Here is a 59,826-nt window from a genome sequence, read left to right on the forward strand (position 1 = left end):
TAGACAGAAAAGATAGTAGCCGCGGTCATACACGTGAAAATACGATGTTGACCTGTCTCGAGTGTAATAGGCGTAGGGGTGCTAGTTAAGTGATCGCGGTGGTATTTGCGTGTCTTCGGGAATTACTTGTAATTGTTCACGTGTAAATCCACGTTGAGGAGCAGTTGAATCTAGTCTGTAGATTGCAGGTCTACCCGTGGATCTTACCACGCTGGAAATTTTATGTGTTGTAATACTTCAGACAGGATCAGTCGCTCTTTTTTTACCACCTTCAAGTTCACCGGGTTCATATAAATATCTTACAATCATATTACCCAGCACTGTCTGCGCTGAAAAATCACATCGTTGTACTGGTATATGTTTTTTGTGATCGCGCTAATAGGTTTCATGTTAGTTGTTCGAGTAATTTCATTATTTAACGCACCTATTACACTTGGTAATCTTGCAACTCATTCGCGAGATCTAGTATCTTGAATTATTTCCTCCGCGTAATGATATCCAAATAACCGCTCAGCAAGTGTTCGATTAAATCGCTCAATAATTGCCTGATCACGGTGAATGTCCTCGTCGTACTTTGACATTACGTCGCTTCATCAGCGATGATACTACGCCCTGAAATTCTTTACCAGGATCAACCTGTGGCAGCTGTGGCCATCGTAGACCACCACGTCGATAAATTCGTTCAAATGCAGAAGCTACCTTAGCAGCTGTCTTTGTTGATAACGGCTATGCTTCCTTGTATCTACTTGCAACATCAACGACAGTTAACGCGTATTTGTACGTTATTCGACACCTTCCAATTTTGATAGTATCATGTGGTAAAATAGAATATCTGCCTGATGAACTTCATTAGGGACATTGACATCAAAATGTGCGTACCGTATTGTTTTAGGTGGTGGTAGATAAATTTTCCACATTGCCTGTCGGGCTAACGATTTTGCAGCAACGGAACGTGTAACATTGGCTGCATCAGCGAGTTTACTAATCGCTGCTCTACCTTTCCAGTATCCTCTTGGGGAATAATAAATCGACTCCATTATTTCAATAATCAGATGATTAATTGCCAGCTTAGGAAACTCCGTTCCCCAATACAAGCTTACCCTTCATCGCAGATCTCATCAAAAATTAGCTAATGATTCTTTGAAAGATTTATTTTTTTTGGAATTTAACGCATGAATTAATTTTACATCTGCGGTATGCCTATGCTGCCGATCTTTACTTTTATAAGTTACATCATGAGCATGACACGCTTTATCAATAGCATTTATTGGATATTCACCTGGTTTTGGTGGATCTTGGTTATCAAATCTGATATCAAGTCGAGTTCTAGGGCCACAGTAATTATATCCTGGGAGGTGTTTTTCTCCTGGGTACTTAGCCCACCGAGTTCCTGGTAGTTTGGCTAACTTGGCGGCAATTTCACCTCTGGTTTTTTAAATATATTGCTTGGATTAGAAATAAATTTAAATTTCTTTGTACCGCATCGTTCACACCTACCTGCAACTGCTGACCTGTTATTTTTTGCTGTGATAGTTGTCAGTGTACTTGTTGGGGTACGCGTCCTACATTTCACACAATATAAATCCATATTATTTATTATATTTCTGAGACATGAATGTAATTGATTTCTCAGCGACAAGAAAACAAGAACCGGTTAAACATCACGCAGCGTTACCAAATTCTATCCGAATGATCATAATTGGACCGTCCAGGTCTGGTAAGACGCAACTGCTGCTTAATTTGATAATGAGGTGGCTCAAATGGGATAAGTTGTATTTGGTAGCTCCGTCTGTAGATGATCAGAGATTCTATGATGTACTTAAGGATTTTAATGAAAACGCAAAATTATTGGATGAGCGCGGTGATGATGCTATTGAATTTATCAACGACATTAATGAAGAACCGTCTGTAGATGATATTGAATGGTTTATTAATAATTTAGTTGTGTACGATGATGTAATGCTGGATAATCCAGCTAGAATATTTTCATTAGGCAGGCATAAAAACAGACGTGATTTATGTTACTCAACGGTATACACAAATACCAAAAGTGATCAGGGATAACTGTAATATTTTAGCTGTGTTTAACGGAGTTGACACTCACACGTTACGAAATATTCATCAGACTTGGTGTAGCGGTGATATGGATATAACTAAGTTCAAAAATCTATTTAGTCAGGCTCAGTTATCCCCGCATGGTTTTATAACAATAAACTTACATGACCCACGGTCACGATATCGTTTCGGTCTTGATAAACGTTTTGGATAGTAGCAGCAGAGAGGGTGAAGTCTCCTACTCGGCACTCAGTTGGTAAATCCTTTTTCGCTACGATTTTCATATCGTTATTTAGATCCTCATAACACGTTTTCGGATGGAATCAGCTATAGAAAAACGGTTGGAAATAAAGAGAGGACAAATGCTTGAAGCGAGTGACTAACGGATATATTTCACCCGTAACAAGCATAGTTCCTTTTATTTTATGCTCAAACGTATTGGCTAGCAAAATGTACAAAAATCAAGTAGCAGATCTTTTAGAGGATCCAGCGTGATATCAGCGGTTTACCGTTTATGTTCTGCAGTATTTTGTGATTATTCGCACAGAATACAGTGGGGGGTCACATAATTATCCTTCCCAATGCAAAGCAAAACAGCACGTTAATAAACACAAATTAATTTGTATTTGTTTGATTTGAACTCGATTCGTCTTAACCGGTAGGCGGCCATACTTACCACTCGACTAAGTAAACGTCAAAGAAAAGCTTCACATTTCTTGTTATGATGTCATCCGTGTCTATTGACGCCAACTTAAAAGACTTTTTTCAATCTAATGAAATATCGGCATTATTTATCTCAGAAAATTTCGCAATGAACAGCCTAACTTAAAATAATACACTAATATTGTTTGGTCTAAGGCTACTTCTGTGTGTATTTCTGTTTTACGTCCGCATGTGGGTAGGTTTAGCTGTGATCTACCACAAAACACACACAAGTTAACTTTGGTGATTTTCCGGAATTCTGATGCTTGTATTGTATCGGTTTTGTATTTTAGTATTTAAAAAAAAAGATGCAATCAAAAGCTTGCCAATCAGAGACGGTGGTTCCATAACGACTGTTGTTTGTAATATTTTATTCTAAATATGTGGAATCGCGAAGATGGCTAGAAAAGGGGCTATCGTTGGTGTTAGTTTACACTATCCTGATATAATTGGATCAGATTTTAATAAAACTGGGGGGGGGGGGCTGGCTACTTAGAAATGACCTAATTGACTTACTTATCTGTCACAAAATGGATTTTGCAGCACGAAAATACGATTGGGAAAGAAATAGTTTATGTAATAAATTTTACAATATTTTATATACTTCCCACCATCTCTTCAGAGAAACATTTCTTGATAATTCCAATGACAAGTCAGACTTTACACAAAGGTACAACAACCCAGGCAAATACAAACAAGTTTGCAAATGGACAAATTAAAAGGCCATATCCAAAATGTGTACCAAATTTTGATGTACCCAGCTTTTAAGTTGCAAGGAATGAGTTCATTGGCCACCACTAATCAGAACCTGGTGAACAATCTTGTCACTCCCTTTCAGCATACTCTAACAAATGTGAATGAGATTCATTCTTACATGCAAGCAGCAAGGTTTTTCTCAGATGGTAAGGTCGCAGATGTAACATTTTTGAAGTGTCCAGTAAAGACAAGTGCATATCATTGATCGCTACAGAGGCCTTGAAAATGACAGTGCTTTTAAACAAGAGATTCAAGTTGTTAGTTTCAACGAACAACATTTGCCTGTTGACCAAAAGGATCGCTATCATTACATTAGTGGACTGTCCCCCCCCCTTTTTAATTGCGATTTGTATTCATTACTCCCGAGTGGGCCTAAACCAAGTTTCTGGCTTGTTTGGAACTGTAGTGCACCTGACATGGCAGAAATCGCCACAAACATTCCACAGTATCACTAACCGGTCCGGTGGCTTAATGGTTAGAGCGTCCGCCTTGGATGCGGAAGGTCGCGGGTTCGAACCACGGTCGAGTCATACCAAAGACTTATACAAATGGTACTAACAGCTGCCTCGCTAGGCGCTCAGCATTGAGATGTTAGTAATAGGACTGGTCGGCCTGCTGTCAGGGTAATGTGACTGGATGGTACATCATGCTAAATGTCTGTGGCATGATGCTCCAGTGCTAGACATCACTATAATCTGCCACACTGCAGATATCGTAGCGATATGACTGAAAAAATTGTTAAAGTTAAAAATTCAAATCACACACACACACACACACACACACACACACACACACACACACACAGGGTATCACTCTCGTGTTATGCGCAAAGAGTTTCCAAACATATTCGAATCAGTTTCTATGTTGCAACCTTTCGTCTTCCATGCTGTTTATCATTTTCACGTCTCAGATTCCTCAACTATACATGATGTAGTATCCAAAGATGTTTAAAACAGAATCAAGTTGTTGCTTGAAAACCCATCTCTTGAATATTATTTGGAGAAGATGGTATACTTTAGAAATTTGAGTTTTGGGAAGATGTAGATCAGTTTCTCAACGAACATGCAGCTCAGCTGTGAACGACAGGAGACATGGAATAGAACAGTTGTTCAAAGAGATTTGTCCACTCATGGTAGTAGATTATGATACTGATTTCAAATGACATCAATTTCTCGTCCATGCTACTCATTCGTGACATTCCAGACAGCATTCCTGGTTTAGTTTACAGAGGTCAAGTATGCACTACACTTAAGGACACAATTTTTCAATCCATCTTCCCAGTTCAGCCGTGCTGCATAGATTCGAAGTCTTGTTGGGAATAACTGGGGTCCTAAATCGGCCAATGATAAATATTAAGGCATGCTTTATTTTTATGAACAGTGTCAGCATCATAATATTTATCAAGGTTACGCTTGTAATAATAACATTTCAAGACTTCACAGATGACGTTATTACCTCGTGCAAAGGACTGGCGATGAGAACGAGGCACCAGAATCAGCACCGGCCTTAGCAAACGCAGGACCCGATGGATCATTTTGGTGGGGCCACATGGATTTACGCGTAGGCCCCCCCCCCCCCCCCCCGTGAGATCGGCATTTGGAAAGAAACTTTTTAAAAAGTTTTATATGATATTGAACTTAAAGTTTTCATCCATCGCTTTAAAATTATTTTCTCTCTCTAATATATTTTAAAAAATTAATAACGCGAGCAGCAGGGAAGGGGAACAGACAAATTTTGGAACAAGTCCTCCTTGAAAAATAAAGCTTCATACGAAAGAAATGAAACATTCAAGGTCAATAACGTCAAACCGAAGCCTCTATCCGACCGAGATTTTTTCTAATTGGGTTGGCTTATTTTGTTACTTTGTCTTTGTCGCTTGTGTTTTCAAATTTGTTTGTGTGTTTTTATACCTGTAGGGCACTCATTGTTGGTCTTCACCCTCCCTGCTGCTGTAGTGTGTGAGTAATTAAACCATTATTATATCAATAATGAAATCTCACACATCTAAACTTGCTCGACAACGAATAGAGGCAATTAAGAAATATAACCCTTTTCGTGATGCTGTCATGCAGCAACTATAAGCGCGCCAGGAGTCTCAGGTGGATTTTGCAGAGGGTACAGAATAGTTATTTAAAACAATTGTCGAACCAACATAACAATTGTTACAGCAACTGAGGCGGCTCAAAAAGCTCTTGAGACTTTACCTGTTGATATTGTTTGCCATCTTCAAGCAGCATAACCACCATGCCAACAACCTCCTCAACTACAACCTGAAGTTCAACCACAACCTCTGCCAAGAATCAGAATTAACATTGCAGATAACTTCACGCCTGAAGGTATTACCGCTATCACGGACCCAGACCAAGTAATTAACATTGCCGCATATGGATATCGTGATAGAAATAGGTATAAAATACCCAAATATGTTAATACTTTAAAAGCTGCTGATTGGGTCAGGAATATATATTGCATCGCTGCTGATACTCCACAAATCAGATCTTAGCAAGATATTAATAGTTTTGACCTCTTCAGCAATACAGTATATGGGTATCTTGAACAAGTAAAGCAAGAAAGGAGAATAACAGAAGAAAAAAATGAAGCAGCAACTTGAAAAAGCAAAAGCAGAAAGGAAATCAGCCTCAAGAGCATTGAAGAAAAAAGCAGATAAAACAACAAGTGAGGAAGAAGGAGCAACTGGAAGTGGTTTTGTTACTCGAGGTTTAAGTGCTTGTATTACTCCATATCCCAATAATGTCCTTGCCGATGTTGAACGAATAGAAATTCTGATTGGCGGAAGACGAGCCACCAATAATTCCCAGAAATTATTAATGAAGCAGCTGATATTTGTCAACGATTATTTACAGGCGGTATCATGGACATTAATGTTTATCGGTCTTTCATTGATGAATTCGTTGATGAATACCACATTGATTGAGTGTATGCAGTTTGATACAGTGACTAGAATAAGATGATCATACATACATAATGATCAACATGGACCGATCATGATCAGGGTGATAAATTCGCGATTAACTACGTATAAAGCGATCTACGGTGATGGACTCGATGATTTTGTTTAGGGTTTATTTAGAAGAATAACCCCAAAAGTAATACCGATTGCAAAACAATTATCAATGAAAGCTATGGATGTTCGTGATAAAGGTCAGTGCTGTTGGTTATATTGACAGCAACGCATCCTCGACAATAAGGATAGACTAGCACGATTAATACAATGAAAACCACAGCCAGTAAAATTACCCAGCACCAAAGTTATGCCTTCAAATGTTAGTAAAATAATAAATCAAGCTGCAAATAAAAACCTAGCAGAGTTGGCTGGTGTACCACTATCAGAAAAGTAAGAAAAATAAACGCAAGTTTAATGGCAGGAAGTGGTCTTCGTGTTAGACGAGAGCAATTATAATATAATGTTTAAACGTATCGAGCATTTGACATGGATGCGCCAGTTCTCAAAGATGAATCTGTGCGCGATTATCAGTATTATTCTTTTGACTCACGAAAGCCAAAACAGCGTGGACGAATCGAACTGAAGCATTTATTGAAGGAGAAGCTTTAAGAAGCAGATGGTACAGGAATCAGATTTGGTGATGGACCTGGTATTGTTAACAACGGTATTATTGAGTTATTAAAAGGTGCCATATACATGATTGACGGAAGATCCATTGAATCATGCCTGGAAAACGTGGATATTGCCACAACGATGCTTGACCTTGCAAGATACAGCGACGATTACTCGAGATCAGCTGGCCCGTCAATGATGTTTGCAAAGAATACAACTGATCATCCAGAAGGCAGAAACGTAAATATAGGTAACGTAAGAAACGCTGCAGGGGATGGACCTACGGATGCATTAATATCAATGAACGATGAATTCAACTTTGGATTTGCGGCACATAGATTAATGTTAAATGTTGAAGAAGAATTTTAATGTGTGATTCCACTATCACATATATTCGGATTTTGTAGACATGTCAGAAATGCTATTTTCGTAGCCAAGCATACAGTTGTACTTGTCAGAAAAGACAACGACAATGATGCAATCTGGCGACCCGACGCAGTTGGTGCGTGTATAGTAAGTCTAACAAAACTTTCGTTGTGGATGCCAGTACTGACTCCAACAATATCTGAAGAAGAATGTCTACTCTCATTTATGAGTCAAGATGGTAAATCAACATTGTCATGGTTGACGATGACAACAGACAATATTTCAAGAGAAGTTGCTGGTTTATTTACATGTCAGATAGCATCACAGCAAGGTGTTTCTGCAGTTTTGATCGCAATCATGTAGCACGTGCTTATCATCGGTTGGTGACATGTATGGGGCGTGATCAGAATGTTGATTCTGGTTTGCAGATATACAGCGTCATTTTACAACGCTGTATCCAATCTCTTTTCGTTGGAACATTTAGACTTACTCAGACAATCTGTCGTTGATATACACTTCCGAGCTCGTGTAGCACGATCGCTACCATGAATACTTGGTCCACCAGTTATTCCTAGTGGTTACAGAGCAATCGCTGTTATACTCTCAGACAAAACAATGGTACTAGAAGGTGCTGGTGAACGAATGAGAGTTATTGATGCCCCAGTGGAAAACATGTGATTAAATTGCTCATGAAAACGCTCCTGTCTGGTATTCAACATTACCAACACTGACAATAATCGATCCGCCGATATGTGGCCGTGAAGTAATTGCTGTACTCGACGCTGTGTCAAGGTCTCTGACACCACCTCATAAAGTTGTGCACGAGTATACAAGTAGACGGTGTAACCGTCCACCGTCGTTTTAAACAGATCTTAAAGTATAATGGTAGATATTTACGGAAGATCTTCTCGCCTGAGTAAAACTCAGCAAGGCGACTTATCTAAATATGCAACCCGTGACGAGGTCAAGGATAAACTCGCTAATCTTTTGAGTGTCGCAAATGTGGACCAAAATGAAGTCGTTGTTTTTTAGGATAAACAAGGACGATTAAAGACGAGGAATATCTCGTTGACAGATATTATTCTGCGGGTTCCAGATGCAACCGAAGATAAGTTAGTGGAGTTTACTAAAAACGGTAAAATTAAAAGATCTTAGAAATCGGTTCTATCAGTCATGGGAGAAACTTCTGGAAGCATCAGAAGAATAGGAGATATTATGCATGGCGATCTCAATATGAGTAAAAATACAATTAATAATGTGAGAGAACCAAAATCAGACGACGACGTGGTAACAAAAACATAAGTAGAGAGCAGCAACAACACGATCAGAACTGATATCAATGATCGTTTATCAACCGCAGGTGATACAATGACTGGTTCTCTCAATATGACTAATAATAAAATTACTGATCGTGGAGAACCAGAATGAAGCGATGACGCTGCAATGAAGAAATGCGTCGATGATAGCAACATTCCGATGATGAATTCGTTAATGACAATCAATGATGGAATGACCACATTTAGATCTGAATATTCTAATCATGTACAAACTTTTATAAATATTCGTAGAAACATAAATAGAACCATTAATGAATTTTTTGGGAGTCCATCAGTCATCGACATTAAGTTCTCTGACTACCAACTACTTAAAATATATTGAGCTCCCCAAACGACGTTCAACATTACAAATACAAACAAGTATGCGAGTGGCAATCCAAACTGAAAAATATCGTTGACGATTATACAGTAAAAGTAAAAAAATATCTCAGCCGTGTAGTTTTCGTTGCCTTGATTGTATATTCGTCGTCCGCTTTTATCGCTATCAACAATAACAATGACACCACCAGAGGTTCTAATAATTTGTGTTTCAGCTGCAACAACAAAAGCTGGTATTCTTAATATCATCGCCAAAAAACATCTACATGTACAAATACAAAATTACATGAATATACAATAAATTTGCATACAGCGATACAAGCATACTCCAAATTATCTTCGTAGCGATGGAATAATATCAGATGCTGAGTTCACAGAAATGATTAAGATTTACAATGATGCAACAAATGTATCAGAATAATGCGTCCGATTCAGAAAATACTACTACTACTACTACTAATAATAATGTCAACGTCAAACGAATTACTGCAACAGATCGTCGCTAATATGATTCCATCAAAAATCACGATGATATCAGCAAGTTCAACCACTCCTGAATTTAAAGTTAATTTTCCACCTGCAATTCCAGCGAAAGAAATAAGACAAGCACAATTACGAGTATATCATAGCTGGCAAATTTTAAATCAGATTCATTCGGTTGGTTGCAAGCAAAGGATTCACTTGTATTAGCACATAAAAATAAACCAGATGGAACCGCCGAGTGGCAAGTTATTGGTATTTCCACAGGCAGTTATCAAATTGAACAAATCAACGATGAATTAAAACGCAGAATGAAATCTAAAGAATCTAAGATAGCTAGCATTGTCATCAGCGATATAAATAAACTCGCTAGATGATGCTGTATATATATATATATATATATATATATATATATATATATATATATATATATATATATATATATATATATATCATCGATCCGAAGTGTGTTAGGATGGCCAGATACACCACCAGAATATCAAGGACCGTTAGAATCAAAACGATTATGATTTCCTCACGGATAAGAAAATATTTATAAAAGTTCCAGAGTATCGAAAATCTCATCCATGGAACATAGCAAATATATCTTATTATATTACTACGTTTAATGGCACAATACATCCTAGGTTATTATATTATGACGATATATCTGATATAGACGAGGAGATTAAAAATTTCATCGGCGACATTTTTTTTTTCGACGTCATTAAGCCTGAACATAAACAAGTTAGTAATAAACTACGATATTTATTTTTAGTGTCGCACATTACAACGATGATATAAAGCAACATATAACTGAGTCAATGTAATATCAAATCCAGGATGCATCAGACATCTAGTTTATCAATAATCAGATCGTTGTATTTGTGATTGACTGCGGTGATCATGTAGTGTATAATAATCTTCCATAACCCAACGTAAAAACATTTAAACAGTTGTTTCTAAGACACTACGCGATCACAGAAGAACAATTACCAATTTTTTAAAATACCAGGATTTAATACAAAAGAATTAAAAAATTCACTCACCGAATATGAATATTTGCCTAAAATCGTCGAGTCATGGAGAAAATTAGCCCCTCCCCCAGGTATCCTAAATTTGAACAATGATCCATACGGTGGCGGCAGATATATTTCGCCAAGTATTGTTAATATAACATCAACGATCGCAGTTAATCTTGTATGTGATGCAATTGATGGCAGCTATCAAGCTGAAAAATTCGTTTAGGCTTAGAAGGGATATGTTTTATATACATTTACACCTCAAGTACCTCCTGGATATTTTATCGTACAAGAACCATTAATCCGGTTTCTCTGCGATGTCATAATCCGTTATTATCAAGGATATATTTTAAGCTTACTGACCAAACCGGACACCTTCTTGATTTTAGATATGAAGTTTTAAATTTTAATCTGTATGTAAGATCATATATCTTCATGTTTGTAGAGGATTTTGTAAAATCTGTTTCTGAGTCGAAGTTGGCGTTTTTTTTTTAATGCAAATAATTATTCCTTTATTCAATCAAGGGGTATTATAAAATGAATCAACACATGAGAGTTTTGTATACAACAAAGATATACTCGAATATGCCGTCAGAACAATATTGACACTTTCACACACAGAAAAATTTAGTGTTAATAATAATTATTGATGAATACGGCGATGAAGAATTTTTGTTAACGCAGGAATAGTTAAATAAGCTCAGCGAGAACATACTGTTACGATTGTGTGCGATAGAGATCAGATTCTGAATTATGCACATTCCTGCCTTGAATTTGATCAGCTGAAAAGAATATTGTAATCTGAATTTGAATAAATATTATTATTAGAATAAAAATAAATATCAATGATGAAATCATTGAATCTGTTTCAGATTATCAAACAGCTTCATCAGATTGATGGGTATATTGCCCATACTTTTTCAGATTATCAAACAATTTCATTAACGATTTTATATTCAATGAGTTTAGAATGATTTTATCGTTATTGATATTATTTCAGATTAATGGTTAATTTCACAGATTTGACGGGTATATTGCCCATAACTTTTCAGATTATCAAATAATTTCATCAAATTGATGGGGTAAATGATACTCAGAATAATAAAAGTCTCATCGAAAACAGAAAATATTGCATAATAATAATAATCAGAATAAATATTGCACGCGTTATTATTTGATGTTGTAACACTTTCATTTTCTATCTTCAAATCTTCTTTGTTGTAACGATTCAAAATGACAAATAATTTTTTCAGGATTCTGTTGATCAGATATTTTTATACCATCATGTTGTAACTTTTCAATTGCAGAAATAATAGGATTAATATTTTCGAAAGTCGTTATATAACAAATAAATATTTAAAATAAAAAAATATTTTACACAATGCTAGACAACACAACCCACATCTTAACTCATAGATTACCAAACAATATTCTAGCAAGTTCAGAGGACGATTTATACAACAAACATCCATGTGAATCCCTAGATTACCTAACGATATTCTAGCAAGTTCAGAGGGTACATATATATAATCGTAGCTCTAAGGACGGCACAACGCCCATGTGAAACCTAGATTGCCAAACGACATTCTAGCATGTTCAGGGGGTACATATATAATCTTAATTCTATGGACAACACAATATACAATCTTATCTAACTTACTTCTTAATTATAAGGACGGCACAACACTAACTCTACGGACGGCATAATACATATACGAGGCTTTCTCTACGTTCAACAGATTTTGCACACCCTCCCCCATAATCCTTTAACTCTTCTTCCTCTGAAATTTGTTGCAGTAAGTCTACCTGGTAGCAAATATAATCATCAGTAACAAAACAATCCTTTGAATGACGGGATAGTTGATGAAGGTCTGTCCAATGAAACACCTTCAACTGAATCAGACCGCTTATAGCATTCAGGTACCAGTGCTTCAAACACCGGTGACCTAACGGATGTAATTGTTCTTTACGTTTGACTTGAATTTTGACCAGTTCTCGGTTAATCCGTTCTCTCAATTCTACAGGCAAACCACGAATGTTCTCTTGTAAAGTATCCATGATCAGGTCATACTAAATCCTCTTTTGTCTGACACAATAAATATACTGTTTGCACAGACATGGTTTTACTTCAGTGTCGAATCTAAATCGTTTAGTCACTAATTTGCACATGACAGTTCGTTCAGAAGTTTCCTCTTTCACTAAGTTGACATTGTGTAAAAGATTTTGGTAAGTCTTTAACTCTTCCTCTGGAATTCGATGCAGTAAGTTTACATTGTAAGAAATAGAATCATCAATAACAAACCAATCCTTTTTTAAACCAAGGGGTAGTTGATGAATGTCTGACCAATGGAACAGTTTCAACTGAATGAGTCTTTGTATTTCATTCAGGTACCAGTGGTTTAAATACTGGTAACGTAACGGATGCAATTGTATTTACGTTTGACTTTAATTTTGACCAGTTCTCGGTAAATGCGTTCTCTCAACTCCACAGGCAAACCACGAATGTTCTCTTGTAAAATATCCATTCAGGGATTACTGATATCGTCCCACTAAAGGTAAATAGTGACAATTGGGAGACCATCGAGCATGTTCCAGGTAGGCTGAATCTTGTGGTTCCCAGTGGTGAAGTGACACACCGCAACTGAAGCACTTGACTTTATCCCCTTCGCCCAAGTAGAAAAATCCGGCTCTGGCTAATTCTTCGGGGGTCGGTCCTCCCAGATATTTTGGCCATTTTCCTTTGAACGATTGAAGACGATTTTCAGGCAAATGCACAGGGAACGAATATTCGTCTTTCACAGGTTCGTTTCGATGAGGGCAGGGTGACATCGACAGGAGTTTGCTCAGGACTGGATGACATCCGTAGGGTGGTAAACGTGATGGTTGACATCCACATTTACCATGAAACCCAGTAAAGTGTCCACAATAATCGGTGGCATCGCTTTCGCATCCATCAGGTTTGACACGCACAGCATCACTTTCCATGATAGGGGTAGTGCCACTAAAGTTCCCATGATGCTTTACTGCATCACTGAGGTCACATCGTACAGCATCGCTCAGATCGCAAGGCTCAGCATCACATTCCACTTCAGAGGCCCCAAACATGAATTGTGCCTGTCTGAACTTGTTTTGTGTTTCTCTGAAAGTATTCATCTTGTTCGCTTGGCTTTGGTAGTCACAATGAACTATCGATCTTGCCCTTTTTATATGCTGACCAATATCGACGTGACCGTACGGCAACGTAAAGTGATTGGGAAGTCTCACTCGCTTCTGGTACACGATTTGATAGACTTTTTCCAAGGGTCTACTGGCGATTTGGTGAGTGGGTAAACGTACAATCTTATGCGGTTCACGGGTGGTCACTTTAAAATTTTCATCCTCTCCAGAGTGCAAGGCTTCTTTCAATACCCCAAAGTTGACCACTCGACTGGTGCGATAATTCAGAGTCAATCCTATCACTTTACATTCGTTGTGCACTTCTCCTTGTGGGTCCCGGTATTCGTAGCCGTAATTTTTAGGACCGCCACTCGCGAAACTTAGAATCTTGTCGGGGTGCTCGTCTGTCCAGGCACTTAAACGGTCTCCTTCGATGTTAGGGTGATGTTGACCCGGGTTATCGATGTAGATGCAACTGTCCGTGTCAAAGTACAGGATGCGATCCCCTAACAGTTCTAAAGCTTCGTACAATTTTAAGCGAGCATGGGCTGTCACGTAAGCCACAATGATGACATTTCCAAATTCGTCGGCTTGTACAAAGTCCAGATCTTCTTCGTAATTGACTAAGATCAAATCCTCACGAACGACGTCTACGTGTTTCATGTATTTGATTTTGTCGTGAATCATCTGGAAGTAGCGGGAAGGTTCTGTCAAATATTCTGTCTTGGGTAAACACGATCGCTGTGCCATTTTGCCCCACAAACAATTTAACATCACTTTGGCAAAGATTGCCTGCCTTCGTTTTCTCGATGTGGTCTAAAGGGATACCTTCTTGTTCCCAGTATTTATCTTTGAATGTCTTTTTGGTCTTCGGGAGTGTGACACCAGGAAGGATAGCCACTGGTTTCTTGTTTCAGTTTCAAAAAGACATCCACGTAGTCAGCGAAAATGCCTTTCTGACTTGGGTCACCCTTGTGGTATTGTTGTGTCTTGGGAAAGTGGAACATTTTGTACACTTCTAACAGTTGGTATCCATGTCCAGAGCTTTGAACAATTCCACGCTGACCCAGGTTCCCGTCAAGGAGCGTTCTTCCTGGGTGTGCAGACAAGGCAGGTCTTGGTTAGACGTTTCGGCACAAGTACGGCACAAGGGAAACATCAGTTTTCCTTGGCAATGGTGAGGTAAAACGTGATAGTATAAGTCAGTGGGAGGCAAGACTTTACATTTGATCAAGCCTTTGTATTGTCGAATGTGGTCGAGGTCGATGTGTTCCGTTAGCAATTGCGGGTACCCTGCAGGAAAGTGACAATATTTGCACACGTAAGGATACAGCGAACACACGTCCAAGTATTTGATTTCTTCTCCTTTCTCTTCGTCGGCTTGGTACAGCAAACAGGTGGCATTGGTCCTTCCTCCGTACAAACTATCCCTCGGGTTCAGGGGTCCACCCCCTGGTAACTCTCCACGATGCGTTTAAACTCGGGATCGATTTTCAAACGGTGATCGTACTCGTGTTCCCACATTTCCACCACTTGGTATCCTTGCTGTTCTAACTTCAAGAGACGCTGACAAGTGGTCTGGTACAAGTCTTCCATGGTTCGTTGTAAAAACTGATTTTTAGTGTCACGTTCAGGGTAGCAAATGGGACATCCGTGAAATAAGCAACCGTTAAACTCGTACACGATCTTGGGGTTTTCTAAGTCCCAGCCATCTACCGAATGCGCTCCGATGGTCTTTTCACCCCCTCCGTTGCGGGCATGCTGAATCCATTTGTCTTCCTTGTCGCACAAGTAATGTAACCAACGTAGGGCTTTGACCGAGTACTGACGTTTGACAAAGTTGGTCGTTTGAGGGCTGATGACAGCCAGGGTGTTTTCAGGCATGAATCGTTGTCGGTACACTAAGGAACACGCTTTGGCAATGGTGCAAGCTTCTTTTAAAGGATCGACCCCTCCGTGTTCCATGAACAGTTCTCGAAATTTTCCACAGAACGCCGTAAAATGTCCACGTCGGAACGACAATACTTTAGCATTTCTTCCTGAAAGTCGAAAGGGTCCGAGGCGTGAGCCTGGTACCAAGCGTAGAAAGCTTCTCGTTGTTCGGAACGCATGTTGTCAGGGTCGTAGTCTTGAGCCTCAGGCAAATGGGGTAGAACGGCATGTTGATTGGCTTTGGTATTGAAACAGTGTGGAAAGTACCCTTTGGCCATTTCTGTCATTCCAAACGTTTTAGGCATTCGACTCAAAGGCATGGCCAAGTAACTCATTGAATCTTTTTAAACTGTACTTGTCCCACTTGCATGAAAATGATTTTGGCTCCGTTCAAAGTGACTTTAGGACGTGCGGTGCCTTGTTCCGTATAGTATTTGAGAAGAAACTGTCCATCATATCCGGGGAAATCGTGAGCCATCACCGTGGCATGGCGATGACAATCTCCGTAACGTTCGATATTCTCTTGGCTCCACGTTTCGTCGATGGGGACTAAGATCCATTGAGCGAAATCGGTCAGGGTGTTCGGTCCCCGAAAGATTTTTTCACGTCCTCTAGGAATCTTGCTGCAGTGAAGGCAATGACTAAAGATAGGTTCTTGGATGCACTTCTCGCACGCTCGATGAGCTACGCAGAAATTAGGAATGTGAATGCCGGTCTCCTGCATGCATTCAAAATCGAAAAAGATGAAATTCCCTTTCTTCTTGTGGTCATCATTTTCCTCTTGTTGTGGTTGGTCTTTTTGCATGTAGCATTCGTGTTCCAAGTCCACGATTTGGTGACAAATGTGACATCGTTTCTTTCCTCGACATACGTAAAACTTGGCACTATTGGTACGTATGCCTTGTCCACACGTAGGGCACAATCTCAGGAGTTGACAAGCACTTTTCTGCTGTGAACCTTGCGTCTTCAGATGTTGCTGGTAACAGGCAGGGCTGACAAACGTGCGCAGACAAGCAGGACAATGCACTCTTTCTTGTCCTTTGTAAAGACAGGGTTGAGAGGCCAAACATCCCTCACATTTCGATCCACAATGTTTGTGTTGCTCTCGATTGTTATAGCCATAGTCACATTTCTCACAGTAATAACCGTATCCCAGGAATCCGGTGATACTGGTAATGGTATCGAAATGTTCATCGTGATGATAGACATGAATGTATTTTCCGTCCTTAAAGTCTTGGCCTCGAAACAACAAGAGGTCCGCGCACTTCTTGAGGGTTCACTTTCAAGGTGTGTCGTGGAGATAGGGCATCCTGCAATTTTTGCATCTCAGGAATGCCACAGGGTGTGTCTTTGTAAAGGTCAGCTTGTTGTTACAGGAGTTCTGCTTCATTTCGTTGTTTGGCTCGGTCCGATTGTTGAATAGTTTTCCAGGCTCGTTTCCATTCTGCCGTGTCGGTCATGTTGGCATCGGTTCGTCCCACCACGATAGCCCTGGCTAAACACATCTGGTCTTGAGGATTGTTAATTTGGACGAGACTCTTTTTGGTGCTGCGAAGGTTGTTCACCAATAACACCTTTTTGCGTTGTCCGGTCCCTTGAGGAGGAGAGACGTGGGTCATGGACACTGTGGCTTTTCCATCGGTGATGTCAAACTGGTCATTGAATTGTTGCACGTGTAGAATCTTGCCCATGACTTTGGAAGGGATCAATACTGCGGGACTGGTAAACTCGATCCAAACAGGGGATTTCAAACCGTCGTATGGAAAGTCTCAAGCGATCGTCTTCTTTGGCTTGACATTGTCGCTTTAGTATGGTTAACAAAGAATCCCACGTCTCAGCGATGATCCTTTCTGCTTTCTCCAACGGTACGTCGAACTTGAAATCTTTAAACTTCACCCTATAAGTGTAAGCTGTGGTTCTAAATTTTCTAGAGGAACGCTTTTCCGTCTCTCGAATGTGATAGTACTTTTCAGGGTTGACTAAGTGTGGTGAACTTTGGTTAGGTGCAGACTCTCTGGGCCTGGGTTCTGGTTCACTCATGTCATCTTCAAAATCACAGGCATGAATTTGTGCCAAGACTTCAACTATGGTACGAGGCGATAGATCACATTTCTGCCTCTTACTTTCTTCTTTCTTCTCGAATGGATTCGATCGTTTCATCTTGACTGAGAAAAGTCAAATGACTACATGTTAAACCCCATGGGTCACTTTATATCCATGGCAGACCAGCGTATATATAAAGGGTGTGTGTCTTGTCTTTCCACTATTCATTTCACTCTCAAACTGAGCAAAACGATGGAAGAGACTACACAGATCGAACTTTTCATCAGAGCTTTGCGAGGGGTCATTAGAAAATTTTCTTCAGACAAGCCGACGGACTACTCTCCTTCCTTTCGAGATAAAAGTCGAGATACTTGCTATATCTGGAAGAATAAAGGGCATTGGTCGTCAGAGTGTCCAGACCGTCAAAAAAGCAAAACAGGGGCTAGAAGACACAAAAGTCAAGATACCTGTTATCACTATCAAGAAAAAGGACACTGGTCTTCAAAATGCCCTGAGAAACAAGAGGAGCAAGAAGAAGAGAGGAAATGTGGAGAGGAAGAAGAGGAAGAACCCAGACACGTGAAGAAACAGAAGCAGGAGAAGAAAAGAAGAAGGGAAGAAATTAAGGATGAAGAGGAGGAAAAAGCTGTGAAAGTGAAGAAATTTAAAAAACAGAGAGAGAGAGTGAAAACAGACAAAGAAGAAACCTATGAACTTTTTCAAGTGCTATGTTGTGAATTGGATTGTAAAAAATTTGTACCAGAATAGACCAGTCATAAAACATAAGTGTCTCTTGGTTTTGATTTTTAGAATAAGAATCTACACTCACACACTCATACATTCACACGTACCATAAGGGTAAAAAGGGCTTTTTGAGTTTTAATTGATGTTGGCAATTGAAATACTATCTCTTTTCGAGAGAAATGGGTAGCCCTGAAAAGGGCCTTTGGGTATTTGTTGATTCAAACAATCAGCTTTAACTGTCTTAAGCCTTTGCCACGGCCAAGGCCTACTTCTGGACTGCGTACTGTCGATGATGATTTGATAGAAATCACTAAGGGTGGTATGGCAGGCGTAGTCACAGGGTTGGGTTGTTTAGCTCGGGAAGGTCTTTTTCTCTTCGGACGTAATAAAGAAGTCTGATACATTTGTTTCAGACTTCTTAACTCCGCTGAAATGTCTAACAGTACCGTGACCGTTTGACTTTCACACCCTTGTTTCTTCTCTGCTGCTTCTTCTTGTTGTTTCCTTCTTACCTCTTCTTCTTGCTGCTGTAGGAGAAAAGCTTGTTCTGCTTCCTTTTGCTGCTGTAAAAATTTCTCCAATTCTTCTTTTTGTCTCTGTTTAAAATTATCCACGTGTAGTAAAGAAGGTGACGAAGGTACTGGTTCTGGAACAAATTCTTGCGAGGTAAGAAAATCCACAAAATCCCAATTTAAATTTACCTCTTCTGGAAGTAAGTCTGGGTTCACTTGGGTAGTCAATGTTATTTAATCGCTTTTCGTTGCCACTGCCGGTGCACACCAATTCATCGTCTTCTGTGTTTCCGTCATGTTTGAAAACTGTCGCATGGATTGACTGCGCACAGACGCTAGCGAATCTATATAGGGAATGCGACGTAACAGACTGATCTCTTCGGATTGGACGTGGGGTGACTGAATTTTGTAACGCGTGTTTGGATTGGTCAATGAACTCAATCTGTTTCGATCCTCCCTTTCTCTATAAATAACCGCAGTTCGCTGCATTCCTTCACCTGTTCTCGTCACCAAGATGTGGACCAACGTGGAATCCTCTACTCTAATATCTTCAATGCTGTTCCGGTCGGACTTACCGATGTATGTCCGATCATCATGGACTTTTGTCAGGATGACAGATACAAGCCTTTGGAAGAAAAGAATCTACGTGGAGAGGCAAAGTTGTTTAAAGAGTGTTTTAATTTACGTCCCAGAAGTGAGACAAAGTTTAAGGAAAAGAAGAAGAACTAAACATTGCCCTCTATGTTAACATGGAATAAGGTTAACACAAACCCAAAGGTCCTTTTCAGGGCCATTCATAAGTCTCGAAAAGAAAGTGACTTTCTTGCCTAATTTCTTTTTTAAAAAAAATGTCTGTTGTCTGTTGTCTGTGTTATATCCATCTCCCATGTTCAATTTCCCTTGACGCTATACAGTCCCATCCATGTTCATTTTCCCTTGACGCTATACAGTCCCACAATATATTGCCATGTTCATTTTCCCTTGACGCTATACAGCCCCATCTATGTTCATTTACCCTTGACGCTCTACAGTCCCATCCATGTTAAAATTCTCCATGTTAAATTCCCTTTGACGCCAAAGGGCAAACCCCCTATTTTAACATTAAAGTCCCCCTTGACGCTAAAGCGTCCCCATATACTACTGCCGATTCGAAAATATTCATATTATTAGCACACACAAAAGTTCCATAAGCCAATCAGTAAAGAGAATACTGCATAAGAATTTCATGGACTTATTTTGGACCAATCAGAATCACATAAAGTTATATGTTAACGTGTTTAATATAAAAAATATTAAACTGCATACATTACGTTTAAAGTGTACAGCAGATTATGTGATATTTCTGGACATTAAAGGTGGTCGCTTGTAAAATGATAAAATATTTAACATTTTCAAAAACAAAAATAATGGCACATATTTATACGTCAAACCAATAAAAAGTCACTTAAAATGTGTTGGTTGTGTGGATTGTCTTGCATTACATTTAGTTAAATATCATTCCCCATGCAAGAGTCATTACATTCAAATGAACGAGGAAAACACCCAATCACTTATTGTCCATAAATAATAGCTGAATTCGAATTGAAAAATTCATAAAATCTGAACCTGGACAGGCAACATATCATAGACTAAGTAACAAGAGATGTCATATCGTTTGTCATAATATAATAATCACGTAATTTCGAGCTGCAATAAACTTAATGTTACAAAAGCGGACATCTTTAAATGTCATTCAGAACATTCTCGTCTCATACAGATGAGAGTGAAATAATGTCTACTCTGAAAGCGATTCGGATGTAATCAAAATGTTACTACTCAAATTGGTCAGGTTTCTCTTGGACAATTATTCAGTTAGGCATGTGAAGAACAGAGGCTAATAACATTTTAGCTGTCGACAACAGAACTCGATGACGTTTCAACAATCAATGAAATACCTGCATTATTAATTTTTTGATGTTATTCCTGCAACTTTGCAACGCAAACATTTAAAACCTATTTATGCCGCATTCTGATGTCAATGAAGTCATTATAATGTGATAATAAAGAAATACTATTTATATCCGAGATATTTTTTCTAGTATACGATGGAAGATGCTGAGAAAATTAAAAACTTTAAAAGTAACGTTTTTTACAGAATAATGTTCCAGATGACGTTATGTTGATATACAATATTTCTGTATACCGCTTTATCGTGTAGGTTGTATCAAACTTAAATTTAATTACAGAACAAAATCGAATTTCAATGTCAACATGTGGCAGGACACTGGTAACTATCTTGAAAACTGAACGAAACAACTGAGAGAATCTGCCACCTATCAATGATTAGAAACTCTAAGAAACGGGAGCAGTCCTTTAGGCGATTGAAGAAATTAAACCGTACCCAAAATCGCTTCCAAAAGACGGTACAAGCACTACATATGTCAGGTGCGCAAGGTCCGGGCAAGCGTATGTATTTCATGGACAATGCACATTAATTTGCGTTTTTAATGAATAAATGAAGTGATCTTTTTTAGTCATGTGATAAAAATATACATTTGTGCTCATTTGAAATGACATTTACGAAAATCACTGAATAATTTTAAACTTTTGTTTTTAATGCTAACAAACATAAAGTATATTCAACTTCTTTCTTAAGATACAGTCGACACAAGCTTAAGATACAATTAAAATAAGCTTAAGATACGATCGAAATAAACTTAAGATACAGTCGATATAAGCAATCAAGTACAATCCCCTACCAATGATTTTAATATGCAGGCAACACCTGACAAGACTAATGCTTCCGAAGTTGAGAACTTTGTTGTACTCTAGTCTTACCCTTCAAACTCAACAAAAACAAATTTCATTTATTACTTACTGTCTCATACTTAATATTTTACAATCTTGGGGTGCATTTCAAAGTGTAATTAGCAATACATATTAAGTTCTAAACAAAAATCTGTGCCAAAATTATTGTAGTCAACTATCTCAAATGAGACAAAGGCCCGTATCTTATTGGTACAATGTCAATGATAACGTTACAGTACCAGTAATGAGATCATCTATTTGCAGTCCAGGTACTGAATAATTTTTTATTTATATAGAGCTCAAAAGACACAAACATTTTGTGAAGTAAAACAAAGCGGTAAACTCTGAATTGACCTTTTTGCAATAAAGAACACTTACTAGACGAGACTAAATATTGGGCAAAAGGAATACTTCTGCAATACATCATAAGCTTATTCTAAAAACATTTACCACAATCCATGTAGGCTGGTTTTGACATAAATGTCTGGCCAGTACGATATCAATTCTTCCGTCAGGTTCTACAACATGGGAGATAAGATTATATATATATATATATATATATATATATATATATATATATATATATATATATATATATATATAAAAGCACACTGATGGTAGATTTTGTTTTCGTAAAAAATATACAAGAGAAGTCATGTTTATTCAGACTGATGACGTCGATATATGATTAGCTGCAATCTCCCCGTAGATTGATGGCATATATATACGTCACTAACATGGCGTTTTATTAAAAAAATTGCATATGTCTAAACATTAAAGGGATATAACACTTTCAGTTCTGTTTTGAGTATATTTGTCTTTTTCTCTCTATCACTACATATAAACTTCGGTAACTAAAACATCAATTATTCCACACAAAAAACGCCGTTGCTGAAATGACTTTCCCAGTCGAAACGTGCAGCCCTCTGTTGCCCGCGTCCCAAGACCCAGCTGGATTCAGGTGTAGCTATTCCACAACAGACATTTTTTTTCTTAAGCACAGCCTTATTGAATTTATTGGACATTGCAAGAAGAAACATGTTTATACTGTTGTTGATTTTAAAAGTGCCTTTGATAATGTGTGACATAAATTGTATACCAAAGGCTTCAGGGTAAACTGTTTTAACGTTATACTGGATAATCATAAAGATCAAATCATGTGTTTGTGTAAATAATGAATTTGCCGCTTTTTCATTGTGAAAAAGCTGTAAGACAAGAGGAAAATGTATCTACATTATCGTTCTTCTTATTCCTACATGACTTATACTATGTTCGCTGATCAGGCTATGAGTGTCGCAGATAATCCTGCTAAGATGCAATATACCAGTGATATGTTTCGTGGATACTGCGATAATTCGAAACTTACAATCAATATGGAGACACCAACATTATTGTATTTGCATTAAAAAAAACAAAAAAACCCCCAAAGATCACACATACAAATTTCAGATAAAACTGCCTATATTGATGCTGTAGATGCATTTAATTACCTTGGCCATTTTTTTCACAAGAATGGAAAATTCACGGCTTGAAAACTCAGTTATACTTAGAGCCCCAGTGCCGCTGTTACGTGCAAAAAAAAGTCGTATACGCTAATTGTCTGCATAATACTGAATCTTGAAAGATATTGGTTATACACTTCGTTGGGTTCATTTAGAACCAGGTAATATCGACGTTTCATCGCACTATGAGCCAAGTAATTTCTCCCTCGAACTGAGAAACCCTCCCACTTTTCAGATGTGTACAAGTTAGTCCAATATTGATTGGCGACATCCGTAGAGGAACCGATTTCAGTCGAAAGCTGGAACATAAAATCTGATTACGTCACTGTTGTAAACGTAAGAAGCTAACACCACGCTATATCTGGTTGTCATCAGTCCAAGTTTGCCTTTCCACGGATTCCAGAGCCCCAGCTTTTGATTAATATTCAACCGAGTCTTAATTCAGATCCGCATAAAAAAGCGGACCCGCTTCTCTTCATTCCCTCTAGAATAAATCTGTGCACATGTGCGAATGTTGTTGTTGTTATGTTAGTAACTTACGGAATTTGTTGAATGTATTACATCACTACTTTTGGAGCACTCCCGAGAAAAAAAGACGGAATTAAGAGCGACTTCGTTGACTGAATTAAAAGGGTGACACTTCTTAATTCTAAATTGAATATTTGAACGTCGTTTAAACCTAACATCTTGATTATTAGAAAGAACGGTTTATGTCAGATAGCTATATTAACCAATCATTTCCTCCCTTTCAAACTTGATTTAGATTGGAAGAATGGTGAAACTTATGATAAACGATGGCACTGAGGCTTTAAAAAGCGTATACACAACTTAGATATTGAGAATTGATTGTCAGCTAAAGCTGTTCGATCAGACCATTGTTACAACTCTATGGGAATAAACTAAGTAACAAAACAAGCAAAACAAATAAGTTTTGTAAACTTAGCAAACAATTTAATTATCAATGTTATAAAATGAAAATTTAAGATGAACCTACAGTATTATGAATTGATACCAAAATAATCCTAAAAAAATTATCTTCAGGTCCAAAAGAATGAAAAGTTCTGTATCAATTTAAGATCCAAGAAAATGCTGGTCCACCAACAGCCCTGGCATTGTCCAGAACTCCTTTGAATAATTCACAATAGTTTCAAAATAATATTATAGACGAATGAGCACTTCTATTTTCATTGGATAATCCAAACAAATATTTCTCCTCTCAAATAATATTTGACTACAACATTAAGTACGTCTGCAGACTTGATCTTACAATAAGAACGCAAGAAATAAGAATAAGAAAAGTGCCCAGTACGAGATACTTATATACTGGCGAGAAGGCTAAAACACACAAATTATCACTATTGCTGCGTGACAAAATCGCAAATTTCCAACATCGTAAAAGAACTCATATGATTTCACCCATCCAATGGGATTTAACTCGAAAAACTTGAAGCACATGAACACTCGAACATACACACAACAAGTCTATCCGAGCCAAACTTACTCGAATATACATACTACACGCCTATCTGAGCCTGACCTACTTCAAATTCTCTCTTCTTTCTTTCTTTCTTTCTTTCTTTCTCTCTCTCTCTCTCTCTCTCTCTCTCTCTCTCACACACACGTGTGTGTGTGTGTGTGTGTGTCTGTGTGTGTGTGTGTGTTGAGTATCTATTTTCCATTGATAGGCGTGTGTGTCTGTGGCATTTGCTATTCTAGCCGGGCCTCGAGTGGCCGAGTGGTCTAAAGCGCACGCCGTTACGGATCATTGCCATCTCAATTCTATCTCCGTGGTTTAAAGTCTCAGGTTCGGCCAATTTGGGTATGTGAGAAAGCTTGTCAGTAGCTTCTCGTGGGTCGGTGTTTCTTTCTGAGGTTTTCCCGGGTTCTCTCTCCGCCATTAATACTGTCCGCCATGTATAGCCTATCATGTGCTGAAAATGGCCTTTAAACCCTACAACAACAACAACTATTCTAGCCTCATGCCGTAATTGGCCGTGAAATGTTATCTCCCGTTGTTTGGTTGCTATGTGTCGCGCATGTATAAAAAATTACAAAGGACAGTAACCTTCAGTCACCTTCATAGTCGACGTTCATGATTTAAGGTGTTCTCAATAGTGTATTTTAGAAATACTGAACTTTGGTTCTGAAGGTCTTCAGTGGAAGAGTTTTTATTTGAAGTTAAACATAATACATCGATCTAATTGCTGATTATTGTGTTTTTAAACTGCACATTAGATTTGTGTACAGTACAGCAGAATTTCTTCAGTCCTATATTCTGATACATGAACATAAAAAACTCTTTTCCTAAACTGAGGAATAACTAACAAGAAATGAACCAATTTGGTCGCTTTCAATGCCGTATGGGAAGTTAAAGGAACGTAACTCCATCACAATTCACGAACAAATGCTGTTGTTGTTGTTATAGGATTTAACACCATTTTCAGCACAAGATAGGCGTTAGTGCGGTAAAACATGAGAGTTAGAAAGGAAACGCCAGAGTCACAGATAGAAAATGATGGACAAGACATTGAAAACAATTAAAAACAAAATGAAAATGGAAAAAAGAAGGTTCATTGCAATGAACTGAGTATGTAAAATAAATAATCATGGAAATGATAACAGCATGTCACGTGAAACAATAAAGTAGGAATGTGTTAATGAAACCTGGATGCCCACATTAAGAAATTGAACAAGAATTACCATGCCGATAACGATTCATAAATCAACAATTACTACTTATACTGTTATAATGAATATTACTCCTACTACTGCCCTCAATCTATCACAATACCAATGCTATAATCATACAACTACCTTCAGTCTTCCACAATACCAATGCTATAATCTACTGTCTGAATCTATCGCAATACCAATGAAAAAACCACATTAATGCCCTAAATCTATCGCAAGACCAATGCTATAATAACACTAATGCCAGAATCTATCGCAATGCCAATGCTATCTTAACACTACTGTCTTCAGTATATCGCAATACGAATGCAATAATCACACTACTTCTTAAAATCTCTCATAATACCAATGCTATAAACATACTACTGCCTTCAATCTGTTACAATACCAATGCTTATTCATACTACTGCCTTCAGTCTATCACAATATCAATGCTATAATCACACTACTGTCTGAATCTATCACAATACCAATGCTATAATCACACTACTGTCTGAATCTATCACAATACCAATGCTATAATCACACTACTGTCTGAATCTATCACAATACCAATGATATAACCTACTGTCTGAATCTATCACAATACCAATGATATAATCACACTACTGTCTGAATCTATCACAATACCAATGATATAATCACACTACTGTCTGAATCTATCACAATACCAATGCTATAATCACACTACTGTCTGAATCTATCACAATACCAATGATATAATCACATTCATGCCCTCGTTCTATACAATACCAGTGCTATAATCACACTACTGCCTGAATCAATCGCAATAACAATGCTATATTCACACTACTGGTTTCAATCCGTCACAATACCAATATTATGATCACAATACTGCCTGAATCTATCGCAATACCAATGCTATAATCACATTAATGCCTTCAATCACAATACCAATGCTATAATCACACTACTGCCTTCAATCTGTCACAATATCAGTGGTATAAACACGCTACTGACTTCAATCTATCACATTATCATGCTATGATCAATGTATTACCTTCAGTCGATCACAATAACGATGCTATAATGATATTACTGATAATCAGAGAAATGATAACAGCATGCCTAGTGAAACAATAACATAGGATTATGTCAATGGAACCTGGATGCCCACAGTGCCAACTGACCTAAACTCAAAGTTTAAACAGGGTGTGATGGACGGAAGGATTGACTAGGGTAATAGTGAGGAATAAATACAAACTGTAGCGATGGAGGAAATGAAACACTAGGATCGAAAACGTGATCAATCAAACAGAACCACTATATGAAGTTGGATAATTCCTGCAGGAATATAGGAAATCATGCCAAATCGTAAAGAGAGAGAGAGAGAGAGAGAGAGAGAGAGAGAGAGAGAGAGAGATTGAACAGGAATTATAATGCCGATAACGATTAAGCACATCTACGACTTCTACTATACTGACTATTACTCCTTCTACTGGTTTCAATCTATCACAAAACTAAAGCTATAATCACACTACTGCCTGAATCTATCGCAATACCAATCCTATAATAAAATGTCTGAATTTATTATAATACGAATGCAATAATCACACTACTGCCTAAATCTACCACAATACCAATGATAAAAACACACCACTGCTTAAATCTATCACAATACCAATGACAAAATCACACTACTGCCTGAATCTATCACAATGCCAATGATAAAAACACACCACTGCCTAAATCTACCACAATACCAATGCAGTAATCACACTACTGCCTGAATCTGTCACAATAGCTATGATAAAATCACACTACTGCCTAAATCTATCACAATACCAATAATAAAATCACACTACTGCCTGAATCTATCACAATACCAATGATAAAATCACACTACTGCCTAAATCTACCTCAATACCAATGCAATAATCAGACTACTGCCTAAATCTATCACAATACCAATGCAATAATCATACAGCTGCCTAAATTTATCACGATACCAATGATAAAATCACACTACTGCCTAAATCAAACACAATAACAATGATAAAATCACACTACTGCCTAAATCTAGCAAATTACCAATGCAATAATCACACAGCTGCCTAAATCTATCACAATACCAATGCAATAATCACACAGCTGCCTGAATCTATCACAATACCTATGATAAAATCACACTACTGCCTAAATCTATCACAATACCAATGCAATAATCACACAGCTGCCTGAATCTATCACAATACCTATGATAAAATCACACTACTGACTAAATCTATCACAATACCAATGCAATAATCACACTACTTCCTTCAATATATCACAATACCAATGATTTAATCACACTACACACTTCAATCTAATCTATTATAATACTAATGCTATAATCACACTACTGCCTTCAATATATTACAATACCAATGCTATAATCACACTACTCCCTTCAATCTATTACAATACCAATGATTTAATCACACTACTCACTTCAATCTAATCTGTTACAATACTAATGCTATAATGACACTACTGCCTTCAATCTATTATAATACTAATGATATAATCACACTACTGCCTTCAATGTATTATAATACTAATGGTATAATCACACTACTGCCTTCAATGTATTATAATACTAATGGTATAATCACACTACTGCCTTCAATCTATTACAATGCTAATGTTATAATGACACTACCGCCTTCAGTCTATCACAATGTCAATGCTATAATCACACTACTGCCTTCAATCTATTAAAATACTAATGCTATAATGACACTACTGCCTTCAATCTATTACAATACTAATGCTATAATGACACTACTGCCTTCAGTCTATTATAATACTAATGATATAATGACACTACTGCCTTCAATCTATTACAATACTAATGCTATAATGACACTACTGCCTTCAGTCTGTTACAATACTAATGCTATAATCACACTACTGCCTTCAATGTATTATAATACTAATGGTATAATCACACTACTGCCTTCCATCTATTACAATACTAATGCTATAATGACACTACTGCCTTCAATCCATTATAATACTAATGCTATAAAGACACTACTGCCTTCAATCTATTACAATACTAATGCTATAATGACACTACTGCTTTCAATCTATTATAATACTAAGGCAATAATCACACTACTGCCTTCAGTCTATTACAATACTAATGCTATAATGGCACTAATGCCTTCAATCTATTATAATACTAATGCTATAATCACACTTCTGCCCTCAATCTATTACAATACAAATGCTATAATGACACTACTGCTTTCAGTCTATCACATTGTCAATGCTATAATCACACTACTGCCTTCAATCTATTACAAAACTAATGCTATAATGACACTACTGCCTTCAATCTGTTACAATACTAATGCTATAATGACACTACTGCCTTCAATCTATCACATTGTCAATGCTATAATCACACTACTGCCTTCAATCTATTACAAAACTAATGCTATAATGACACTACTGCCTTCAATCTATTACAATACTAATGCTATAATGACACTACTGCCTTCAATATGTTATAATACTAATGCTATAATGACATTACTGCCTTCAATCTATTACAATACTAATGCTATAATGACACTACTGCCTTCAATCTATTACAATACTCATGCTATAATGACACTACTGCCTTCAATATGTTATAATACTAATGCTATAATGACACTACTGCCTTCAATCTATTACAATACTCATGCTATAATGACACTACTGCCTTCAATATGTTATAATACTAATGCTATAATGACACTGCTGACTTCAGTCTATTATAATACTAATGCTATAATGACACTACTGCCTTCAATCTATTACAATACTAATGCTATAATGACACTACTGCCTTCAATCTATCACAATGTCAATGATATAATCACACTACTGCCTTCAATCTATTACAATGCTAATGTTATAATGACACTACCGCCTTCAGTCTATCACAATGTCAATGCTATAATCACACTACTGCCTTCAATCTATTAAAATACTAATGCTATAATCACACTACTGCCTTCAATCTGTTACAATACTAATGCTATAATGACACTACTGCCTTCAATCTATTACAATACTAATGCTATAATGACACTACTGCCTTCAATCCATTATAATACTAATGCTATAAAGACACTACTGCCTTCAATCTATTACAATACTAATGCTATAATGACACTACTGCTTTCAATCTATTATAATACTAAGGCAATAATCACACTACTGCCTTCAGTCTTTTACAATACTAATGCTATAATGGCACTAATGCCTTCAATCTATTATAATACTAATGCTATAATCACACTTCTGCCCTCAATCTATTACAATACAAATGCTATAATGACACTACTGCTTTCAATCTATCACATTGTCAATGCTATAATGACACTACTGCCTTCAATCTATTACAAAACTAATGCTATAATGACACTACTGCCTTCAATCTATCACATTGTCAATGCTATAATCACACTACTGCCTTCAATCTATTACAAAACTAATGCTATAATGACACTACTGCCTTCAATCTATTACAATACTAATGCTATAATGACACTACTGCCTTCAATATATTATAATACTAATGCTATAATGACATTACTGCCTTCAATCTATTACAATACTAATGCCATAATGACACTACTGCCTTCAATCTATTACAATACTCATGCTATAATGATACTACTGCCTTCAATATGTTATAATACTAATGCTATAATGACACTACTGCCTTCAATCTATTACAATACTAATGCTATAGTGACACTGCTGACTTCAGTCTATTATAATACTAATGCTATAATGACACTACTGCCTTCAATCTATTACAATACTAATGCTATAATGACACTACTGCCTTCAATCTATCACAATGTCAATGATATAATCACACTACTGCCTTCAATCTATTACAATGCTAATGTTATAATGACACTACCGCCTTCAGTCTATCACAATGTCAATGCTATAATCACACTACTGCCTTCAATCTATTAAAATACTAATGCTATAATCACACTACTGCCTTCAATCTGTTACAATACTAATGCTATAATGACACTACTGCCTTCAATCTATTACAATACTAATGCTATAATGACACTACTGCCTTCAGTCTATTATAATACTAATGCTATAAAGACACTACTGCCTTCAATCTATTACAATACTAATGCTATAATGACACTACTGCCTTCAGTCTGTTACAATACTAATGCTATAATGACACTACTGTTTTAAATCTATTAAAATACTAATGCTATAATGACACTACTGCCTTCAGTCTATTATAATACTAATGATATAATGACACTACTGCCATCAATCTATTGCAATACTAATGCTATAATGACACTACTGCCTTCAATCTATTACAATACTAATGCTATAATGACACTACTGCCTTCAGTCTATTATAATACTAATGATATAATGACACTACTGCCTTCAATCTATTACAATACTAATGCTATAATGACACTACTGCCTTCAGTCTGTTACAATACTAATGCTATAATGACACTACTGCCTTCAATCTATTACAATACTAATGCTATAATGACACTACTGCCTTCAGTCTATTATAATACTAATGCTATAAAGACACTACTGCCTTCAATCTATTACAATACTAATGCTATAATGACACTACTGCCTTCAGTCTGTTACAATACTAATGCTATAATGACACTACTGTTTTAAATCTATTAAAATACTAATGCTATAATGACACTACTGCCTTCAGTCTATTATAATACTAATGATATAATGACACTACTGCCATCAATCTATTGCAATACTAATGCTATAATGACACTACTGCCTTCAATCTATTACAATACTAATGCTATAATGACACTACTGCCTTCAATCCATTATAATACTAATGCTATAAAGACACTACTGCCTTCAATCTATTACAATACTAATGCTATAATGACACTACTGCCTTCAGTCTGTTACAATACTAATGCTATAATGACACTACTGCCTTCAATCTATTACAATACTAATGCTATAATGACACTACTGCCTTCAGTCTATTATAATACTAATGATATAATGACACTACTGCCATCAATCTATTACAATGCTAATGCTATAATGACACTACTGCCTTCAATCTGTTACAATACTAATGCTATAATGACACTACTGCCTTCAATCTGTCACAATGTCCATGCTATAATGACACTACTCCCTTCAATCTATCACACTATCAATGCTATAATCACATTACTTCCTTTAATCTATCACAATACCAATGATAAATCAATATGTTGCCTTCAATCTGTCACAATACCAATAGTAGTTAAGTGGGATACCCTACGTACAATGGGAATTAGCATTACAGGGACCCCTGGGACACTCTACGTACAATGGAAATTTAACATGGCGAAAAATCGTGGGACACTCTACGTACAAGGGGAATTTAACATGGGGGAATAGAGTTTGGGTTTGTTTAGGGACAAGGGGAATTGAACATGGGATTTTTTTTTTTTTTTTTAAATTTTTTTAAATTTAAATTTAAATTTAGGCAATTGAAAGGCTATCTCTTTTCGAGAAATATGGCTGGCCCTGAAAAGGGCCTTTGGGTTTTTTCTTCTTTTAACTTCTTAACTTTTTCCACCATCTTCTTATTTTGTCCATCATTCCTTTCTTTTTCTTCTTTTCTGTTTCCGGCATCCAGTCCGGGTGGCCCATGGCCCGGAACTTCTCTTGGATTTTCATCCATTTTGTGTTCAGTTTTTCTAGTTCTTTCTTTTTTTTCTATTTTCTTCTTCTTTTCTTTCCTTTGACCACTTTTCTTTGATCTTCTTGACCTCTTCGGTCAGCACATTCCTCATTAGTTCTTCAGCTTCCTTAAGTTTTTCTAACCCCCACATCGCGAAACACCAATCTGTCCATTCTGCAATGTCTTCTAGAAAGCACCTTGCACTCGTCACATGATCTATTGCTTCTTTTAACTTACCCACTTTCACATACGGTAGGTTAATTAAACCTCTGATTCTCTTCTCCTCATCCTCTATCATTTCTTTTACAATATTTACTGATAAGTGTAGGCTGGTTACTTGTCTTGAGACGAAGTCTTTTGTCACTGCATACCTCCATTCCTGTTCAACCCTTTCTGCTACACTCAATCCATCTACCATCCAATACCAACTTCCCATAAGATCGTTGTATAAAGCTGAAGCTGCTGGCATCTTCTTGTTTGCTTATTCCGTAGAATGGGCTCCAATGACCAACACTGTTAGTTTTATAGTGAAAGCGCGTACGTGATGGAAAACATCCCCCTAAAAAACGTAAAATTGATCTTACCTAGATCATGACCAAACAACGCGCGGACGTGAAGGAAAACATCCCCCTACTTTCTCATTTCATATAATAAAAACCCAAACTATACTCTCCACATACGCTAAGAAACAATAAACAAAATCCATAATCTACTATCCACACAATCGTACGTGAGCGGTTACAAAACCCAAACTATACTCTCCACATACGCTAAGAACAATAAACAAAATCCATAATCTACTATCCACACAATCGTACGTGAGCGCTTACAGAACCCTAACTATACTCTTCACCTACGCTAAGAAACAATAAAGAAACCCATAATCTACTATTCCCACAAACATACCTTAGCTCTTACAAGCACCAACACACAAACACATACCCTCACACTATCTTAAAAAAGAGTTAGTGTTTATATTCACACTACTCTACCTACACATTGGCAAATTGATGGTTATTTCTTTTCTAGAGTATTGGGTAGCCCTGAAAAGGGCTGTTTTTTTTGTTTGGAACTTCATGGACACCTGGTTAATGGTGGCACCTTCCAGGCCTGGCGCCGCATACACATCTTGTCCCCCAGTTACTTTTTACCTTTTTGGGGGAGAGAGCAGAGGCAGGATATGTCGCTTCAGAATCCCAATTTTCGCTCTCTGGGATTCTGAAATTTCTTCTTCTTCTCTCCTTTTCCTCCTCCTCCTCTTCTTTGTATCTTCTCTCCTCCTCTTTGTATCTTCTTTCCTCTTCTTCTTTATATCTTCTCTCCTCCTCTTCTTTATTTCTTCTTTCCTCCTCCTCTCTTATCCTTCCCTCCTCCACAATGGCTTCCGCGGCCAGTTCATTTAATATGCGCCTGGCATATTCCAGATGCACATGAAGTTCCAACAGTTTCTCCAGTCTCGTGTTCATTTTTGGTGTTGATCAATCAACAAGGGTAGCTGGACTGCCGAACGAGTTTCAATTTATAGTGAAAGCGCGGACGTGATGGAAAACATCCCCCTAAAAACATAAAATTGATCTTACCTAGATCATAACCAAAAAAAACAACAACGCGCGGACCTAAAAGAAACACTCACTCACTTTTTTATGCTATCCATCACTATTTTAAAATTTTTTATAAATCACTTCAATAGACTATCCACATGCGCAAAGCAATCCAATCTAACCCCAAATTTACACCTCAAACACCAAAAAAAAAAAAGACATCATTTTAATCTACTATCCATACCAACTTACTTAACCACTTACAAACACAAACACACAAACACATACCCTCACATTTTTTTTAAAAAAGAGTTAGTGTTTATTTTCACACTACTCTACCTACACACATTGGCAAATCGATTGTTATTTCTTTTCTAGAGTATTGGGTAGCCCTGAAAAGGGCTGTTTTTTTTGTTTTGCTATGGCATTCTTTTTAGTTTCTAAGAATGCGATGTCCTCTGAGGATAGACTTTCTGGCGATAGGTCTGCTTCTTCGGAAAGAGAAGAAGAACTCTTTGGTGTCGATACGACAATCGACAAAGCCTCTGTCAGCTTCAGGTTGCTGCTGCTGCTCTTGTTGTTGTTGTTGCTGCTGTCTCTGAAGTCTGTACTTCTCTGTCTATTCTTCTTTTTCCCTGTTCATTTCTTATCTGAAGAGCTCTTCTATCAGGTCTTCAGTGATTTTTAACATTCTCACATTCTCTATTTCTTCTGGCTTCGGTATCAGACTGTGTCTGACCCTATGCAAATTCACGTAGGCTTCGTTGAGTTTAGCTAGTCTGGAGCACATCTTCTTAGGAGGATGAGTCGACAATGGATGGTTAGACTGGAAACAACCCGGTTCTTAAAGTCAAAGCGCGGACGTGAAGGAAAACATCCCCCACACGGTTTTTGAGTCGCAACGTTTAGTGAGTGTCATGAGAGGGATAGTAAGAAATGAAAGAGCATCAATCCAACATTCTTATAGCTAAACAAAAGACAAAGGCATTTTTTTCAAAACACAACATTTTTTTATTCAAAAATCACTTAACACTAAACAACAACTCTAACATTTTTAACAATAATCCAACATCATAACATCAAACAATTTTTTTTCAAAACACAACATTTTTTCCACAGTCTCATCACATTCCATCTTTAAAGTTTCTCCACTAGGTAAAGAGGGATAACAGTCTTCCATGGTTTCTAGTAATCTAGGATGACTTCTCTCAAACTGTTGATTTCTATGGTATTATCGAATTCTGCATACAAGATGACGTTCACCGTTTCATCAGGGTCTCGGTCTTTAAACTGAATTTCCACACGAATCTGGCCGGATTTTATAGGGTGGAAATGTCCCTCGTCGCTGCCTTGGTCTGGAGTGAAATCGAAAGCCCACAAAGCGTAGCCTCCTGCATAATCCTCGTACGTAATACCGTGACTGGTATTGGTTCCTAACTGTCCGGTGGCTTCGTACAGGGACAAGTACGATCTCAAGTAATTCTTCTTGGTAAAGTCAGGTTCGAAAGGTCGGGTACACAAGGTCTTGCCATCGCGACTGACTTCGATCTTGGACACGCCAAAGTGTTGAAAGTAGAAAGGATTTTTTTCGGCAGCTCCGTTGAAGGCTGTATTCTCGACGATACCAACGATCAAACGTTTGGGTAACTGTCCTTGGAACAGATGATCTTCGATCATGGATCGCTGTCCCTTGGGAATGGTGAAGGTTTTCACTTCCACGCGTCGTATGGGATACTTGGCAGTCCTTCTGCTCAACGTCTGACTGATGTCGTTTCCCACTTTAGGTAACACTTCCACACGGCGTACGTAGAGTCTGGCTTCTAGGATTTTGGTTTTGTAACCGTCACTATCAGCCATCAAATGGAAAGCGGCACTGCTACGATTCAGTCTCAGGCGGACATCCACCACGTTCAGCAAATACTTTTCTTGCAACCACATGTCCAAATGCAAACGATCCATCAGTTCTAAACTTGTGTCGGCTCCCGTGATTCTCTTTCTTCGTTCTACAAATCCATCATTGTTGTCTTTCTTTTCATCAGTTTCCAATATTTCAAACTTGGTAGGTTCGTCAGCTTCCCATACCACACAGGCATTGAGATGAGTGTTCTTGGCATCTATTCCGTACGTCAAGAGATTTTCCAGGTAGGCACGATAAGGGTAAGTATCCATGCTGCTACTGACCAGTTTGTTATTCAAGTACAAGTCCACTCCACTGAACAAGGAATGCATGAAATTGTTGACGGGAGCTACTGCTTCATCGTCTATAGCACCTCCAGTCTTATCTATAATTTTGACTTTCAGGTACAAGTAACTGCTATTCAGATCGATGTAATCTTCGGGCTGTCCTTTGATTTCAAACTCGATGGGAGCGGAATCGGTCAGTGAGGAGACGGGGTGAAATTCCACCCACTGGGATTCTTGCATCGTCATCATCGTGGGGGGCATGGCAAACAGATCCAGTTCCGTCTTGGAACAAGCGCAAGATTCTCGGTGCATCATTTTTTGGTCTCTTTTCTCAATAATCGAAAACGTCTAAGTCTCGAACGGTTCTTCTTTTCTTGGCCTTTCTCGCTTGAAGTCTGGTGAAAGGGTGTTTTCTTCGTCGTCTCTTTCTGCCTTGTCCTTGCTGAATGCCTGACTCGGTAGCGTGCAGGGCATTTATAGGTGTTTCTCGTTGGCCTAAAATGTCTTTGCCCGTTTGCAGCAAGACATTTTTGCCTGCCCTCATGAAGGCTTCTTTAGGGTTTTGTTTGTCGATGATGACATTTTGGAGAAATTCTTTGCCTTGCGTCAGTGCCGCATCTTTCAAGGCGTGCAATCCGCGTGTCACCATCGGTTTCAACACCGGGGCCACCGAACGAAAGGCCGATTTTAACATATCTCCTAAGCCGTGTCCTCGCTGTCGAGCAACCCCTCGGTACACTGGATACATGACTTAAGAGTCGTGAGAGAACCGTTTTCGAAAATGGAGTTTCACCGTGACTTTTCCTTTGGTGAATGGAATATTTTGTCCCAGATCTCCTTTTATAGCAATGTTGACCGTGTCCAAATACGACTTACTGACAGGCAAATAGTGAGGATGTACAAATTCGCGGTGGACGTGGTAAGTGTTTCCACCTTCCTCGTCAGCGTTCGTGGCAGAATCTACTTTGAAAGGAATGACACGCAGTAACGGTACGGAGGTGTGTCCCACCACGTTGTACTCCACCACATCGGAATACACGAACATCAAATTCAGTCCTTGGTTCAGTTTTACCGGGGCACGAAATAACTTGCTAAAAGACTCGTTGTCGTAAACGATGGGTAATTCGTTTTTCTTGAGCATGGCCTTTCTCATGTCCATGTCTCCGCCCAACATGTCAAACAATTCAGGACAAAATAAAATGGACACGATTTTACTCCGTTCAAATTTCATCAAGAAGCGACGAGCTGTTTTGTGGTACTCCATGGTGACACTTTTGTTGACATGCTCCAAAGCTTTCAGAAACACGACATTAAACCTGGAGGTTATGGTGCTGACCAAATGTTGACCACTAAAATAATAGCCTGGGGGAATGAACAAGTGATAGGTGGTGTACTTTTGTGTACGGGTTTTCTTGTTATATTTGACATTGCTATCCATCCACTGTTGCATTTGCTCGTCATGAACTTCCACATCAAAAAAATTTTGATTGGGAAGGACATTGAGGACTTGGGTCGGGTGAATCATTTCTACTAAAGCCACTTCCCAATGGGCTTCGTGATCTAACTGGATGGCTTGAGGTAATTTGGCCGTGTAACAGCACAACGTGTTCTTGGGAAACACCTCCATGGAACTGTCACTGGGTAAAGTTAAGTAAAATTGGTTTTGGTGACTCATAATTCCAGAGTTCTGTGGCTGTCCGAGGGGATATTACTGGACGTCAGAGGCGTGTCTCCGTCTAAAATGGGGTTCTGATTGTGGTTGAAGTGGTGACTGGCACTGGCACTGGACACAAGGTTCCCGGAGTTCCCGTTCGAGGAGAATTTCAGGGAGGGATTAGGAAGCAGGTAACCGATGCAACTGCTCAATAAAATGGTCCACAATTGTTTGTCTCCTTGTTGCAAACTCAAATTGGCAATGGCTGCCCCGACGACACAATACACCACGAAGATTTGGCAGAAAAAGACGATTTGCGTTTTAGGCACACGTTCTCCACACCACACCCACAAGGGTTGTTTTTGTAAATCTTGCACAGAAGAACTAGGTGAAGGAGGAGTGGTCGACGTAGCTGCGTCTGCTGTGTGAAAGGGCATGATGGTCACTTCTTTTTATAGTCGATGACTTGCGAAGCGTCGATCCAAGAATCAAAACTGGGTGGATATCCTTTCCAACGTACTTTGACTTCTTTGACACGTCGTTTGCCCACTTTACGGGTTCTGCGTTCGAGAATGCTTTCGATGTCGTACACGTCGTCTTCTTTTTTGGTGACACGTTGTAACTCGGGCAAATAAAACGTTCCTTTGAGCACTTCTCCGTTCATGTCTTCCAATTTATAGACGGCAGGATGACGGCCATGCACTCGTCCAGTGACGCGAAACAATTCGGTCGTCCAGTTAGGTAAGTAACCTTTGTCGAAAGTGCGTTTGGTTTTGCCAATGCGCACCCAATCTCCTACGGCCAACATTCCACTTTTCTCGGGGACAGCCCTCGTCAGGGACGTACCAAACAGACGCTCAAACACCAACACTTCGTTGTCGGGAGTCACGTCTTGCGGGGCACGTCCGATGCTTCGATGGTAAGATTGGTTGTACGCTTGCACCAGGTGCGGTAAGATGTCGATGTACTTCAGAGTGTGGTGATGCGTAAAATATTTCCACATGCGTTCTTTCAAAGTGCGTTGAAAACGTTCCACGATGCTGGCTTTGATTTCGGGATTCTCGGTGGTAAAAAAATGAATGTCACGTTTCTTTAATTCTTTTTGGAAAGCTTGGTTCAGAAATTCGGTGCCTTTGTCCGTTTGCCATCGAAGAGGGTGACGACCGCTTTGTTTCAACACCCGTTGCAGGGCTCGCACTAACTCGCTGCTCGATTTGGAAGTCAAGGGCACGACCCAGGCAAATTTGGAAAAGACGTCGATGACACAAAACAAATATTTGTAGCCACGATTGTAGCTGGCCAAATGAGAGACATCGGCTAAATCGGCTTGCCATTGATGATCGATGCCTTCCACTCGGGTGCGACTTCTGGCAAACTTGCGTCGAATGGGTTTGTGTAAAGTGTAGGTAGCTTGTTCTTGTAACCATCGTTGCACTTGAGGTAAACGGAGACTTTTCAGTCGCGTTTTGGCAGCACGATACAATTTTTGAACTCCTGCGTAACCTGCAGGATGGGAGGGATCGTAGTAAATGCTGGCTAAGACTTTTTCCATTTTTTTTGTGTTGGTCGGTGTGTTAATAAGACACCCACTCTTGGAGGATGCTACTCTTTTTGTCTTGGGGTATTTTCTTGGATTGCAATGCTTTGCGTGTGCGGCCAGCAATAGGTGTCGAAGAGGAGAAGGATGTCTGAGCGGGGGATATCGGTTCTTGTTTCACTTCTGTCTTCACTTTCTTTTTCTCTTGTGAGGAAGAAGGGGTGGCCATCATCTTTTTAATCCATCCAATTCTGGAGGTAGGTGGTGTTGTCAACTTGCGTACTTTTTCTGGTGGAGTTTGAAACCCTTCCTCTTCTTCTCCTTTTTCTGTCTTGGTCACGGGTACTGGTGGTACTGGTACTGGTACTGGTGATGGTGCTGGACTTTTCATCAAGGTCTTAAAATCTTTCAGAGTGGGTAGAGCTGTTTCGTCTAAAGCTTTCTGGTGAAAGAGTTGCAGTCGTTGCAAGAGTTGACCGTACTTTTGCGATTTTTCTGTTTCGGACAAATCTTGGCGATCCATCAAGGACTGCAATTCGTGTTGTAACTGGGACATCTCGCTCAAATGGGGATTGGGAGGTAAATGCGGGGTGTGTTGTTCTTGCCACCGATGGTATTCCATCCATCGTTTGTAAGGTACTAAAGCTAGTTTTCGTCCTTCCATGGGGTTGTCAGGGGTCGATTCTGAGATCTTGGAACTTCCGAGGCCTTTTTATCTTGCTCCCACCAGTCCTCCCAACATGGTTCCCAAGACTCCTTTCAGTATGGGGCCTAACAAGAGAGGTAAAATACCTCCACGTTGCACTAACATCTTCTTTTTTTGACGAATGGGAATTTTCTTTTGAACCATTTGGCGAAGAACGTGACGATGTTTGCCTAAGCATTGTTTCTGGTGTTTGGACAAAGGGATCGTGCCTTTCAAAACGTTCAAACAACATTCGCACACGGTATCGATGACCTCTTTGGAGGCTGTTTGAATGAGTTTTTTTCGTAGGGGTGGAGAAGCTTTGGACAGGACAGATAACATGTCCCCATGTTTGGCTAAACGTGGTGGCAGTCCTTTCCTTTTCTTTCCTTGGGGTTTTCTGGAGGGTGACATCTTTGAGTCTTCAGGAGCACCAAAAAAACACTGATACCCGACTTGGTCACAGGCCTTTTTATGCTGGAACGCGTCGCCACTGATTGTCTTTACGTCGTATTAGTTTGAGGACAGGCATGACACGTCGTGCAGGGGTACGTAACGGACTAAATCGAGCCAGTTCTTGCTTGGACAAATCCAGCAAACTTTGTAACATGCCCGATCTTTGTTGAACTTTGATTTTGGGAGAAGGTACTTTGTGAGCAGCAGCCACTGCCACTAAATTGGAAGGTCCTGCCACTGGGGAAGTTCTTTTTGGGGTCATCAACGGAGAAGTTCTTGGTGTGATCAATGTCTCCAAGTACTCTTCAGTTCTTGGTGTCATTAACGGAGAAGTGGACAAACGTGAAGCTGCCGGAGACGCAGTCACCGCCGTGGCAGGTCGTGGTTTGCGAGTGTAAGGTTGCGTCCTGGCCGAAGTGCCTCTCTTGCGACTAGTTTTCTGTGGACTTTTCTTTTTCTGGGGGCTTCTTTTCTTTTTCCGGGGTGGTGGTGGTGTCTGGTCAGAGGAGGGTCCTGCCACTGGAGAAGTTCTCCTTGGGGACCTGGTCTTTTTCTTCTTGGGGCTTCGTTGGACTTTTGTCTTGGGGATAACTTTGGGGGCATTAGGATCCCATCTTAAGAGTGAGCGAATGATGACCCCTCCTAGAGTACCGCTCCCTCCAGGTTTCAAAATGATTTGTTTTTTGGTTTGAGTGTCGATGCGTGGATCGGCCAGTTGGACCAAAGCGACTTTGTTTCGATCGAAAAAGCGTTTGGTTTGATGAGGAATCTGAATGATTCCTTGGAGTAATTGACTTGCCGTCACCGTGAACCATCGTAAGACTTCTTTGAGACTAGCTTCTAAGACACGAGCTCGTGTTTGTGGATCTTTTTCTCGACTGATGCCATACAAGGCACGAATCAATTTGACGGGAAGATGCGACTGAAGGGACGTCATGTTCGCACTGAGAGTGAGACAGACGAAAAAAGGGTCTGAGGTTTTTATAGATTTTTTATGGGGAGTGAAATGAAGTCGAGGACGGAGACGTGTACAGGACAGGCCCTCCGTCTTGGCACCAGTGGTGAAACAAGTGGGTACGAAATCGCAAATCCTCGGGAGTCGTAGGTTTCAAATCGACGAGTAAATAGGCGTGTGGAGTTTGAGTGGCATCGTCGTACGCCTGAGTCAACCAAGGCGTTCCTAACTGTTTGGCTAAGACTTGCACTTGCGATTTATCTCGAGGGCTTTTAAACAAGACCACGTAATGCGCATTGAGACTGATGGTGCGATGGGCTTTACTTTGTTGAAACAAATTTTGGGTGATGTAAACGACACTGGCATTACGGTGATGCCCTTTGCGCGTGAACCACAGTTTAATTTCTTCTTCGTCTTCTCCTAACAAGTCGTCGAAAATGACCAAATGGGTTAGACGGGAGTCAGAGACGATGCCATCGTCTTCTTTAGGAATGCCTTCCACAAACACGATGGAATCGCCTTGACTTTCTCGCAAGAGGCTGTACGCCGATTGCCACTCTTTGTAACACCACACGATTCGTTGAGGGGGTCGATCGATCAAATGATGTTTATGTTCGATCAAACGTTTGACGAATTCGGTTTTGCCTGAACCGCTAGGTCCAGCAATGAGCATGTTAAAGGGATGGCGAAGATACAAAGCCTCCCAACTGGCACGATCTAAGTGTTCGTCGATGACTTTGACAGTAGAGGAAGAGGGAGCAGAGACAGCAGAGGTAGCCATGGTGTGAGAAATGTCACTTGTGACACGAAAAACAAACAAGACAAGAGTTTATATACTTTTTCAGAACACGTTTATTGAATGTTTTTTCAAACATGAATACGAAAGACAAAAAATACATAAAAGCCAAAGGCTTAAGTACAAGAATAAAAGGCACATGATAACCATGAACGTGGAATAAACACAAGTGTCTGTACAACATGTTTTGGGTAAAGTTCTAACCAGTTCTATAGTAGGGGTAAGGTCACACAAGTGTCCTCCCGAAAGGGTCTTTCAGGCCTGTCCACGACAGTCCTGTCCTGGGTGACGGGTTCTTCTGGCACCGTCACTAACACAGGTTGAAAAGTAACTTTTTTCCTTGAATAACTCTCGTGCATACTAGGCCACCTCTTGTGTCCAAGCCTCAAAACCCTGGTCTCGGTGATGTCCAACATTTGACTCCTAACCAATCTGGTTTCTTCTTCGTCAACGACATGGTAAGTTACTTCAATGAACAATGAACTATCGATCTTGCCTAGGGTTCCTTTTCATATACAGACCAATACCGACGTGACCGTACGGTAAGGTGAAGTGATTGGGAAGTCGCACTCGCTTCTGGTATACAATTTGATAGACTTTTTCCAAGGGTCGACTGACGATGTGGTGAGTGGGTAAACGTACAATCTTGTTCGGTTGATAGGTGGTCACTTTAAAGTTTCCATCCTCTCCCGATTGCAAGGCTTCTTTCAATACCCCAAAGTTGACCACTCGACTGGTACGATGATTCAGAGTCAGTCCTTTCACTTTGCACGTCGTGTGCACTTCTCCTTGTTTGTCCCGGTATTCGTAGCCGTAATTTTTGGGACCACCACTGACGAAACTTAGAATCTTGTCGTCGGGATGCTCGTCTGTCCAGGCTCCTAAACGGTCTCCTTCGATGTCAGGGTGCTGTTGACTCGGGTGATGGATGTAAATGCAACTGTCCGTGTCAAAGTACAGGACGCGTTCTTCTAACAGTTCTAAAGCTTCGTACAATTTTAAGCGAGCATGAGCTGTCACGTAAGCCGCAATGATGACATTTCCAAAAGGGTCGTCTTGTACAAAGTCCAGATCTTCTTCGTAATTGACCAAGATCAAATCCTCTCGAACGACGTCCACGTGTTTCATGTATTTGGTTTTGTCGTGAATCATCTGGAAGTAGCGGGAAGGTTCTGTCAAATATTCCGTCTTGGGTAAACACGGTCGTTGTGCCATTTTACCCCACAAGCAATTTAACATCACTTTGGCAAACGATCGCCTGCCTTCGTTTTTCTCGATGTGGTCTAAAGAGATGCCTTCTTGTTCGTAGTATTTCTCTTTGAATTGTATTTGGTCTTCGGGAGTGTGACACCAGGAAGGATAGCCGCTGGCTTCTTGTTTCAGTTTCAAAAAGGCATCCACGTAGTCGGCGAAAATGCCTTTCTGAGTAGGGTCACCCTTGTGGTACTGTTGTGTCTTGGGAAAGTGGCAAATTTCGTACACTTCTAACAGTTGGTATCCCATGTCCAGAGCTTTGAACAATTCCACGCTGACCCAGGTTCCCGTCAAGGCCCGTTCTTCCTGGCTGTGATGGCAAGGTTGGTCCTGGTTGCACGTTTCGGCACAAGTACGGCACAAGGGAAACATCAGTTTGCCTTGACAATGGTGAGGTAAGACGGGATGGTATAGGTTCGTGGGAGGCAAAACTTTACACTTGATCAAGCCTTCGTATTGTCGAATGTTTTTCAGGTCGATGTGTTCCGTCAGCAATTGCGGGTGCCCTACAGGAAAGCGACAATATTTGCACACGTAGGGATACAGCGAACACACGTCCAAGTATTTGATTTCTTCTCCTTTCTCTTCGTCGGCTTGGTACAGCAAACAGGTGGCATTGGTCCTTCCTCCGTACAAACTATCCCTCGGGTTCAGCGGGTCCATGAACTGGTAACTTTCCACGAGGCGTTTAAACTCGGGATCGGTTTTCATACGGTGATCGTATTCGTGTTCCCACATTTCCACCACTTGGTATCCTTGCTGTTCTAGCTTTAGGCGTCGCTGACAAGTATCCTGGTACAGGTCTTCCATGGTCCGTTGTAAAAACTGATTTTTAGTGTCACGGTCAGGGTAGCAGACGGGACATCCGTGAAATAAGCAACCGTTAAACTCGTACACGATCTTGGGGTTTTCTAAGTCCCAGCCATCGACCGAATACGTTCCGATGGTCTTTTCGCCTCCTCCGTTGGGGGCATGCTGAATCCATTTGTCTTCCTTGTCGCACAAGTAATGTAACCAACGTAGGGCTTTGACCGAGTATTGACGCTTAACATAGTGGGTCGTTTGAGGACTGATGACAGCCACGGTGTTTTCAGGCATGAATCTTTGGCGGTACACTAAGGAACACGCTTTGGCAATGGTGCAAGCTTCTTTCAAAGGATCGACCCCTCCGTGTTCCATGAACAGTTCTCGAAATTTTTCCACAGCAACGCCGTAAAATGTCCACGTCGGAACGACAATACTTTAACATTTCTTCCTGAAAGTCGAAAGGGTCCGAGGCGTGAGCTTGGTACCAAGCGTAGAAAGCTTCTCGTTGTTCGGTACGCATGTTGTCGGGGTCGTAATAGTGAGCCTCAGGCAAATGGGGTAGAACAGCATGTTGATTGGCTTCCGTATTGAAAAAGTGTGGAAAGTACCCTTTAGCCATTTCTGTCATTCCAAACGTTTTAGGCATTCGGCTCAAAGGCATGGCCAAGTAACTCATCGAATCTTTAAACTGTACTTGTCCCACTTGCATGAAAATGATTTTGGCTCCGTTCAAAATCACTTTAGGACGTTCGGTGCCATGTTCCGCATAGTACCTCAAAAGAAACTGTCCATCGTATCCGGAGAAATTGTGAGCCATCACTGTGGCATGACGATGACAATCTCCGTAACGTTCGATGTCCTCTTGGCTCCACGTCTTGTCGATGGGGTCTAAGACCCATTGGGCAAAATCGGCTAACGTGTTTGGTCCCCGAAAGATTTTTTCACGCCCTCCAGGAATCTTGCTGCAGTGAGGGCAATGACTGAAGATAGGTTCTTGAATGCACTTCTCGCACGCTCGATGAGCCACTAAGAAATTAGGAATGTGAATGCCGGTCTCTTGCATGCATTCGAAATCGAAAAAGATGAAATTTCCTTTCTTCTTGTGACCGTCCTCTTTTTCTGGTGGGGGTTGGTATTTTTGCACGTAGCATTCGTGTTCCAAGTCCACGATGTGGTGACAAATGTGACATTTTTTCTTTCCTCGACATACGTGTGCCTTGGCATTGTTGGTAAGTATGCCTTGTCCACAGGTAGGGCACAATCTCAAGAGTTGACAAGCACATTTCTGCTGTGAACCTTGCGTCTTCAGATGTTGCTGGTAACAGGCAGGGCTGACAAACGTACGCAGACAAGTTGAACAAGGCACTGGTTCTTCGCTCAGACAGGGTGGAGAGGCGAAACATCCTGGGCATTTCAATCCACAATGCTTGTGTTGCTCTCGATTGTTATAACCATAATCACATTTCTCACAATAATAACCGTATCCCAGGAATCCAGTGATACTGGTAATGGTATCGAAATGGTCATCGTGATGATAGACATGAATGTATTTTCCGTCCTTAAAATCTTGGCCTCGAAACAACAGAGGCCCGCGCATTTCTTGAGGGTGCACTTTCAAGGTGTATCGTGGAGCTAGGGCATCTTGCAATTTTTGCATCTCAGGAATGCCACAGGGTGTGTCTTTGGACAGTCCGGCTTGTTGTAACAGGAGTTCTGCTTCGTTTCGTTGTTTGGCTCGATAGGAACGTTGAATAGTGTTCCAGGTTCTTTTCCATTCTACCGTGTCGTTCTTGTTGGCATAGGTTCGTCCCACCACGATGGCTCGAGCTAAACACATCTGGTCTTGAGGGTTGTTAATTCGGACGAGACTTGTTTTGGTGTTGCGAAGGTCGTCCACCAATAACATCTTTTTGCGTCCTGTCCCTTGAGGAAGAGAGACGTGAGCCATTTTCAGTGTGGCTTTACCATCGGTGATGTCAAACTGGTCATTAGATTGTTGTACGTGTTGAATCGTGTCCATGACTTTGGAAGGGGTCAGTTCTGCGGGTCTGCTAAACTCGATCCAAACAGGGGATTTCAAACCGTCGTGATCTATGGATAGTGTCAAGCGATCGTCTTCTTTGGGTTGACATTGTCGCTTGAGTGCAGTGAGCAAAGAATCCCACATCTCGGTGATAAACCCTTCTGCTTTCTCTAAGGGTACGTCGGCCTTGAAATCTTTAAACTTCACCGTGTAGGTGTAAGCCGTGGTTCTAAATTTTCTAGAGGAGCGCTTTTCCGTCTCTCGAATGGAATAGTATTTTTCAGGGTTGACTAAGGGTGACGAACTTGGTTTAGAGGGTTCGGATTCTGGTTCACTCATGTCCTCTTCAAAATCACTGGCATGAATTTGTGCCAAGATTTCATCCCTGGTACGAGGCGATAGATCACGTTTCTGCCTCTTACTTTCTTCTTCTTCTTCTTTCTTCTCGAATGAATAGGATCGTTTCATCTTGAGTGCAAAACGTCAAATGACTCAAGTTCAAACACCATAGACTAATTTATAGTCATGGCAAACCAGCGTATATAAAAAGGGTGTGTCTTGTCCTTTCACTATTCATTTCACTCTCAAACCGAGGAGAACGATGGAAGAGACTACCCAGATGGAACGTTTCGTCAGAGCTTTGCGAGGGGTCATTAGAAAATTCTCTTCAGACCAGCCGACAGACTACTCTCCTTCCTTTCGAGATAAAAGTCAAGATACTTGCTATATCTGTCAGAAGAAAGGGCATTGGTCTTCAGAGTGTCCAGACCGTCAAAAAAGAACAAAAACAGGGGCTAAAAAAGACAAAAGTCAAGATACCTGTTATTATTGTAAAGAAAAAGGACATTGGTCTCCAGATTGCCCAAAAAAGAAACAAGAGGAGTCAGAAGAAAAGAAGGATTCTTCAAAAGAAGAGAGGGATTCTTCGGAAGAAGAGAGGGATTCTTCAGAGGAAGAAGAGGAAGAAAGAAGACAATTCTATTTAAAAGAGGCAAAGAAACAGGAGAAGAAAAGAAGAAGGGAAGAAAATGAGGAAAAAACGGTGAAGAAATTCAAAAAACAGAGAGACTAAATAATGAAAAAGAAGAAGTGTACGAACTTTTTAAAGTGTTCTGTGGTGAATTGTGAATTGGATTGTAAAAAAATGGATAAAAGAATACATGAATGATATAAGGTAAGTGTCTTTGAGTTTTGATTTTAAAATAAGAAGCTACACTCACGCACTCATACACAGACACGTACTATAAGGGTAAAATGGGTGGGTTTATTTTTGAGTTATTGGCAAATTGAAATTGTATTTCTTTTCGAGAAATGTGGGTGGCCCTGAAAAGGGCCTTTTTTCTTTATGGTGTAGGAGTGAGTTTAACCAATCAACTTTAACTGCCTTAAGCCTTTGCCACGGCCAAGGCCTACTTCTGATGATTGGGTTGAAATCACTAAGGGTGGTACGACAGGCTTAGTCACAGGGTTGGCGTGTTTAGCTCGGGAAGGTCGTATTCTCTTCGGTCGTGATAAAGAAGTCTGATACATTTGTTTCAGACTTCTTAACTCCGCTAAAATGTCCAACAGTACCGTAGCCGTTTGATTTTCACCCTCTTGTTTCTTTGCTGCTACTTCTTCTTGCTGTTGTTGCTGTTGTTTTTTTCTTACCTCTTCTTGTTGCTGTTGCTGTTGCTGTAGGAGAAAAGCTTGTTCCGCTTCCTTTTGTCGTTGCATAAATTTCTCCAATTCTTCTTTCTGTCTCTGTCTAAAATTCTCCACTTGCGGTAATGAAGAAGGTAACGAAGGTTCCGGAACAAATTCTTGCGAGGTAAGAAAATCCACAAAATCCCAATGTACCTCTTCTGAAAGTAAGTCCGGGTTCCCTTGGGCAGTCTCCCCTGCTGGTGCACCCCAATGGATCGTTTTCTGAGTTTCCGTCATGTTCAATCACTGTCGCATAGATTGACTGCACACAAGCGCTAGCGAATCTATATAGACCAACTGACGTCACAGACTACTCTCTTCGGATTGGATGCGGGCTGACTGAATTTTGTAACGCGTGTTTGGATTGGTGAATGAACTCAATCCGTTTCAATCCTACCTCTACTATAAATAAGCGCAGTTCAGTGCATTGATTCACTTGTTCTCGTCGCTTCAAGATGTGGACCGATGTGCAATCTTCTACGCTTGTGTCTTCCATGATGTTCCGGACGGACATACCCATGTATGTCCGATCCAAGTGGACCGTTGTCCACAGGACAAACACCAGCCTGTGGATACGTAGGATCTACGTTGAAAGACAAGGATGCCTGAAAAGAGTGCTGATTTACGGACCAACAGTGAGACGTAGCCTAAGGACAAGAAGAAGACCAATGCGGTACCCTTTATGTTAATGAATACATTAACATAAACCCAAAGGCCCTTTTCAGGGCCAGCCATATTTCTCGAAAAGAGATAGCCTTTCAATTGCCTAAATTTAAATTTAAATTTAAAAAAATTTTTTTTTTTAAAAAAAATCCCATGTTCAATTCCCCTTGTCCCTAAACAAACCCAAACTCTATTCCCCCATGTTAAATTCCCCTTGTACGTAGAGTGACCCACGATTTTTCGCCATGTTAAATTCCCCTTGTACGTAGAGTGTCCCACGATTTTTCGCCATGTTAAATTTCCATTGTACGTAGAGTGTCCCAGGGGTCCCTGTAATGCTAATTCCCATTGTACGTAGGGTATCCCACTTAACTACTACCAATGCTATAATGATACTGCTGTGGCTGTTGCTGTTTTTGTCAGTAATAGCATTTTTTAATCGTCACATGTAATCATCACTCAGCTGCTATACCCATCAATAACAATGAGAATATTGTTTAGAAATTTTAAATACTTTCATTTAATTCAAATTGAATAATAAGGCTTAGATGTATAATTATTTTAATGGTTCTAATGCTACTCACCGATATCTCTGAATAACTGAAACTCGGACCTGGGCAATAGCTGGGATTTTCTCCGGAGGAACTGGATGGCCTGTTGTGCATTGGTTAATAATAATAATAATAATAATAATAATAACAATAATAATAATAATAACATCAACAATAATAAAGGCAGTTATGGATATTCCAAAGCATTTCACGTACAAATTGGATGGTGGTGTAAAATCTAAAATGCAGTGTTTGACACCCTTGCTGTGGGTTTGACAAAAAGACACTGAACACGTATTAATGGTTATAATATGAATAAATTTGTACACTTATAATGGGTTATAGCTTGAGTAAATTTGTACACTTCCTATGGGCTATAACATAAGTGAATTTGTACACCTACTATTAGTTATAACACGAGTAAATTTGTACACTTGCTATGGGTTTTAACAAGAATAAATTTGCACACTTACTATCGGTTATAACACGAGTAAATTTCTGCACTTGTTATGGGTTATAACTTTAGTGAATCTGCACAATTTGCAGTCCTGCGGCTCTTACACCTGTCATCTACCTCTCCACAGACTTCTTCAAGAGATGACATCTGAAATGCCTTTATATATCGTGATTATTTCCTTCTTTCGCGGTTGCATAGTAAAATAAATTATTTAAAATGTCTCTTCAATTCAAATTTGCCTATTTTGACCTTGTGATTTATACCGAGGAGGAGGAGGAGCTGCCAGTAACAAAACTATCTTACAAATACACGTGTATTACCAAGGTACAGCAAGTTGCACGGAGCGAATAAAATGGGAGGACAGACGGACGGACGGATGGAGAGAATGGGGTATAATAATGTTCCCAACGTTTCATAAGAAAGTGTATAACTACTACTACTAATGATGAGGAAGATGATGATAATCATCATCATCATCATGAGGAGGAGGAGTAGCACGACGACGACGGCGATTCTGATACTACTACTAATAATAATGATTATTTTTGTAAGAACAACAAAAACGACTTTTCCGAGGGCGATTTCATTTTGTAAACATAAAGTAAAGTTCACAGTATAATAATAACAGTTGCGGTGGTGGTTTTGATCTGATGAAATTACACTGATGCTGGGAAACATAATGGTATATTGATGAAACGAGCATGTGAATCTTTTACTATTATTAGCATTAATAATCCATGAAAGTGAAGTCGCCAAATAAAAAGCCAGAACAAATAACCAGTTATACAAGATAGATGCAGTGACCTATATCAGGAATAAAAATTCCAAAAACGTCTAGAATGACACTACTCTGTTTATTATGATAATAATCTACATGGCTAAGTTTTCAGTCAGGCCAATATTGCCGATTATAACTCTACTTCAGAAGATACTACATAGAAACAATTCAATGTCACTTTTATTGCAGCACGAGCACCGTAGAGCTTATACAATGTGCCAGAGTAAAATTTTCTACAGCAGCAAAATTGTACTGCCAAAGAATATTATTTTATCAATGTAGTTGAAACTATAGTAGATAATTTATTTTATATTGAAAGTTTTACGCGATATATATATATATATATATATATATATATATATATATATATATATATATATATATATATATATATAAAGTTCAATGGCATTAGGACATAATTAATACAAAGGGGTAAGTCTTGGAAAATACGAACTCTGCGGGGAAACCTGCCACCATGAATACTGTAAATCACATTTGCTCGACCTTGTCGTAAATATTGCATCGGAGTCATATCACGTAATAAACCTTGCCGACCATGTGCATATATATTCGTGAATATTATCAAGAGATTCCGTAAACCTGTGACTGCACAAACATCCGAAACACATTCAAATATAAATGAATTAATAATTACGATTGACGCGATTGCAGTTTTTGATGTCAGTAGCGTACGAAATTAAAACAATTTATCGACTGAATTCTCAACTAGACAAAGCTTTGCCGGCCGTGCATCAGCTAACTAAATCGCATGGAATACGAATAACAAGCCGTATGCAAAAAGCTGATATACTTGAATTATTGAGACCTATGGTTGTACTAGATCACCTTGCTCTCCATGATAATTCATCATCGGTTGCTAATACGACAGCAAATATTAATACAACACGATACAACATCTGAAATAAATTGCACGTGAGCGTAATATCCGAATACTAAAAGGTGCAAGAAAAGCTTGCATTATTAGGTGTGTATGAAAATGAACAAGACCGACATCGGGACGAATAGAACTTCCGTCGTATTGCATCTGCTGGTGCTTCTGAAGCTGCTGAGCATGCTCGTGAACAGCAATTACATGTACCTGAATTTGAATTTCATATGTGTAGTAGTGAATTAGAAAATCCCGTGGTAATTATCCATCGCCCATACAAAAAAAAAAAAAAAGAGACAAAAACGTTCGACAACTGTTATCAAAGATGATTCCAGGAATCATATCGGTGTGTAAGCGCTCCGGTGCCTCAAGCGTTAAAACATACATTTTTCTTAATTTGCATTTGATCATTCCACTAAGTCATGACAAGGATACATTTAAAGCCACCATCAATTTACAGTGGTGCTCGTACAATCCTGAACCACAAAGACACCAAAGCCATTAATGAAGACATTGATGGAGATATTGTAAAGATTCTCGAAACGGTAGTAAAATTCACCAATAGAGATCAAGATGGACTCTTGACCGATGTTTACACATCGAGCTACATCTCTCATCATATCAACAGTTTCGTGGATCCAGTTAAATTACAACATGAATGTGGATGCAGCCACAAAGAGTGATAAATGTAAAATATTCACAACAGATGTTTCGAGTGGGTGATTTTATCGTCTTTACATTTTGCTAGTGACAATAAAAACCAGCCTAGTAAACACTAGCAATGCTTGGGTGAACTTAATTTTTGCAATATTGAATTTCCCGTGCAGATTAATGAGACCACACTGAAGAAATAAGCAACACTTTACCCAGGTATTGCTGTTCATATGTTAACTTAGGATAAAGGTTTCTGCCCGATTGCGCTATCCCCACATGAACAGTGCGAACGAACCCAAATTGATTTGTTGTTGCTGAGTGATATGACTCGTTCAGAATCGCTTTCGCATTATGTTTGAATAAGAATCTTGCCTGGTTGTCAAATCCAAACAGCGGTGAAATCTGTCGAAGCAGGGTTATTGTTAACTCAAGAAGACCCATTTATGCGATATATACGGTACTGACTTTGTATACGTTGTTGCGGGATCGTCTTTATGTGCCGCACCAGTCGCTAAACATGTTGCGATGCGAGTCATCGATAACATTAAAAATATTCCTGGGGATCGGTTGAAAATAAGAGAATATAAACGGTTCAAAGCCATTACGTTACAGTTAACAGAAGCAATGCCGCCTGCGGTTGCTAAAATTATTAATGAAGACGCCCAACAACGACTGTAAGATTCGATGATTGCAAATCTGGCGATGGGAAGTGGGGTTTGACTGCAAGCCGTCACGCAAAGGTATTAGACAGATATCAATAACATATAGTTGCACCATGGCTCAATTCAAACATATATCAAGTCTCGCATTTGACATGGGCACGCCTGTGGATCGAAGCGGGAACAAAATCAGTATTACTCATACCTGGCCAGACAAAACCAATTAAAGATAGAATTATAAGGGATGGACACGACTATGTTTCTTCTACCATATGAGACATTCTTGGAAATTGAGGGAAAACAATGATGCTGAGTATTCCGCCTATGCTTAAGTGGGATTAGGAAACAAGGGAATCATTGAATTGTTCAGCTGGGCGCGTATTGTTATATTGATGGAAAGGAAATCAAGTCAGTTCTTGACAACGTCGACGTGGCCACATACAGTGATGATTACACGAGAACAGTCTGTTAAAAATTATATATGTCAAAGATGCAGCTGATGATGCAGATCTTAAACCGTAAAAATTTCATCAACTTATACGTGATTCTTTTAAGCGCCCACAACCTGCTTGTATAGACGCCAGAACTACTGGCGCTGCCTCTATGATGTCTTGTGCCAAGTCGAAGTTCAATCTTGGATTTGCACAACATCAATCACAACTCACTGGTGGTTCATTAAAGTTTCCGTGTACAATTCCCCTCAGTCACATATCTAGGTGTTGCAATGATGTTCGCAAGGTTACTTTTGGAGATAAACACGATCACCTTGTTTCGCAAGAACAAAGCCAATGATGCAGTTTGGCGTACAGGATGTTCTGCTATACCACCTCGGCCTAAGTGGCTAGAACGTCCACCTCTGATGCTGGGAGGTCGCGGGTTCGAACCCCGGCGGAGCCATACCATATACTTATAAAAATGGTACTAACAGATGCCTCTCTATGCGAGCATCATTAAGAGGTTAGTGTTAGGACTTGTCGACCTGGTGTCAAGATAATGTGACTGAGTGAGATATCATTCTTCATGTCTGTGGCTTGATTCCCCAGTGCTAGACATCACTGAAAACTGCCACACTGCATACATCGTATCAATATGACTGAGAAATTGTTAAAGCGACATTAAAAACTACAGAATCACGTTTTGTATTGTTTTTGCAATATGGAACCGTTTTCTCGCACACACCACAGATGTACATCCATCAAGTGTTATGACAGGACAATTTAAGTAGCAAATAAGTACTCAACACGTCTTACTGCACAAAAACACGTGTTCGTGACCTCTCCACTTACATCGCGAGACTATACTCAAACCCGTAGTAATAATCCGACATTTGACAACTTAGGAGTGACTTGAGATTTCGTTCAGGTTAAACGGTGATCAGGAACCCTCTGAAGAAATTCAGCCTAACTATGCATAAACCACTCTTCATAATGCAATGCACGTGAATGTCACAATCTGTGGTAGCGTATGGATAGACCACAAAACATTGACACTGGTCTGCAGTGTTCGCAACAAGATTTCGTACGTTGTACACGATGTATTGCTTTTCGTTGGGACATATATCTTGAGCTGTTCAGATAAATTGTGTTACTGACATGTATTTTCATGTACGTGTCGGTGACGCTGGATGTTATCTACAGTCGTCTACAACTGTTTTATTCAACTATACCAGTAGTTTACTAGTCGTTTTGTTGGTGGTGTCGACCCAGGTGAGCTTGTGATTTTTGAAAATCAAACTGGTAAACTGCAAACGTCTCCGAGGTGAACTTCTAATTTTTGTAGATCCAATTCATAAACTGCAAACGTCTAACGAGGACCTTAAAAATGATATTGTCAGGCTAAAAGGCGCTGTCGCAAAGAACCTTGTTGAGATCATTGTGTGTCGGTTGCCTATATCAAAAAGTATGTTGACGGTACTAATGCTACAAACAAAACAATACATGGATGAACAGATCGTAAATGTGCCACCACCATCACGTGTTGTAAGTTCATTTACAGTACATTTAAACCTGATGACCAGCGAAGGAGAGGAGAAAACAACTGAAATCATAACAAATTGACAATTCACTTTTCATAGAGCAAATGGTTTTGATAAACGATTATGAATGCTAATAATTCACGGGTTGCATATAGTATGCTGATTGCTTGCTAAAGTAAATAAAAGTCATCGAAGATAGAGACTGGGACCTATAATCAGGAATACAAATTCAAAACTCCCAGAATGACACTACTCGTTGACACTGTGCCATATCTGCGACCACTTTAAGGGTACTTACTTTTGACTCGATGCAGTGCGAGTCTGATCGAGGTTGGGTCAAAGAAATAAGGCGCCCGTGGGAATCAACTTCCTAAGACAGAAACGTGTGTTATTTCTACACAACAATCTACAACCGAGTTCCAAGTTCCGTTACAACAATAGCGGCAACAATAACGACAGCTAGAAGAATTGCAATGGATGACCCTCGCAAATCCATACAATTTTCACTCCACATACCATCCCACCCCTGATGCAATATCCTTCAGATATATGATTCATATAATCCTGATGTGGATAGTGTGATGAGAAAAACAAATATTTGGGGAAAAATGCATTTTAATTGAAACGTTTTGTTTGCATGTGACCTTTGAACTTCTTCCAGAGACCCCAACCATAGGAGCCAATAACGACGGACAGACGGATGGAGGGATATATAGACATGCATATAGACATATGGTATCACAATATCTCTGACACATTTTAAAAGGTTTGTTGATACCAGCAAAAACAACTCTTGGTTCTCATCGACCTGTGAGACCCCAGCAGATGGCTATCTCATAAGTTCAAGCTCAAATACGTACCAGAGTCCATGTATCGTCCAGTAATTGTGTACGAGAAACATATTACACGTCTTTTCCTGTAGAGAAGAATATACGGTTATTACCTCTATTTCAGCAGCTTTGCAATTTGTGTCGTTATTTATCGACTTATTTATTAGTTTCTTGAAGCCTTTATTTCGGCAATTTTAAAGTTTATATTCATCGACTGTATTCGTCCATAATATATGAAAAGGTAACTATTTTACGACAACCATAATCCTTATATGCACTGTGTATGTGTATATATATATATATATATATATATATATATATATATATATATATATATATATATATATATATATATATATATATATATATGACTCCGGGAAATGAAGAAGGAATATTTAGTCAAATTATCAAAGGTAAAAGTTTTTATATATTCAGAATATATTTTCCTGATACAAATGTAAACATATACTTTAAAGCATTTTTGTCCTGTTTGAATGTTTCCTATTTTTAAAACTTCTTGCAACCCTCATTTGCCGTAGGTTTAGATAGCTATTATATACATTAACTTATTATTGGGTGATATTATATATGTAAAATAATATTTAAACGACAGTCCTTGAATTCTAATCAACTCCTTTAGGCCAGGGAATGTGGGGGGTGGGGCGTTCTTTCTTTGAGCACTGAATGCTTTAATTTGATTTATCGAAGTTGTAAAATGTTAGAGGAAATAGTATGTAAAAGTAGACAAACCTCTTGTCGACCCTTGATACACGTTGCAGGAGGCCATTGTTCAGAAAAGACGAATATATCGAAGTCCTGGCAAGCACTGGAATGGAGTGGCATGAGAATATTCTTTGCAGTTGCTTTCCCAAATGGCAAAATATCTGGGTTGTGACGAATTCCTAGGAGAGAGAGAGAGAGAGAGAGAGAGAGAGAGAGAGAGAGAGAAATGTGTTCAAAGAGTATAAAATGTTTTCGTCATCTTCCTAATCCTTAATTAAAGTATTCAATAAACATACGTGTACCATCCTTACTTTCTCACGTTAAGAATCCAACTGCAAACTGCTGGCAGATTTGGGCCTGTGTAGTTTGTTAGGAGTATTCAATAAAACAAACAACATAGACCCTCATCAGCAGACGCATTATGCTACGTCAGATAAGAATCATTGTTATTTGCAGATCATGATTCGGGCCAATATCTGAACAATAAATTCATTTATATTGACCACGATCTTGATGCTATTGTCATGCACCAAACAATCTTATTCCCGTCAAATGTCAGGGAAGACTGCAACTCTCAAGACCACGTATACAAAGGACAGCTACTTCGCTAGACAAATTTCGCAAAATGCATAAATATCACACACGGTAAATTAAATATTATGATTTAAAGATTACACCGCCATGTCATCTGTGCAATAACCCACCCACCTACCCAGATTTAGTTTTTCGGTTCTAAGCTACTTACGTAAAATGAACAGTCATGAGAAGGATCCAGACACATGCTTCCCACATCATCGTTTTAATCATGTATCTGTTAAATAAATAATGATTATAACTAGGTTATTTGCAAGTAGCCTGGAAGGTCCAATAAGAGCTATTTCAATATTACTCGCACATCACCTCGTTTTAAAGTAAAACTGGACTGTCCTCGGAATAGAGATGGATAAAATAAAATAGCATTCGTTCTGAGCGTAAATATTGAAAAGAGCATATGCCAGAACCGACCAAGAGAAAAAAAGCAAAGAACAATGAAACAGCTGAACAAAACATAAAGGAAACATAGTTTACTCTATATGCATGACCAAAAGTTTGATTTATCTCTTCGGAAATTGTGACCCTTGTCTCGTTTTATCCAAGTCCATCACGTTCATATTATAAACTGATACCATAAAAACGGATCTACAGGCCTTTTGTCATTTGTTTTTAAGGTCCAAATAACGATTTCCGTGACTCAAAAAGTTATTCTAGAAATTGCATAGTGGTTACCATTATTCTAGAACACTTATATTTTAATTTAGAGTTTTCGTCTTCCCATGCTTTTTATGCATTCGGTACATAAATAAATTAAACGTCAACTATATCAAGAACTGCGGTGGATCTGTGTTACAATGCCTGACTCACAACCCAAAGGTAGCTGGCTTGAATACCACTAGGATCATAGGTGTCGTGGTGTGTCCCTGGACAAGACCCATAGCCTCTGCTATAAACAGTAACTGATATCATGTTGTGTCATTTAAACATCATGGGCCAGTCATCAACTATTATATTTAGTATAAATGCTACATTACCACGAGGATGTCAGTGTTGATCACAATTAACAAATAATAAGTAAGTGAAGAAAAACACCGTTATATTTAACAAATATGGACAATCGACGAATACTACTGAAGTAAATAAAAAAGATTAAATAATAGACATGATAACTTAGACATATCTTATAAACTCGTTTATAAGACGAGTCCAACTGCAAACTGCGTAGACCCTTTTTGCCGTCACATAATGCTCCGGCAGATCTGGTCTGTACATTTGTTTAGGAGTAATTAGTAGAATAAATAACGTGGACCCTAATCTAAGGCGCACTATGTTACGGCGGATCAGGATTTTTGTTGTTTGCTGTTTTGACGAGCACAAACGGTAGGAACAATACATGTTCAATTTTGTTTCCTAAATTAGTGAAGTCTGATTAATCAAGTGAAGGTTGAAGTTTACAACAAAAATTAATAAAATCCTCAAACAACAATTAATTTTTAAAGTGTTTGTGAAGAGATAATATTCAATACAAATGTCCATTATGTTTATGATTTGAACAAGTGATACTTCCAGAACAGGAAGTTAAACCAATCTTGATTGCAATGTTTTACCGGTAAATCCCATTTTATCAAACCAGGAAACGAGTCAGATTGACAAACAGAACACTGGTACATATAAACTGGGTTATTTTGTCTTCCTTGTTATACAATGAGTAATACTGATACTGTAAAATCTAACTCAGTCTGGTGATCTCTTCAAGGTCTCCATGCTAAGAGGGCAACTTGAATAATGCCTCAACTTTGAGAGGGCAACATAAAATCCAGACCCATATATTACTGATAATAGTGAAGTTGATCCTACGAAGGGACATAGATGAACAAGATTTGTACATAGTCAATTGTACGACTTTCAATGGTTTCAGGTAGATCACAGTGGTGCAGTGGCCCACAATAAAACACTATGAAATCTATAAAAATGTGTGTGTTTGTGTGTGTGTGTGTGTGTGTAAGAGAGAGGAAGGTTTGGTTGTATGTCAGAGAACGACTTTAGAACCTTTAATTACACTCTCCGTGGACATAAAGTAAAGTAAAAGATAAAATAAGTAAAATATAATGTCACTTATTAAAATGATATTTTCGAGTGAGTGTGCTAATGACATATCATGATAGGAAGGAAACGAAGAACGTGATGAGAAGCTGTTTTCAGGCAAAAATGGTATTAGTAACAGTAGTAGTAGTAGTAGTAGCTGTAGAAAGGAATAGTACTTACACGTTGCACCAACATGTCATGAACATATGCAAGGCTGCATATCTTGAGCAGAGACGCATCAGCTCCATTCGCAAATATCGTTCAGTTGATGCCACTGAAACACTTGTATGTTCATTAGTACTTTCAAGACTGGACTATTGTAACTCAGTTATGTCTGGTTCATCTCAATATCTACTCCAGAAACTTCAAAAAGTTCAAAACACAGCTGCTCGGATCATACTGAGAGTACCACGATCAGAGCACACCTTCCCACTGCTCTGTACCCTACACTGGCTATCCATTCGATCCAGAATCAAACACAAAATGTGTTCTCTGTGCTACGTTTTACTGACGGACTCCAGTCCAACATACCTATCCGACCTCACCCATGTGTACACACCAGCAAGATACTTACGCTCCTCTTCTGACAATCGTATACTCATTATTCGCACTACGAAAACGAAGTCATATGGACGACGTTCTTTTGCAAACCAGGGCCCAGCAACGTGGAATGAATTGCCCACTGAACTTAGACACAAAGACACAGTGATCCCATTCAGGAGTGCTCTTAAAACTCGCTT

The 59,826-nt window shown here is 39.1% G+C and overlaps 1 protein-coding gene across 1 annotated transcript; it reads right to left on the reverse strand.

Moving 5' to 3' along the window:
* Window positions 1-5,675: 5,675 nt before the first annotated feature.
* LOC149805077 (ribonuclease DdI-like) lies at window positions 5,676-57,316 on the reverse strand. The gene is made up of 5 exons (XM_089933550.1): window positions 57,213-57,316; window positions 56,495-56,570; window positions 55,775-55,830; window positions 49,536-49,605; window positions 5,676-5,783 (listed from the first exon to the last, which is right to left on the reverse strand). The coding sequence occupies exons 1-5, from the start codon at window positions 57,272-57,274 to the stop codon at window positions 5,676-5,678; spliced, it is 372 nt and encodes a 123-aa protein (XP_089789676.1). The 5' UTR covers window positions 57,275-57,316.
* Between the last annotated feature and the right edge of the window lie 2,510 nt (window positions 57,317-59,826).

The sequence above is a fragment of the Sinohyriopsis cumingii genome, chromosome 2 (genome assembly GCF_028554795.1).
Source record: "Sinohyriopsis cumingii isolate HCF-2022 chromosome 2, ASM2855479v2, whole genome shotgun sequence".
In the NCBI taxonomy this organism is placed as follows: domain Eukaryota; kingdom Metazoa; phylum Mollusca; class Bivalvia; order Unionida; family Unionidae; genus Sinohyriopsis; species Sinohyriopsis cumingii.

Excerpts from the sequence above, each read along its gene's own strand:
- LOC149805077 (XM_089933550.1), bottom strand. The coding sequence starts at position 57,274 with ATGATTAAAACGATGATGTGGGAAGCATGTGTCTGGATCCTTCTCATG. Across the intron at positions 56,571-57,212 it reads CTCATGACTGTTCATTTTAC|TGCTTGCCAGGACTTCGATA; the intron begins GTAAGTAGCTTA and ends ACTCCATTCCAG. Across the intron at positions 55,831-56,494 it reads GTATCAAGGGTCGACAAGAG|GAAAAGACGTGTAATATGTT; the intron begins GTTTGTCTACTT and ends TCTTCTCTACAG.